General features: G+C 38.9%; 1 protein-coding gene and 3 long non-coding RNA genes across 5 annotated transcripts; all 4 read right to left on the bottom strand.

Annotated features, from left to right (window-relative positions):
• Window positions 1-16,651: 16,651 nt before the first annotated feature.
• LOC149990022 (uncharacterized) lies at window positions 16,652-41,224 on the bottom strand. Of its 2 annotated transcripts, XR_016509003.1 has the most exons (6): window positions 41,189-41,224; window positions 40,097-40,187; window positions 36,751-36,889; window positions 34,972-35,155; window positions 20,292-20,363; window positions 16,652-16,717 (listed from the first exon to the last, which is right to left on the bottom strand). It is a non-coding gene; the product is annotated as an uncharacterized LOC149990022 (long non-coding RNA). The 2 variants fall into 2 exon arrangements; XR_016509002.1 differs by lacking the exons at window positions 16,652-16,717; window positions 20,292-20,363 and adding an exon at window positions 27,763-27,988.
• Window positions 41,225-41,231: 7 nt separating this feature from the next.
• On the bottom strand, window positions 41,232-47,857 carry LOC149990021 (uncharacterized). Its single transcript, XR_016509001.1, has 3 exons — window positions 47,795-47,857; window positions 43,550-43,651; window positions 41,232-41,322 (listed from the first exon to the last, which is right to left on the bottom strand). It is a non-coding gene; the product is annotated as an uncharacterized LOC149990021 (long non-coding RNA).
• A 1,223-nt stretch (window positions 47,858-49,080) lies between these two features.
• Window positions 49,081-56,348, bottom strand: LOC149990020 (vesicle-fusing ATPase-like). The gene is made up of 5 exons (XM_090265702.1): window positions 56,223-56,348; window positions 53,434-53,541; window positions 52,884-52,959; window positions 50,489-50,644; window positions 49,081-49,100 (listed from the first exon to the last, which is right to left on the bottom strand). Exons 1-5 carry the CDS (start codon window positions 56,343-56,345, stop codon window positions 49,081-49,083), a joined length of 483 nt encoding a protein of 160 aa, XP_090121828.1. The 5' UTR covers window positions 56,346-56,348.
• Window positions 56,349-56,355: 7 nt separating this feature from the next.
• LOC149990019 (uncharacterized) lies at window positions 56,356-63,505 on the bottom strand. Its single transcript, XR_016509005.1, has 4 exons — window positions 63,425-63,505; window positions 61,221-61,320; window positions 58,883-58,922; window positions 56,356-56,389 (listed from the first exon to the last, which is right to left on the bottom strand). It is a non-coding gene; the product is annotated as an uncharacterized LOC149990019 (long non-coding RNA).
• Between the last annotated feature and the right edge of the window lie 8,584 nt (window positions 63,506-72,089).

Genomic DNA, 72,089 nt, shown 5'->3' with positions numbered 1-72,089 from the left:
GGGTTGCCCCGCCCTGGCAAACACCCAAAGCTCCACCCCATACAACTTAACAGATGTGCTAAGACAGGGAGTCAAAGCAGCTCTACCTCGTACACAGAAACAAACACAGGGAGGCTGCCTGGTTGAGGAAACAAAGGAATATGGCCCAAATGAAAGAACAGAACAAAACTCCAGGAAAAGAACTAAACAAAATGGAGATAGCCAACCTATCTGATGCAGATTTCAAAAACACTGCTGATAAGGATGCTCAGAGAACTCACTGAGTACTGCAAAAGCATAAGGGAAGAAAGGAAGGCTACACTAAGTGGAATAAAGAAAAATCCACAGGGAATCAACAGTGAAGGGAAGGAAGCCAGGGTGCAAATCAATGATTTGGAACATAAGGAAGAAATCAACAGTCATCCAGAAGAGAATGGAGAAATATGGAAGTTAAAAAAATGAGAAGAGAATAAGAAAACTCTGGGACACCTCCAAAAGTACCAACATCCGAATCATAGGGATGCCAGAAGCAGAAGAGGAAGAGCAAGGAAGTCTATTTGAAAAAATAATGAAAGTAAACTTCCCTAATCTGGCAAAGGAAATAGACATACAAGTCCGGGAAGCACAGAGAGTCCCAAATAAGTCGGACCCAAAGAGGACCACACCAAGATACGCCATCATTAAAATGCTAAATGGTAAAGGTAGAGAGAGAATCTTAAAAGCTGCAAGAAAAAAGCAGAGAGTTACCTACAGAGGAGTTCCTTTAAGCCTATCAGCTGATTTCTCAGAAGATACTTTGCAGGCAAGAAGGGACTGGCAAGAAGTATTCAAAGTGATGAGAAACAAGGACCGAAACCAAGATTACTCTATCCAGCAAAGCTATCATTTAGAACGGAAGGGCCAAAAAAAAAAGTAGAAACAACGCAAACATCCATTAACTGATGACCGCTTAAACAGACTGGTATCTTCACACAACTGGAAAATTACACGGCAATAAAAAGCAATGAACTACTCATAGATGCAATAACATGAATGAATTCCAAAAGGATTATGCTAACTGAAAGAAGCCAACACAAAAGGCTACACTTTACATGATTTCATTTATAAGAGACTCTGGAAAAGGCAAGACTATCGTGACAAAAATCAAATTGGTACTTGCCAGGGACTAATGGTGGGAGGAGGAACTGAGTGCAAAAAATCATGAGGAGCCTTTTAGGTATGATGAAAGTATTCTGTATCTCAAATAGCATGGTGGCACATAAATACACATTTCTCAAAACTCACTGAACTGTATACTTTAAAATAGTGAATTTTATTAAATAAGAATCTGACTTAAGAAAATAATAAGGCAAACCTCCTAAAAGAACAACTAAGTGAAAATAAATATAAGAAAAATCAACTTACAGTTTTTCCAAATTAGTGTTTAGCGCGAGGATGCGCTCAACTGTGGTGAGTGACACATCTGTTTTCCCCAGGTCTCTGAAGGAGAAAGTCCAAACATGCATCAAATGAACCCAAAGACAAAATTCTGTACTAGAAAGGGCACTTAATATCTGCTTACTTCAGTTTTGGCTTCTCTGTCAAGCCAGCTCGAAAGTTTACTTGCTGTGGATAATAATTTCAGAGAGCTCTTCTTGAAGAAATTTAAATTTATTTGCATCATCAAATTAATGATGTCGGTGAACAGTACAATCTACTTTTTTTTAGCCATTATTCTACTTCTCATTCTCAGTAGCATCCACCACTTCATTACTCTTTAAAAAATACATAATGTACAAGTTATTCCTTTTTCCTTTCTGAGATCAATGGTGTTTCTACATGCTTCTCAAGTTACATATCAGTGTGTGTTCTTTAACACCGCTGCCTTTCTCTGCTGGCTGCCTTGTCCACCTGCTTTCTCTCTTAATCATTTTTCTGTGCCAATAACTTTGTTTTTTTCAATAGGGAAAGATATTTTATTTTTTTATTTTTAAAAATATTTTTAAATTTATTTTTAGAGAGAGGGGAAGAAAGGGAGAGAAACATCAATGTGTGGCTGCCTCTCATGCTTCCCCAACAGGGGACCTGGCCCTCAACCCAGGCACGTGCCCTGACTGGGAAGAGAGCTGGCTGCACTTTGGTTCACAGGCCAGCGCTCAATCCACTGAGCCACACCAGCCAGGGCTACTGTGCCAATAACTTTTATGCAATAAACCAGTTATAATTTAAATTATGACTTTTTAGTCAAAATGCAAAATGCTAACTCTTTGACAAAAGTAGAAAGGAGCAGAAATCATCTCACGAACCAAGAGATTGTTGCAATACTTACAGATATTTTAATGCTGGCAAATTAAAAAGATAGGGATCATCAAGACTTCTCAAAGGGTTATGGCTGAGGATTCTGAAAAAAATGCAATAGAATAAAAATTATCTGCATTTTCAATAATTGCCCCGAAAATTTATATTCATTTTATTGGTACAAAACTAGAAGGTTAAAAAAATATTATTTTCTGTCTTTACTAATAGATCACCCAGAGAATCTGTAAAACACTCTTTGTTGGGGAGCTACCCAGGTCTCTAAATGATAAAGTGGGGAAGAGAACGTGGAAGAAGAAGAAGAAGAAGAAGAAGAAGAAGAAGAAGAAGAAGAAGAAGAAGAAGGAGAAGGAGAAGGAGAAGGAGGAGAAGGAGAAGAAGAAGAAGAAGAAGAAGAAGAAGAAGAAGAAGAAGAAGAAGAGGAAATAAGCGGATAGCAAAGAAAAAAGTATGCCAAAGAACTTTCAGATGGAAAACCCTAGAGGTGACTATGCTGACAGGAAACTCTTGCTCTACAGAAAATACTTATTGTGGCATCCTCCATAATTCAAGTTGCTTTTCTTCATCTACAGAAAGTTTTTTAAATTCTGGTTTAAACCACCCAGTTAAAAATAAAAATAGGACCAACTCCTTGGTTTTAGAGCCAAAGAAGGGATAAATCTTAAGAGGAACTGGTGAAAACCACACTCTCATCACATACTCCCATGTGTATTCTTATATCACAAGCTTCCTTACATTTCATGTAATCACCTGTTTACTTGTCAATTTCTTGGACTGTTAGTGCCTAAAATTTTCTAGGTATTTAATAAATGCTTGTTTAATAAATAAATAACATTTTAACTACATCTCAATAAAATGAACAAATGTGTTTTTTGACAAAATTTTGTATTTCAAATGCTGAAATAAATTTTATTCTTGACTCTTTAAAACAAGCAAAACAGACAAAAATAAGAAAGAAAAGAAAGTCTGTTTTTAGGTTAACTCTTCTCAAGAATCGTTAGTGTAACCCTCACAATAATCTTACTGATAAATATTATTATTACCCCATTTTACAAATGAGAAAACTGAGACACAGAGAGGTTGTATTGCTTGTCCTAGGTCATCAAGCTAGTAAGAAGCAGAGGTGGCATTGAACCCAGTTCTGACTCCAAAGCCTGTTTAACTTCTATGAAGAAAAGGGGTTTAAAATAACTTGTAATTTAACCTTACTTGTGAGACCACTAAATAAAGAAATAGATTTTCAAATTTCATGTACCCATCTGGGAGACCCTCAATGATAAATTACATTTTCTGTTTTTATTTCTGTTTCCTAATCATCCCCCACGATTAAATATTTAACTAACGTATAGTCAAGTTTAAAACCATGTTGTAGGCAAATTAGTAAAAATTATGAAGTAAGGACACCAGAAAATTCGTTTCTACAAAAGCAACAAAAAATACAACTGGAAAAAAAAGACTCAATTGTTTTTAAACTGAAAATTTAACCAGCACGCTTGCAGGAATCCAGGGAACACTTATTCAAGAAAAGTGATTGGTTTCTGTAAGATCAATGATCTGTGTTGCTTTAATTCTTCTTAGAGCTTTGTTCTCCACCCCATGGGTAACATTGAAAAACAGCCCACATGCCCAGTACCACAGGGAACAGAATGGAATACAATCTCATTCCCAAAGAACTGTCTGGTAGTTCCCTGAAGACTCACTTAAAAGGTTTGTCTTAGACGTGACTGAGAGCTGGGTAGTGCCAAAAGCCTCTCTCCTCAGGGGCAATTTTGTGAAAACAATTGCAGGTAAATGTTTTAAGAGGGCAGCCGCTGAGGCAACAGATAACAGTTGGTGCAAATTTAAAAAAAAAAAAAAAGAGAGAGAGCCTAACAAAAAAGCTTAAAAATCAAAGCTGAGAAATGAGATATCCATAAAAACTCTGAAGGGCTTCAAAATATGCTCAGGAAATTGGAAGACCATGGGACACATTCCTGAGAATCTAGGAAAGAACTATTAGAGCTAATAAATGAGTTCAACAAGGTTGCAGGATACAAGACCAATATGCAAAAATTAGCTGTATTTCTATACACTAGGAATGAATAATCCAGAAATGAAATAAAGAAAAAAACTCCAGCTATAACAGCATCAAAAAGAATGAAATACCCAAAGAAGTGTATGACTCACATACTAAAAACTACAAAACATTGTGTAGAGAAACTTTTAAAAGATGTAAACAAATGGAAAGACATGATGTGTTTGGCATTGGAATCATGTTTGGCATTGGAAGATGATACTGTTAAAATGACCCTCCTCCCGAAATCAATTTATGGTTTCAATGCAATCTCTATTAAAATTTCAACTGACTTCTTTCCAGAAATTGACAAGCGATTTTTAAAATCATATGACAATTCAAGGGACCAAGAATAGCTAAAACGATCTTGATAAAGAGGAACAATGTGGAAGGACACACACATCCTGGTTTCAAAACCTAATTCAGAGCCACAGCAATCACAGTGTGGGACTGGCATAAGGCTAGACATAGCAATCAATGGAACAGGATTGACAGTCCGGAAATGAACCCTCACATGTGTTGTCTATTGAGTTCCCACAAGGGTGCCAAAGCTATTCAATGTGGAAAGAACCGTCTTTTCAAATGGTGCTGGGACAACTGTGTATCCCCATGCAAAATAATGAAGTTGGACTCTGCCTACACTTCACACACCATATGTACAAATTAACTCAAAATAAATCAAATACCTTAATGTAAGAGCTAAAGTTGTAACATCCTTAGGAGAAAACAAGGGATAAATGTCTATGACCTTGATTAGACCAACAGTTTCTTAGATATGATACTAAAAGCACAACCAAAGGAAAAATAGATAAATTAGACTTTATAAAAATGAAAAAAATTTTGTGCCTCAAAGGACACTATCAAGAAAATGAAAACACAGACTTCCCGCCAAGATGGAGGCCTAGACTGATATGCTCCGTCTCCCTCCACAACTAAGAAGGACTATAACTACCACAAAACCAGAAATAACCAGAAGTTCCAGAAAATAAAGCTACATGGAAGTCCAAGGTATGAAGTTATAAACAAATGGTGCTCGACTGAAGAGGTAGGAGAGGCGAAGCATGGGCGGAGAGGTCAAGCCGTGCTAGTGGCAGCAGCTACAGCGATGGGCGGAGGGACTGCAGTAAGCACAGACACCCGTATTTAAGGGGAGGCAAGAAGCACCTGGGAGCACCCCTGGCTGCAGACCAAACCCATCAGCTCATGATTCCAACGCCAGGGAAGGCAGACCCCATTGCCTCGGACTGTGAGGCCCAGAGGGCGTGGGGACGGAGGAGGAGGCTCCCGGTCTCTCAGTGGAGAGAGAACGGCAGGAATCCATCTTGCACCCCTGCCCCCATGCAAAGCACCACAGTGTGGTGAGAAAGGTTGCCTGGTAGTGACAAATGCACGGGGCTCCACCCCCTATAGCATAGAAGGTGTGACAGCCCCGCCCAGGGAGCAAAAACCTGCCAAGATGGCAGGGTTAATGATAGAGATCTCAATCATGCAGCTGACTAGAAAGCAAATACATGAATTAACGGACGAACTGATAGATAACATTTCTGAGGCTCAGTTCAGAGCTATAGTTATAAGACAGCTTACAGAAATAACAGCGGGACTTAATCAAGATGGGGAAGGAATGAAGGCTAGTCCTGCTGAAATGAATGAAGACACATATGAAACAAGTGGCGAGGGAAGGAAAACCAGGGATCAAATCAACAAATCAGAACAAACAGTCAACAAATGCAGAAAGAGGAAACAAAAAGTGAGGAAAATGAGGAGGAGCTCAGAAACCTCTGGGACAGCTATAAGAGAGCAAACATCTGAATTATAGGATTGCCAGAAGGTGAAGAAGAACTAGAAATTGAAAAATTATGTGAAAAAATAATGAAGCAGAACTTCCCGAACTTGGGGAAGGAAACAGACTTACAGGTCCAGGAAGCACAGAGAGTTCCAAAAACACTGGACTCTGGAAGAACCACACCAAGACACATTATAATCAAAATGTCAAAAATTAAAGATAAAGAGAGAGTCTTAAAAGCAGCAAGAGCAGCAAGAGAGAAGAAGAGAATTATGTACAAAGGGGTCCCAATTAGACTATCAGCTGATTTCTCAAAAGGAACTCTGAGGGCGAGAAGAGACTGGCAAGAAATATTCAAAGAAATGAAAAGCAAAATCCTACAACCAAGATTACTCTATCCAGTGAAGCTCTCATTCAGAATGAAAGGGCAGAGAAAGTGCTTCCAGGACAAAGTAAAACTGAAGGAGTTCATGAGATCCAAACCACTGTTATATGAGATGCTAAAGGGACTTGTTTAGGAGAAGGAGGATCAAAACTATGAACATTAAAATGAAAATTGTATCACAACAACCAACAACAGAAGCTAGGGAATCAAAACAAAGGGAAACTAAGTAGGCAATGAGAGCGGGAAAAGAATGATAGGTATGGGGAACATTATGGGGGGAGGTCAGCGGAAAGGGGGAAGGGGGGGAAGGGGGAAAGGGAGGGAGATGATGCAGGAATTAAGACGCATAGTAGGAGGGAGAGGAGTAGACAGGAAGATGTTGAGAAGAACTATATTCACAACTAATGGGCATGGACTAAGTGGGGGGTACAACTGGAGGGAGGGGGGTCACAGGGTGGAGGGAAGCAGAGGAAAAGTAATTGGGAGAACTGTAACAGTAAAATCAATAAAACATATTAAAAAAACTGAAAACACCACTCAAAGAATGGGAGAAAATATTTGCAACTCGTATCTTTGATAAAGGCTCATATTTAGAATATCCAGAATATGTAAAGATCTCTTACAACTCATTAAAAAGATAATAACCAAATTTTAAGATGGACAAAAGATTTAAAGAGACATTTCTCCAAAAACGATATACAAATGGCCAATAAGCACATGAAAAGATGCTTAATGTCTGAAGTCAGCAGGCAAATACAAATCAAAAATACCGTGAGATACTACCTTACATTCACTCAGATGGCTATAACCAGACAGACAGACAGTAACAAACGCTGGCAAGGATGTGGAGAAGTTGAAATCCTCACACACTGTTGGTGGGAATACAAAATGGTGAAGACACTGTGTACAACAGTTTGGCACTTCCTCAAAAAAGGTAAACGTATAATTGCTATATGACTCAGCAATTCACTCCCAGGTATGCACCCAAGAGAATTAAAAACATGTCCACAGAAACACATTCCTAGGTATGGGACTGTCATAGTAGCATTATTCATAATGGCCAGAAGGAATAGCAAATTCCTTGCAAAGCTCATAAGTGGCTCTACCACTTATTAACAGTGTAAGCCTAGGTAAGTTGTTTAACATCTCTGAGTTCCAATGGGAATAATGATACCTGCATCACAAGAGTTGTTGGGAAAATGAGATACAGCCTGAGGTAACACGTGATGAGCATTTACTGTGTGGAAAGCACTATTCTAAGAACTTTAGTCACGATATCTTACTTGTATCATAATTAAAAGTACCAAGTATACTGCCTGAAACATAATAAGCACCTAATAAATGTAAGTGTTAAAGAAACATGGGGCAGAGGATGAATTACTATGCTTTTGAGAGAAAGAAAATATCTTCTTATAAATGAGAAGACTAAGATGCAGTTGGAAAAAGAGAAGTATCATCGTAAGCTGCTGGGTTTGACAATCTCAAAACCTTTGTACTATTACAAATAAAACGACCCCCCCTGGATGATCCTAAAGGACAGATTCCTCACTGCTATTTTTAGTGTCTTGTTTATGCCTTTCAGAACCCAAGAATAAGCTGCCAAGATTCCAGTCCATACCAAAAAGGGCATCCTTTAGTTGCCCACAGCTATCTAAAGGAACCCAATCAAGGTTAGTAGACAAGGGGAGCATTAGGGTGTCTCTGTGATCAATGCTCAATTTGCCTTCAGCGTGTGGCCTGACTTACCTCACTGATATTCTCAAGAGTGGGGTCAATAATTCAACAGGGATAAGGCTTGGATTTTCCTCTCAGATCCTCTCAGTGCCTATGATCTTGGCACAATATGGAGGTACCACGGACAAGCCAGAATGTGAATGCGCTCTACCTGGATGAGGTACAGCCTTTCTGCATTATAGAGTCCTTTGTTTTCTAAAATCATGGAGCTTGTATCGTTAGAATCACTGAAGTGAGATAAAAGCATTTTTAAAAGTATTTTATTTTACTTTTAAAGAGAGGGGAAGGGAGGGAGAATGAGGGGGAGAGAAACATCACTGTGTGGTTGCCTCTTGTGTGTCCCTTACTGGGGACTTGACCTGCAACCCAAGTTTGTGCCCTGACAGGGATTCGAACCGGCAACACTTTGGTTCACAAGCCGGCGCTCAGTGCACTGAGCCACACCAGCCAGGGCTAAAAGAATTTTTTAAAACAAGCCATCAGCCATGGCTGGTGTGGCTCAGTGCATTGAGTTTTTAACAGTAATATTATTACTTCATTCAACGACTTCCGGCCAAGATGGAGTCCTAGACAGACACCCTGCATCTCTCTCCACAACTAAGAAGGACTACAACTACCTCAAAACTAGAGACAACCAGAAGTTGCAGAAAATCAAGCTGCATGGAAGTCCAACAAACAAAGATATAAAGAAGAAATACTCATCCAGACAGGTAGGAGGGGTGGAGCTGGGGCGGAGAGGACGCAGTGTGGTGGTGGCAGCAGCAGCAGCAACAGCAGTGGCAGCAGCAGGCCGGCAGAAAGCGCAGTCACACATTTCAAAAAGTAGGGAGGGACACCTGGGGAGCGCTCCCGGCCAGACTGCACAGCTCAGGGTCCCGGCACCAGGGAAAATCAAACCTCATTGCTTCTGACTGTGCAAACCGGTGGGGGTTGGAGTGGAGGAAGAAACTGCTGGTCTCTCAGCAGAGCCTGCTTGTTTAAAGGGCCCCCACTGTCCTAGAATGACTGCAGGCCCACTCACTGAGGGCACAATGGGCAGGGCAACAGCTAGAGAGGCGCCAGTCCCATACAGAAGTGGGAGAAGTGCCTGGAAAAGGGGCAGGTGCTGAGCAAGCGGCATTGTTCCCTCTCTGTCCCCTCCCCCACATACAGCATCACAACGTGGTGAAACGGGTCTCCCTGTACTGATGAATACCTCAGGCTCCACCCCTTGCAACAAACAGGAGCAACAGCTCTATCTAAGACACAGAGGCAAACAAACACAGGAGCCTGTCAAGATGAGGAGACAGAGAAGTATGGCTCAAAAGGGGGAACGGATCAAGGCTCCAGTGGAAGAAATAAGCGATGAGGAGATAGCCAGCCTAGCAGATGCAGAGTTCAAAACGCTGGTGATAAAGATGCTCACAGGCTTGACAGACATTCTTGTGTACGGCAAACGCATAAGGGAAGAAGTGAAGGCGATGCTAAGTGAAATGAAGGAAAATCCACACAAAACCAATGCTGAAGGGAAGGAAATCGGGGTTCAAATCAATGATTTGGAACACAGGGAAGAAACATCAGTCAACCAGTACAGAATGAGGAAACAAGAATTGAAAAAAATGAGGAGAGGCTGAGGAACCTCTGGGACAACTTTAAACGTGCCAACATCTGAACCATAGGGGTGCCAGGAGAGCAAGAGCAAGAAATTGAAAGCTTATGTGAAAATATAATGAAGGAAAACTTCCCAAGTTTGGCAAAGGAAATAGACATACAAGTCCAGGAAGCACAAACAGTCCCAAACAAGCTAGACCCAAAGAGGACCACACCGAGACACATCATAATCAAAATGCCAAAGGTGAAAGATAAAGAGAGAAACTGAAAAGCAGCAAGAGAAAAGTAGTTATCTACAAAGGGGTGCCTATAAGACTATCTGTTGATTTCTCAAAAGAAACTTGGCAGGCAGGAAGGGACTGGCAAGAAGTATTCAATGTGATGAAAGGCAAGGACCTACAACCTAGATTCCTCTATCCAGCGAAGCTATCATTTAGAATGAAAGGGCAGATAAAGTGCTCCCCAGAAAAGATAAAGCTAAAGGAGTTCATCATCACCAAGCCATTATGATATGAAATGTTAAAGGGACTTATTTAAGAAAAAGAAGATCAAAACTATGAACATTAAAATGACAACAAACTCACAACTATCAACAACTGAATCTAAAAAATAAAAACAAAATTCAACTAAGCAAACCAGAATAGGAACAGAATCACAGGTATGGGGATAATTTGGAGGGTTATCAGCTGGGATGGGGAAGAAGTAGAAATGGGGAAATGGTGCAGGAATTAAGAAGTATAATTGGTTGGTACAAAATAGACAGGGCGAAGTTTAGAATAATATAGGAAATGGTGAAACCAAAGATCTTATATGCAAGATCCATGGACATGAACTAAGGGGGTGGGATTACTGGGGGAAGCGAGGTACCGGGCAGAGGGGAGCAAAAGGAAAAAAAATTGGGACTACGGTAACAACATAATCAATAAAATATACTTAAAAATAAAAAAGACTTCATTCAAGAAACTTACTGAATTATAATTACCTGAACCCCAGGGGTGAATCAAGATTTTGTGGAGCTTGAGCATCATTTGTTCTGGGAAATCCAAATACAAACATGCCAAACTAGAAATATGAAAATTGTTAGTGCGCCTCCTAAAACTTTGAAAGGCGCCCATGCAAGTGAAGAGCTCTGAAGCTTAAGTTTCATTCAGTTCATGATAAGTCTACCTCAAACTTGTCACAAACTTGTTTAATGCAGAGAAAAGTATCGTTTCAACGTATAAAAACACCAGTAATACATTGTATAGACGATCAAATGACTCAACTTGAGGGGTGGCATCTTCCCTGGGCAAGTTGCCTTTGGAAAAAGATGCAATTTAGTTTACACCTTATTGTGGCAGATGTTTCCTGAAGCAAATTAGCCTTGTCCCTAACAAAGATTTGGCCCCAAACAAAGGAGCCCAGCCTCCAGAACACACTGATGGCATTGCGACAAGCTTTTGAAAATAACTGTGAATTAGTTCTAGCAGTACAGCTCTATGCAAATCACAGGAGTATTTTTATTTCTAACACCTTTTCTTGTCGTTTAAGATGAACCCAGAAACTGAAGAACTGCAAGCTGGTGCCTCCTGGATGACGAATCTCTTCTAACCCACCCCCCACTTCCCACTTAGTCTCCCTCCTCTCCCGTTACCCTGCTGCAGAGATGCTGGCGTGGGTCTCCTATGTTCTTCCCAACAACATCCGTCTTCCTCCTTCCAGTATCAAAGTTTCTTGGGGATAAAGTCCCTGCCCAATTCTTCCTTGTACCCCCAGCACTTAGGACAGTGCTGATACACAGTGGGCATGGCGCCCAGGAAACCTTTTTTCTTCCTGTGCTGCCTTCCTAACTATAGTGAAACTCAGGTTCTTATAAGAAACTCTCCGTGTTACACAATGCTTGGCAAAGCTGGTGACTTTATGACATTGTACTCATACTACCGAGACCTCTGGGTGGGAGGACCCCAGAAGCCTGCTGCTCTGATGCGCGCGCCAAAGGAAAACTGACCCTCAGTCTTCTTTCCCCAAGTTAGGGATCAGCAAACTAAACAGGGAAAAGGAAGGCTGCTACAGATGGGACACCTGCAGGAACTGTCAGTCCAGCGCCAGACACACCCTGAACACCTGCATCTAACCCGAAACGGTGGGAAATTGGATTTCTGAACCATAAGACGGTAAGACAGTCTTTTCAAAGGCAGGTGGAGGGGACAATCTTCACCATAAGTTCAAAATCCTGTTCAGGACCCTGAACATATGCATTCTGCTTTGCTCGTATCACTGAGAAATCACAGAATTTTTGAGCTGCGAGGGGATAAAACCCACACTTCCCACTGACGAGTGGTCAGGAAAGAAATTGGAATTAGGCTACAGCGATGTATTTTCTTTATGACTATTTTTTCACAGCACACCTTAACATAAATAGCATATTTTCCCATACCTCAAAGGTTCCCATTGCCACAGACAATTCGCTTCAGAGTTACATACTTTCTCAAAAAGATAACATTCTGGGTTATTGAGGAGAGATGTGCCCTGTGGCAGGTTTTTAGGAAGACTTCCTGCTTTACTGTTTAAGAGACCCATGGTTGAGGAGAACTCTGAGCTAAGCTTAAACTCTTTCAGTCCTATGTTTCATACATTTACGCAGTCAGAGACTTTGCATATGAGCAGGAATCTAAATTCAATTCAGAAGTGGAATTTCAAGGACCATTCACAAGTCAGAGCAGCAGCACCGCTGGGATAGCCAGGACGATGCTACTTTGAATGATACTTGCTTGCTGCCTTTTATCGCCCCCGCCGAAGGTCAGTGCTGGGGAAAGCGGAGCCTGTGTATGAGTCCGGCAAGTCCTTGGCCTCTTTGTACCTTAGTTTCCTCATTTGAGAAGAATGAATGGCTCTTAAGCCATACTTCTCAGAGTTCAAACTGGGCTTACACCCAGCTCACCAATCACTGGATCATGTGTTTACCAATAGCTTTTTACGTGTACTTATCTTCTATTTCACTTACAAGGTGTGTAAGAATCTCATTCCATGCCAGGTTTGAAATGTCCCGGGGCTCAGTTCTCTGATTGAATTGCCACCAAGATTTCTTCAAAAGAAGACACAAGCAAAAAACAAAGAAATAAAAAATATTCAGATCTTTTGGCTGTGATTCTAATTTATATATGATAAAACAACCTCAATACTCCCTCTATGCATTAAATAAATCTCACTGTGGGAGATATCTCATATGAGCTAGGCTTTCATGCGTACACATGCAGTGCATTAGATACAAAACAGTAAGTACTTGAAAAAAACTTGCATTAAGTGGTCTTTATTTCTCTAGCACAGGGTTACATAACTTAACATTTTGGGCTAGATAATTCTTTGTTACAGGGGCTGTCCTGTGCGCTGTAGGATGTTGAACAACTCCGGCCTCTGCCCACTACATGCCAGTAGCATATCTACAATCGTGGCAACTAAGAATGTCTTTGGATATTGCCAAGTGTCACCTGGGTGCAAAACCACCTTGGCTGAGAATCACTGCTGTAGAATGCGTCATTCCGATCTGTGAGATAATTCTCACACTAGTCTGGGCTAGAGACAAAAACGACTTGCTACATAACTTTAGTAGCTTTCTACTAATACAATTTTAATCTTACTTCAAAAGAAATAACAAAGAGATTTACAATTAAGTTTTATAAAAATTCTAGACATAATGAAGTTATAGTTATAACTTACAGAGTTTCCAGGAAAGGCACCTCTTGAAAAGATTTCTTACCAATAGATTTTATATTATTGCCAGATAAATCTCTAGAAAAAAGGAAAGGAGAAATATTCCCTGAATTAGCTATTAGATACCTAAATAGTAGAAATAATTGGTAGAGGTTGGAATGATAATATTGAATACGTAGCTTTAGTCTAAACTCTAAACCTTAGGAATTGGGATTTGAACTTCCAGAGCTCGTAAACCTGCCCTCACCTCCCTGAACAATCTCACCCTCATGATCTTTATAAAGAAAATATACAACTATAGATCTTGATAAATTTTGAAGATAATCTTTTCTGAGGGAAGAATTGATTAGATGACATTTCGTGGCCTCATCAAATTTAAATTATGAGCTGAAAGCTTTTATCTTTATATTTAATTACAAATTTCTAGTATGAAAAAGAAATAGCCTCACACTTACACACCTTCCTGGCTTAGTTCTGTTTTTCTCGGCCAATTCAATACCAGAAGAAATAAAAGATCTCTTTTCACATAACTGAAAAGAAAGTTGCTACTTTTTAAAATTCAGAACTTTGAACTAATTCAGAACGATACTTCCTATTGTTTTAGCAGAAATTCATTTTTTATTTTACGTTGCTTTAATAACCCATGAATTTAATTGCTTCAGTTGTACGGTGGTGGGAAAACAAAAAACCAAAATGGTACTGGATTTTTATTTGAAAACACCCATTCTGGTCTATAGTTACTCTTATTTCCATTGATTCCAGCTTAGTCCCTCAGTGTTCACCTAGATGAGTATAACTGTCTTCTCACTGGTGTTTCCATTTCTAGTCTCTCCCTTTCTAATCCATCCTGCACACAGTCACCAGATTAACACTCTGGAAGTGGTTCTCCAGTACCGGCCAGCATCACTTGGGAACTTATTGAAGATGCAAAATCCAAGCCCTACTCTGAACCGACTGAATCAGTAACTGTGGGGGTGGAGCTTGAGCTTTACCGGGCTCTTCAAGTGATTCTGTTGCAGGCGAAAGTTTGCCCTACAGCACAGGTGTGATAACATGGTAGCCTGGCATGTTATCCTTGGCTTGGCCTTCAAAGCCCTAGAAGATCTGGCTCTAATATTCTGTTCTTCCTAGCTGTACTCCACAGGCACTCAAGGTATTTTTACTTGTACTCTACAGGTACTCAAGGTATTTTTCCTGTATTTTGCCTTTCCCCATGCTCCTTTTGCAAGATTACTCCATCCGAGATGTCTGAGTGATGATCCCTAAGGGCCCTTCAAGGTCGTCTTCAAACAGCATTGCTCTAGTAACATCTTTGCTGATCCAACTTGAAGTGTCTTTTCCCTCTGCTGTGTTCCAAAACCAATTCATATTTCTCATTGCCCATCTCCATTTCTTCTTTTTGATACAGTTATTCTTGCATCCTATTTCCTCTGAGCATAAACTCCTTGAAAGGATGGATGAGGTCTTGCTCACCTGCACTGTCTACCATGTTTAAAAGTGGCACATGAACATATGTAAACTCAAATATTTATAAAATAAACAAATAGCTGGGGAGTAGAGGGAGAAAAATAAGTGTTGTAAAGGAAATGTGGTTTTATTATTTTATGGCTCCCTCTATGCGCCTCTGCAGCACTGTCTTCTGTTTAGTACTAGTGCATTGTGGTAGGAGCTTGCACGTTCATTTTCCCTGTGAGATCATGAGTTACCAGAGGGCAGAAGCCATGTCTTACCCATATTTGCGCCTACAATACTAGCGACAGTGCTTGGCATGCTCTTTCTTAGCTTGTTTGTTGGTTGGCCTTTTTTAATGAATGGGCATACTTAGGCCGGCATGGAATAATTAGCTTACAAAGTATTTCACAGCAGAGGGGATGAATGACCTAATCTATTGAGCGGTTAGTTACCTCATTTGTCTTCCTCCTGTTTGTAAGGTTTGGAACCCAGATGGCGAGATACCCCAGAAGACCAATTCAAAAGTGCTTATGCCCTGAGGCTTGAAAAGTTTCATAATTCAAAGGACTGTTTTTAGTGCCTCATGAGGCTCTTTCTACCCACTTCCCTTAAGCCTTCTATATTTGCAAAAGTCATCTATTTGCTAAAAAGCATCATTAATTACCTTCAAAAAATTAATGACATACACATCTCTGAATGCCATGGACAAAAAATAAGAATTGAGTTCTTATAGCAAAGGACATCTCCTTATCTCTAAGTAAACGGAATCACTAGGCAAGCGTTTCTCCCTTGGCAAGGAGGCTGGAGAGATCTTTATTTTGTAATTAATGAAGTTAGGGGCATTTCTGATATGCTTATTTGGTGTAGACATTTCTAAGTATACCACTTAACCATCATTTTAAACATTGAAATCCTGAACACCAAATCTGCTCTCCTGGTAACTTAACATGTTCATAACAATACTGTTTACATAGTTCATCTACTTAGTTAAACATTTGATATGTAAATGTTAATCTAATTTAGATTAAATTATTGAAAATTTCTGGGTTAATAACATTCAAATTAATGTAAGTGTTCTATATTTTCTTGTCCTTTAGGAGACAATTTGACGTTAACCTGAATGCTTCTCATTTTACTAAATTAACATTTTAAAACCTTTTCTGTAAAGGCAGACAGTAAATATTTTAGGCCTTGCAGGCCACAGACAGTCTGTCTCGCATATTCTTCTTCGCTTCTTTCTTTTCTTTCCTTTTTTTTTGTTTTTTTTTTGTTTACAGCCCTTTAAAAGTGTAAAAAGTATTCTTAACTTATGGGCTGTATGGAAACATACCTTAGGCTCTATTTGATCCATGGGCCCTAAATTAAATGTAAATACAGGCAGATGATATATGAACACTTATATAACAAGGTTCATATGGGTGTGTATAAGTACTAAGACATTATTACCACTTTTCCTCTATAGCTGGAGACAATTCCCTACCTATATCTTGTCTATATGATTAAAAAATTGAAAATGCATTGAAGATAATAAATGCTCAAGATAGGCTGGGAGCCCTATCCACCACACTTACAGAATTGTAGCATTTTATTGCTGGAAGAAATTGTAAAGATTATCTAATTTGAACCCCTATGTATCTTATAGATAATATAACTAAAAAATTATAAATAAAAACAATTAACTTACAAAGACTTGAGGAATAAAAGACGTCGAAATGAGTCCTTATCAATTTCTTTTAACTTGTTGTTACTCAGGATTCTGAAAAATAAAAAGGTTATTTCTGGATCAAAAGGCAAAATAACTACAATTATTTACTATACAGAAATATATACGGAGAAACCTGGACGGAAAACGAAAACAAACATAAGAGTTTACAACCAATGAAACGGAGTTAACGGAGGAAGCACAAGAGGATTTCAGGATAGCACAATTAATATCCTCAGAGAGCTGTAAGCAGTCAGCACATCCACTGAAAAGAATGAACTCAGCCTTATACAAATGGAGTGTTGTCATTCATAAAAACAATGCTCAGTATATGCGCAACAGAAATGACAGTTGAATAAATTAGAAAACTGAGCGATCTGGCCAGAATTCTCCATAATGAAAGAGGAAGGGAACGGGAACGATCCACAGACAAGCCTGACACCTGGTCTGCCCAAGGAATGTGAAGGCCTTTGCTTTATCTAGTCTCTCAGTAACGACGAGGGACATGCTTGGGGTTAGGGGTGGGAGTGAGGGGAGTTTCACTCATTTCCTACATGTGAGGAGCAGAAAGGCACAGGGCCAGTGCCTCCAAGAACGGAGCGAGGGAGTGGTAGAGAGCCAGTTCAGAAGCAGCTCTGCCGAACGTCAACGTGGGTGTCTCTTGCAGGAGACTCCGCGCTCCTTGCACATGACATTAGGTGGTGCCCTCTTCAGGAGCCTTGGAGACTGGAGAACATGCTGTGTCGCCTTGTGAAGCTATTTCCATCAAGTTCAGCGTTTGAAACATTCTGCTTTCCCTCAGTGTCTGTTGGCTACATATTTTTATAACCGCATCTTGTAGCATCATTCTACCCCAAAGCTTAATTCTTTACTCATAGCATATGGCAAAATATTATGGCCCAGAAACTCAACAACTAAGATCAGGGACTGTTCTCAGTTATAAGGTAGTTCAGATGACACAGATATAGTTACATTTTTTAAAAAAACATGAAAATAAAAACACAAAGACTTTAATTCCAACAAACAAGTCTTGGAGTCCTAAAAAGGCATCAAAGACCTTGGCCTCAACTTGAAATTCACCACATTATAAGGAACAGCAGTGATGGTCAGAATGTGTATGCAGGGGGAATGGTCAGGGGTGGTGCTCTGATTCACTGTTTTCTCACCTCCCTTAGGTAACGCTTTCATATTTCCATAGAAATGGTCCAAAAAGAAAAAGCAAAAAAGCTGCCATGTCCAACAATGTTTATAGTAAACCTTTTTCATAAATATAAAACATTGGAAAAAATGGTACCTCCCTAAATCACTTAAAACTGTATGCGTATTTTCAAATCACACATTTGTTGCAGATGTCATTCACATCACTACTTAGAAACTATAACCAGTTATTAGATCTACCACTATAGCTCGTTTCTTAGTATGTTAAGAGAAGCAGATCTATGACTATATCGATAGCTTTAAAAAATATTTGAAAACTTTTTTCAGTAATAGTTTTCCTTTATTTTCTTATATATTTTTTAAATTTATTTTTTATTGTTTTTCTATTTCATTTAAAAACATAGTCCCCAAGAACAGAGGCTTCTGCCAATCACCAAAGAGACTAAAGGAAAAAACAAGAAGGCGAAGAAATCCTGCTCTGGGGGGTCTATTGACCCTAAGTTAGAGACCTCTCCCTCATAAGGTAGAGATCTCAAGCTGACTGAGAAATCTTCAACACTTCCCAGATTCATGCTATTGTCTATCAGATCCCAAACACATGTTATTTAAAAAAACGAATGTTTAATTTTTAACTTAAAAAATGTGCAATGTATATTTCTTATGGCTCAAAATTCCATAGGTATATAGTTACACAATCCAAAGTTTTTTCTCCTACACCATCTTTCAGACTACTCCGTTCTCTCTACTCCTTAAAGAAAACTAATCTTATTTATTTCTTGTGCTAAATGACTTTCATTTTTCTTACAAGTTTGGGAAATAAAATTTCCAATTCAGACTCTATCATGGAAAATATAGACTATATATAATTTCAAAGAAATTCATAAGTTAAAAAAAAGAAAAACACCTGCTTGGTTCTAGCATTTTTCGTTACCAATAAGATATCTTAGAGGGTGATCGTAAACCCTGTTTTTAGATTACTATGGCTATTTGGTCTCTTATTATTAACTCAGAGGTTGTTTATGACATCTGTTCGAGTTGACCTAATAATATGACACACAAACTTGTCATAAAAAATGCCAGTTAATTACTTTGAATGTAAATATTTTTTCCCAAACTACCTGTGTAGCCAAACTGACTTTTCTACAAATTGATTTAAAAAAGATAAAAGAGAAATAGGCAAAAAAGGACAGGGCAAAGTCAGAGAAGAAATATAAATGTTCAATATTTAAAGATTTCTTAAAATTGTTGTTCTCTTACAATTGTCCCCATTTTTCCCCTCATTGCTCTCCCCTGCCCTGCCCACCCCCAGCCCTCTCCCACAGACAACCCCCTCCCTCTTGTCCATGTCCATGGGTCATTTACACTAGTTTCGTCACTAGACCCTTCCCCTTCTTTCCCCCCTTTTCCCCTCTCCCCTCTCCTCTGGTCACTGTCAGCCTGTTCCTTGTTTCCATGTCTCTGGTTCTACTTTGCTCATTGGTTTGTTTTCTCATTAGATTCCTGTATGAAGTGAGATAATATGGTATTCTTCTTTCACCACCTGGTTTATTTCACAAAGCATGATACTCTCCAGTTAAATTTACAAGTAACCAGAAAAATTCAAATTCAGATGGGACCCCTTTTATTCACTCATTACATCAGCCAAAAAATGGAGACTATCAGTGCTGGAAATGAATGTTGTCGTGGCCTACTACTGCCTGGAGCATAAGTTGGCACAACTTCTTTGAGGGCAGTCAAAATGTTATATCAGTATACTCTTCGCCCCAACAACTCCATTCCTAAATGTCTATTCTGCAGAAAGCCTGTCCATGTTCACAAAGATGCATGTACAAGAATGTTCGTTGCAGCAATACATGCAACAGGAAAACTAGACATAATCTAAACATCCACCAATAGGGGGATTTTTAACTGTAACACACCCATCCTGTAGAATATTATGCAGGAGTTTAAATGAATTGGTTAACCAGGAAGGAAACAAATCTAAGACATAGCAAGAGGTGGAAGGACCGAGTTGTTACCATTTATGTAAAAAAAAAAAAAAAAAGAAAAGAAAATCACACAACATGCCTATTGTGCTATCAGTATGTAGGCAAAGGCCCGGGGAAAGGTCTGCAAGGGCACACAGTAAACAGCTCAGAACAGCCTCACCTTAAGGGTGGGGGACGAGGGCAGAAGCGAAGGTTTCACTATGCCTGTATTTCATTTTTATATACTGAGAATATAAACATGTATTACTTGTTACAGTGAAGAATAAGGTTAAATTGACTCATTTTAAAGAGAGCCTGCCAATTTAATTTTTTAAATAAACACAGACTTGGAATCAATAGAGGTTGATTTATGATATGGAGGTGAATACCTTTTCTCAGAGCTAATGACCTCAAAATTGGGGACCAAGAAGGACCTTACAATGCAGTCAGGTTTGCTTGTTTGTTTGTTTGTTTGTATACATTTTTGGAGAGAATATACTCACAGTTTCTCAGTTACATGGAAGAACCTCCATGAGTCCTTATCAAGGTGAGAAATAGAGTTGCCTTTTAAATCGCTGCAAAGAAACACAGTTAGTATCTTTAAATAGGCAGGAAAAGAACAAACAGAGTAATTAAAACAGTCATGGCAACCTTGTGGGGATTAATCAAATGAAGAAAATACCAGCTTTCTAATTTCCACAGCTATCAGCTTTCCCAGTCTGCACAAATTAATAAAGACATAATGTGGGGCCCCTGGCACAAACCATGAGGCATCTCCTCAGAACCTCAATTTCTTATTTGGCTAGGTGTTGCCAGTTGATTACTTTGAATGCATTTTCTCCAAAACCACCTGTGTCTAAAATGACTCCTTGTACAAACGAATACAAAAATAATTCCACAGAAAAATACCAAAAATGTATCATTATCAGCAAATTAACACAAAGAAACCTTGCGTCAGCCAGGCCACAGCAAAACTTTGGGTCAGTGCCCTCTGTGGGAATCTTTCCAGGTGTTAGAAAGATAAGGGCAATTAGAAATGAGAAGGACTGATATGGAAAGATCTGACAGACATATGTGACAAGGGAAAGCACAAATCACTGAGCAAGGAGTAAAGTATTACCTCTTTAGGGGGGAAACTGCAAAAGAAAAGGAAAAGAAGAAAAAGAGAGAGAGGTTGCAAGAACAGACACATGCCAAAGTGGTAACAGGAGTGGCGGGAAGTGCTGCGTGGGATTTTCACATTTATCCTGTGTGTTTCTGTGACTTTAACACCAACACCAACAACACAGGGAGGCTGTTCCCATGAATTACAAGCGTTTAAAAGAAGCTGTGAAATTCCCGAGGTTCAGTCTCAATCACTAACTCCGTGGGTAACTTTGAATCTTCACCTTTAGCTTTGTCCTCGTCCCTCAGCGACAACTTACCTGTCCAGTTTATATGCGCGTTTCCCAGGAAGGTGAGAAAAGTCAAACAGGTCCCTGTCTGTCCCTCTGCACAGTGGACACTTCCACCCAACCAGAAACCTTTGGTTGCTTTCGGCTCCCCAATAAAAACTGCCCAGTTTGAACTCATCGCCTTCAATCTGGCTCTCCTCTCCAAATGCTCTTTGTCCACCTCGTACACCACTGTGGTTCTCCTCATCACCCAGGACAGAAACTTTACAGGGTCGTATTTGATTTTTATCTTTCCTGTACACCCCATTCCCCAACTCCAGCCAGTTACTACAGCCTGTCAGTTTTTCTTTACACTGTTCCCAGGATGTTCTTTCTCCTCCTATCACAACCACTCTTCTTGCTTTACTGCTAGATTTTGCTCAAGTATTCTACCGGTCTCCCTGAATCAAGCTTTCCTCTTGAGATCACTCTACATATGGAATTTAAAATAACCCTCTTATTTTAATCACCTGTCTCTCTCACTTGAAAACATTCAGGGGCTCTCCCAGTCTCAGTGCAACTTCCAAACTCCTAGAGCCAAAGTTTTTCATAATCATATTTTTCACCGCTTCCTAAACCAATTCTTGACAGCAAGACTAGCCTAATAAGTCCTGGTCGTTCCTGCAGCCATGCTGTTGCCAAGACTGTACGCATTATTTTTCCTCGATGTAACAAACCACAGGGACCTTTAAGTCCCAGTTAAAGTTATAGCTTAACCATGCAGTCTTCCGACTTCCATAGGCCAGTGACTACCGATTCTGCTGAATTATACCACCTCTGGTCTGTATCTTTTTTAGTACTTAACTATATATCATCTCCCTTTTTAGTCATATTCCCTTTCTTCCCACCTGTCATTGTCATGTTTCATAGACAATGTCATACTTCTGTGGCTCCCATAGTACTTAGCCCTGGCTGGACACAGAATGGGTGATATATTTAGAAAGCCAGGTGGCAAATGTGAGTTCTGGGTATAACTGGATATATGATAGGCACTGACATAGGTGAACTTGTCTAAATCTCACAACAATCCTAAGAGATGGTAACTATCATAATCTTGACTTTACAGATGATGAAATTGAACCCAAACACTAATATATGGCATAACTGCATTCAAACTCGGGCACTCTGGCTCTAGAGTCTCTTCTCTTAACCAATTTGTTGTATCACCACCAATGAGATTCGGAGAGGGCCACGAAGCTGTAAAGAGGATGGCATAGAAGTGGGAGGGGAGTAGAGGGTTAAGGAATGAAGCGATGGGGCTAAAGAAAAACCAGTAAGGAAACATGCGGAGGAGGAAACAATGGTGAGAAGGGGAATGAAGATAAGGACTAGATGACAAACAAAATATAAAAGCAGGAAGTAGTCAGTGTGGGTTTGAGAAGCTGAGGAAGGCCCAGGGAGACCAGGAGGAGAAGGCTGGCAGGTCAGGCAGGTTGCGGAGAACAAAGGAAGAAAGGCAGTTCTTACAAGGTGGTGAAGATGTTCTTGTACGTGTCGGAGTCTGGCACAGGCACTCTGTGGAGCGCCTGCGTTGGGCCGAGACCAGAACAAGACAGCGTCTCATTTCGGCAGGAACAGATCTCACATATATGGATGACGGCCTTCTGTTCAGGCATTGGAGGACCGACCTCAGATGACACTGCTTGATGGGCCCTGAGAAACTGCTCAGACCAGGGTGGCTGCTGGGGCTGAACAGTCTCTGGACCTGGAAGCATCGCCTCAGGGTGTTTCGGAGGAGCGGTGGTCTGCTGCAGCGGTGTCGGTGTCGGACGTTCAGCCTCCACAGTAGCCTCTGGCTGCACAGTTAGCTCCAGGTCCAAAGGCCGACCTGTCACTCTAAAATATGTATTTGGCTTGGGAGGCTGAGCTGGAGACTTCTGCAGGCCTGTGGAAGGTTCTGCATTGTCTCCTGGGTAAAGAGGCCATTGGAGCAGAGCTGAGCTCTCTTGCTCCACCTCAGGAGGGTCTCTCGTCTCAGGGGCTTCTGGCTCCTGAGCTCGGATCTCCGTTGGCGATGGTTCGGCCAGCAGCCACAATAGCTGCCAAAAAATCAATGGAGCCCAGAGGTGCAGCCCGGACATGCTAACAGAGGTCCGGGAGACACAATGAGCAACCCAGGAAAGCTGGGGCACAAGGAGTGACCCGGAGGGGCTGGGGCACAGTGAGTGACCTGGGGACCCAGGGCACAGTGAGCGATCTGGAGTGGGGGTCAGGGGGTCTGGGGCAACGCAATGAGACCCAGACAAATGAGGTGCAGGCACACGCACTGAGCAGGAGCCTACAATTTGCAGCCGTGTCACAATTGGCAGCGGTGTCACAGTTGGCAGCGGTGTCACAGTTGGCAGCGGTGTCACAGTTGGCAGCTGTGTCACAGTTGGCAGCCATATCATGCACGTGCCCCTTAGCACAAAGCACCCCTCCCCCGCCTCAGGTTCCAACCTTCACTTAGGCAGTTATATTAGTCTGGGGTGAGAGTACTACAGGAGAGCGAGCCTTTTTCTCCAGAATCAGGGTCCTTTTCCCTGCAGAGGGGACAGCTCCCTCCTGACGGGCCTCCCCTTGCCCCTCACAGTGAGGCGGGATTGGGCTGCACAGCTGGGTGGCCACGGACGCCAGCAGCCAGGGGTGGTGGGACGCGGGCGGTAAAGAGGGTGGGAAGTTGCGGGGCAGGCGTGCGTGCTGCATGCAGAGCTTCCCAAGGAAGCCACAGGGCCTGGCATCCCAGGAAATGCCCAGGTGCCGGTCAAGCTCCTGCAACCTGAACTCCCCCTTAAAGCTGAAATCTGAGTGACATTCGTCCTCCCTTTGGCTACACTGCTCTCAGAAAAGTAGCTGGCCTACAGAATAAACACCAGTGTGGGTGGCTGGGAAGGGGACACACTTTATAGCTCTAAAATGTTGTCACTTCCTGGAAATTCTCAGAATCCACGTCCGGTTCTTCACTTGCCACTCTGTTAGGTGGGGGCTACCACTGAGTCAGGGATGACTCCAAAATTTCTGCAGATGGGGTTTGACAGTGAGCAATGCACTCTGGGAAACACGGTCTGAAACCCAGTAAACAATGCTTTACAATGGTTGGGGAAAGGTGCCCCTCCCACTTGGCTCAACACAGCCATTGATCTAGCAAAGTAAGGACGGCCCTTTCAGAGGTCTGCCCTGTGCGCACACGTGGAGAAGACACTCCGGTGTGAAAGCCGGCACGTTAAGTCATTTTCTTCAGACACTGTAACTAGCACCCAGTTTGCTTCCCTCACAGCCCTTTTATATTCTATTTTACTTCACTCCTTGTTTACTGCCTGGCACAACCTCTGGCACATAAATCCAAGAGAGAAGGAGCAGCATCTTATTCCCAGTGTCTAGCACATAGTACTGGTTTCAAAGTGGAACTGATTCCAGGATTGCCCTCATATAGCAATGGCTCTCATGCTAGAATCAGGTTTCTGAAAATTTAGCATCAGTATGGAATCCCTTCCTCACATAATTCAAAGGAAGACAGGCTTCTTCAAGCCCAGGACAGGACGACAACAGAGCTTTTGTTTCTGTAGCCATCAGAGGTTCCAAATTCAAAATTCCACATAAGTATTCCCATCAGGCTCACACAAGGTAAATGCAAGAACTATTCTATTTCAACTACAAGTTAATTTTTCTTTAATTAGCAAATGCTTGATTTCAAGGTGCTGACAGTACTTTACTAAATACCTATTCTAAATAGGTTTTCTAGACCAGCCTTCTCAAGATATTGGCAAAGTATATCATAAAACCTATAGGCTGAAATAACTTTGAATTTTAACAAGAAAAATAAATAAAAGCCTTATTCAGCCAAGTACCTCTAGCTTAAGCAAGGCTAGATGATTTTGATTTTGTATTAACAAGTTGGCAGCCCTGCAAAATCAGTGAACTTTTGTGCAGTCATTTTAATACTAAAGATAGAAAATACACAACATTTTGAGCACATATGCTTTATTACTGCAAAATAGGTAAAAAAATGCAACTGAAATATTTTTTAAATTGCGTAGTGTGTGGAGAAGGGGCTGTGACTGATCGAACATGTCAAAAGTGGTTTGCAAAGTTTCTTGGTACTGTTGACATTTGAGCCAAAGAATTCTTGGCTGTGGGGTTATCTTATGCATTGAAAGAAGTTTAGCAGCACCCCTGGCCTCTACCCTATAGAAGTCAATAGCAGGAGGTAGTTCACATACTCAAATATCCAAGTCAACAAAATTACTGGTGAAAGTTAAAAATGTGTCTTTTATTTTATGGAAAAATCTAAATAGACTTTTTGACCAACCCAATAGTACTGAACAATGACATGGTTGAATCTTAAAAAATAAATGTTGATTGAAAGAAGACAGAAGAATATATAATGTATGGTTTTATTAATGTAGAGTTCAGAAGCAAACAAAACAAACCATAGCATTTAGGGATGCATTCTTAGAGGGCAAAAGCAAGAACTATGTATTGTAACAAGTATATCAATAATTAGTTTAGAGGAAAGGTTATAATAGGGGAGGGAGACAGGGCTTCTAAAGACATTTATAATGCCTCTTTCTTGATGGTTAAATGGGTGTTTGCTTTATGCTTCATTAATTTATATATTTGTATTATATACCTTTCTGGATGTGCTATAGTTGTAGTGAAAACATTAAAAAAGAAAAAAAATCAAGGGTTTTTTATTATTGCTCTTTATCTAAAAACATAACCAGATACACCTTGGTAGTTTATGTTCTCTGGTTGTCATTTAGTCTCAGGATAAACAATGGGAGCATATGATCAGCAACAGTTTAATGAAGCCATAGCATTTACAGGATTCTCAAATAGGTACAATATAAAATATGTCATAAAAATTATTAAGTGATCCAAGGTAGAATACATTTTAATACTGGCACAATGGCAATAGCAGCTTTACAAATATTTATCTACAGTATTTCTATAACATTTTTAATGAACCTTTATTCCACAAGAATGATCAAATCATTTAAATTAAATTGATATAATACACAGTGGTTTACTAACATTAGAAACACTATGAATGCCTCATAAAATAGTTTGTACAAATATTCAACTGCTTTATTCTCGGTAATCATTCTTTTTACTCACATGTAATATAAATGCAGCTAGCAGGTTTTAAAAAACTTACTGGAAGCACATGTTTCTTAACTTTATTATCTGTTGAATTTTTATCTATAAGTGTGTTGTAGACATAAATGTGGGTGTCATAAAAACAAAAGTGTCCCCAGGTCTGCTTCCCAGTCTGGTAACTTTTATAACACTATTTGGCACCTCAAAGCAACATTCATCTGGGAAATTGCTAAAATAACTTTTTAGCCTCAGCTAACCAGAGATATTTCATGGATATCATGTATGTAGCTGCTTCCTCGCAGGCTAAAAAGTGCAGTGAATATGTGAAATCCCTTGGTGACTATCCATGAAAAACTGTTGGCCTTATTCCCGGAACTGCAGTGGGGGTTACAGCATTAAAGCTGGTCCGGCCCATCCAGGCACATTCACGCTAACGAGCGCTCCCCTCCCTCCAAGGCACTGAGAGCATCGGTGCTGGGCCTGGTTGAAGCTACAATGACGCCCACTGCTAAGCAGGTGAGTCTGACACGCTGAGGGCTCCCAGAAATACTTGGCAACTTTGCAGGGGACTGACCGACAGGGTCGCCAAATAAAATGTAGAATTTCCAGTCAAATTTGAATTTCAGGAAACAATACATTTTGTTACATGTCCCATGTAATATTTGGGACACAATTATACAAAAAAAGAGGTTTGTTCATTGTTTAATGGAACATATTATATTCAAAATTCATTGTTATTTATCTAAATTTCAAATTTGATTGGGTGTTACATTTTTGTGTTTACTAAATCTGGCAACCCTGGACTGGCAGGAAAGAAAACAAATACAGTTAGGTATGCATTACTACTGTTATTGAAACAACAGGGTATTGAGGACAGGGTATCAGGCCTTACAGTGAACCTTCTATAGGACTTGAAGAATCCTTCACGGGGTACTGTGGAAAATACAAGGTTCGTGTTGAGTCATCATGAAATTTATATTTAGCTGTATGAATGTGGACAGCAGACATCAAAATAACAAATATCTCAGAATTCAGTGAGTCAGATATCACTACCTATCTAATATACTAAAAGTTACACATTCTAATTTTTAAGGTCACATTAGATCTTTTGCTTCCAAATCTCCTGGAAAATAGTTGGGTTTCGATGGAGGATGGTCTCACCTCTTAACTGTTTATAATGAACAGAAATCAAATCCAGCAGGTCTTTTTAATTGATCAAGTTCATAGTACTTAATGAATGCATGAGCTTTACAGGGTAAAAATACCCAAGATGAATGAGAACTAGCTTATTATCTGAAGGTTATAACTGCACCTACAGAATACAAATTAGAATTATAGTTAAATTTGAACAACCTCTCTAGCCTCAATTGAGTAGTTCCAGGATAAACACTGCTTTGGAGATTGTATTTTCCATTCTGTTCTCTTCCTGATCATGCAAACTAGAAAATATCAAAACACCCACTTTATACCACAGTATACATGGGCTCCATACATACTGTAATTCTTTAAATGGAATTATATATTAGAATAATTACACGTACTACATTTCTTAAAAAGGAGTGAGGTGATTTTATCAGCATATTTTACGGATGATCACAGGGAGTCGGACAGCGTTGGCATCAGTTTTGTTCATCAAAGCTGCTTGTAGAAAGGGGCAGAATTTGAGTTGGGCTTCTAGGGTGAGCCAGCTATGAACAAAAAAGAGGGGTCTCAGTTATAATGTGGACTATGTTCCTGTAGCCTGCACAGCTCTCCTTCTTCCTCACTAACAGAACCCAGGCTTTGTGCGAGGAGCGATGCATCCAGATTCCAAAAACCAATTTTCCCAGTTTCCCTCACAGCCTTTTTATATTTTATTTTATAAATTACTGTCTGGCACAACGTCTGGCCCATAAACTCCAAGAGAGAAGAGCTGCATCTTATTCCCAGTGTCTAGCACATAGTACTGGTTTCTAAAGGAAACTGATTCCAGGATTGGCCTCATGCAGCGATGACTCTCTTGCTAGAATTAGGTTTCTGAAAATTTAGCATCAGTATGGAATCCCTTCCTCACATAATTCAAAGGAAGACAGGCTTCTTCAAGCCCAGGACAGGACGACAACAGAGCTTTTGTTTCTGTAGCCATCAGAGGTTCCAAATTCAAAAGTCCACATAAGTATTCTCAGCAGGCTCACACAAGGTAAATGCAAGAACTATTCTATTTCAACTATGAGTTAATTTTTCTTTAATTAGCAAATGCTTGATTTCAGACTAAATAGCTATTCTAAATAGGTTTTCTAGACCAGCCTTCTCAAGGTACTGGAAAAATAGGTCATAAAACCTATAGGCTGAAATAACTTTGAATTTTAACAAGAAAAATAAATAAAAGCCTTATTCAGTCAAGTACCTCTAGCTTATGCAAAGCAAGATGACTCTGATTTTGTATTAACAAGGTGGCAGCCATACAGTAATGTCATCGGAGTACTTTACATACCCATTTAAAGTTTTCTCCAAAAAAGGAAAACACTTAATCTCCAGTGAATAAGCCTTTTTAAATATATAATTTTAGAAAATTAAGCTAGTGACATCAGCCAATGTCTTTGCACCATCAACAGCTATATTAGCTACAAAGTACTCAATAGATGACTAGAGGAATGAGTTATTTCTTATACTAGGAATTTAGTATGTTAGTACTTAAACCATCATTCTAGTCTATAGAATGAATATAAAGTACCAATAAAGGATATTAGTCTTTTAGCCTTGACACCATAGCAGGATTCCAATCCACCAACCACATTTGTTTATGTGCTTTTGGAGTATCTTAAACCAGCCCTAGAATGTTTTTACTTACAAAGCATACACACATATGCACATTTGCCTGACAGCCTTCTTCCCAGCCTTTATTGTCTGGAAATACACGTCACAAAAAAACAAAAACAAAAAACTAATGAAACTGCTGTTTAGCCTAGACAACTCACTGTCATGCACTGTTACTCAATTTGGCAAGTGGACATATTCTAAAAGTTGAGAACACGAAGTGTATTATCCCTTTATTTTAATCTTGAGGAATACTATGTCTCACAAAGGTAGACATCCAACAAGTTAACACCACATCCAATGAACAAAAATGCCTGGCAAGCAACATGAAATAGCAACTCAAAGTATATTAAGTCTGCTACTCAAAACATTCACTGGTCGAATTGCCTATAAAATCTAATTAGATAAAGTTTTAGTTTCCCAAATCCAAAATATTTAGAATTATGGCACTCACAGAAGAATGATCAAAACTTCATCTATTACAAGTTATCACCTACTAACAATCATTTATCCAACCAGTCTTTGATGAGCACCTGCTACTGCTACATGCAAAACATTTTGCTAAAAATGTAGGGGACATAAATTAACATAAGGATGTAGAACCCTTAATTTCATGTAAAGCTAGGACAAGGTATATACAAGGTAGACTGAATGTCGTTAAGAAAAATAAAATGTCATGTGTGCTTTTTAAAGTAAACCCAACCACAAATTGTAATCTCAGTATATGCACAGCTAACAGTCCTAAATATTATTTGCTAGACCTTCAAAGGGAAGTAAATGTTAGCTTCACACTCATGATCTCGTCTAACCCTAATTACTTGCCAAAAGAAATAATACTATTGCATTGGGTGGTCAGGTTTCAACATATGAATTTGAGGGAGAGGGACACAAACACTGGACTGCAACATTTCAATTTTGGACTTCTATACGCCAAAACTGTGAGAGGATAAGTTTCTGTTGTTTAAGCCAAGTTTATGGTACTTTGTTACAGCAGTTTGAGGAAATTAATAGACTCCAACTACCCCTCAGGAATGGTTTTGAACTCCAGTGATGAGTGCACATGAGAAATCTTCTCTCATCTCTCGATTGATAAAAAGTTAGCTCACATGTCTGGCCAAAATGGAGGCATAGGTAGACACGCTTCACCTCCTTGCACAACCATAAGAAGGATCACAACTAACCTCAAAACAAAGAACAACCAGAACTGCCAGAAAATCAGACTGTATGGAAGTCTAACAACTAAGAATTTAAAGAGTAAATATTCATCCAGCTCGGTAGGAGCGGCAGAAATGGGAAGGTGGGGTGAAGAGGACACGGTGTGGCAGTGGCAAGGGAGCAGCAAGGCAGTGGTGGCGGCTGGTGGAACGGGTGGTCCCACACTCACACGTGGTGGATAGAAGCTGGGAGGGACACCTGGGGAGTGATCCCAGCCCCAGGCCAGACCCTGAAGTGCAGGTTCCCAGTTCTGGGAAAATAAAGCCTCATAGCTTCTGGCTGTGGAAACCAGTGAGTTTGGGGGTATGAGGGAGAAGAAACCACCCATGTCTGTCTGTTCAGAGGGCCACCACAGTCCTAGAAAGCACTCAAACCCACCTGCTCAGGGAACCATCACCAGGGCAACAGCTAGAGGGGCACCAGTCATATATGGAAAGTGAGTGAAGTGACTGGAAACAGGGCGAGTGCTGAGCAAGTAGCATTGTTCCATCTCAGACCCCTGCCCAACATACAATGCCACAAAGCAGTGGAACAGGTTGCCCCGCCCTGGTCAATACCTAACACTCTGCCCCTTACAATGTAACAGGTGCTCCAAGACAGGGAATTAAAGCAGCTCTACCTAATACACAGAAAAAAACACAGGGAGGCTGCCAAGTTGAGTAAACAAAGAAATATGGCCCAAATGAAAAAACAGAACAAAACTCCACGAAAAGAACAAAGTGAAACAAAGATAGCCAACCTATCAGATGCAGAATTCAAAACACTGGTGATAAGGATGCTCAGAGAATTCATTGAGCATGGCAAATAAATAAGGAAATAAATGAAGGCTACACTAAGTGAAATAAAGAAAAACCTACAGGGGACCAACAGTGAAGGGAAGGAAGCCAGGGTTGAAATCAATGATTTGGAACATAAGGAAGAAATAAACAGCCAATAGAGTCCCAAACAAGTTGGACCCAGAGAGGACAACACCAAGACACATCATAATTAAATGCCAAAGGTGAAAGATAAAGAATCTTAAAAGCAGCAAAAGAGAAGATGAGAGTTCCCTACAAAGTAGTTTCCATAAGACTATCAGCTGCCTTCTCAAAAGAAACTTTGCAGGCAAGAAGAGACTGGTAAGAAGTATTCAAAGTGATGAAAAGCAAGGGCCTACAACCAAGATTCCTATATCCAGCAAAGCTATCATTTAGAATGGAAGGGCAGATGAAGTGCTCCCCAGAGAAGGTAAAGTCAAAGGAGTTCATCATCACCAAGCCCTTATTATATAAAATGTTAAAGGGACTTATTTAAGAAAAAGATCAAAACTATGAACAGTAAAATGACAACAAACTCACAACTATCAACAACTGAATCTAAAAAGAGAAAAACAAAAACAAACTAAGCAAGCAACTAGAACATGAATAGAATCATAGATAAGTGGTTCATATGGAGGGTTATCAGCAGGGAAGGGGAAGAGGGAGAATGGGGGAAAAGGCGCAGGGATTAAGAAGCATAATTGGTAGATACAAAATAGACAGTGGGATGTTAAGAATATTAAAGAAATGGAGAGGCTGAAGAACATAAGTGCATGACCTATGGACATGCACTAAGCGGGGTGATTGCTTGAGGGAAGGGGTGTACCAGGTGGAGGGGGGCAAAGGGAAAAAATTGGGACAACTCTAATAGCATAATTAAAATTGCTTTGAAATAATAATAAACGACTGAGCAACTTAAAAGAAAGTTAACCGAAAATGGTATATACTTTGGAACTTTTCTTAATCTTTAGCAGATGAAAGGATTACTTACTACCTTTACAAATAAAAATTTCTCAGCCAGAGCCCACAATTAACTCACAGTTTGGAGCTGGCAGAACAGAATCTGCATATTTTGAACCATGCCCCCAGGGAGTTGTGCTATCGGTAGATGATCCACAAACCACCAGAGAGGAGGAATTTGAAGAGCCCCGGATGAGGTCAGTTAATTTTAAAACATAAATAAAATTTATTACATATCATATACCACAAATGCAAAAATGATGCAATTAATCAAATCAATTATTTTCTAGGGATCTGTTTGGCAGGATAGCCAATCAAGGCAGGGAGTGGGAGGGAGACATGTCTCACCCATTAACTCAGCAGTTCTGAGTCTGGTGCAGTAAGATTGCCAGGTGTTCCAGAAATCACAAGGAAAAAAACATGAGAGCGCAGGAGGGGAGCCCTTGAAATTCTTTCAGTATCATTTCCACTATCTGGAAAAGGCTTTTAAACTGTATATTAATCCCAAGGTCTGAAGATGGGAGGAGGGGAAACCTAGAAACTGGCTACGAGCAGAAAACCCCTAAAACCCCAATAGGCAGTACACTCAGACTAGCTGGGTGCCCACTTGCAGCTTTGTGCTCAAGTGTATTTCATAAATAAACTTGCTATTTCCACTACACACGTTGTCTCTCGCCTGAATTCTTGAGAGTGAGACAAGAACAGAGGAGGGGGACCCCCCCAAAAAACTATATTCCCTATACTGTACTTTATAACATCATGACTATTTTTATAACTGCCAATTTGCACTTTTTAAACGATTATTTATTTATTAATTGATTGATTGATTTTTAGGGAGAGAGGAAGAGAGGAAGAAAGAGAGAGAAACATCAAAGTGTGGTTGCCTCTCGTACACCCACAACTGTGCACCTGGCCTGCAACCCAGGCATATGCCCTGACTGCAAATCGAACTGACAACCCTTTGGTTCACAGGCTGGCACTCAATCCACTGAGCCACACCAGCCAGGGCTAATTTGCACTTATTAATCAAAACTTACATAACTGCCTTAAACTATTAGTAAGACATTATGCGAATGTTATATTTCATATATTTTAAGACTAAAATCTCTAATTTTATTTGCCCAGCATTTCAGAATCAATGTGTTTAGGAAAATATAAACAATTACACTAAAACTTTGGTATGTTAACTCATTTTGCACATTTATCTAACTGGTGATATACCAGTGTTACCAGGTTGATGCTCGTGAGTCATCATAGATTAATAAGATCTGTATCACTTAAAAATTGTTTCACGGTATTGAAATTTTTAAAGAATAAAGTGTGTAATATTTTGGATTGAAAAGATTTAACTCAGATAGCACTCACTTAAAATAAGGTATTTCAGCAGTCCAAGAATAAAATGGTAAAAAGAATAAAGAATCTAACTCAGGTAACAAAATTGTAAACCAAACAACAGGGCTTGTTTCAAGATAATTTCAACATCAGCAAGATGAAAAGGAAACCAACCATATGGGAAAACATATTTGCCAATGACATCACAGACAGGGGACTGATTTCCAAAATATATAAAGAGCTGATACGACTAAACATCAAGAAAACAAACAACCCAATTAAAAAATGGGCAAGGGACCTGAACAAACACTTCTCCGAAGAGGACATACAGAAGGTCCATAGACACATGAAACAACGCTCAACATCATTAGCCATCAGGGAGATGCAAATAAAAACCACAATGAGATACCATTTTACACCAGTCAGAATGGCCATCATCAACAAATCAACAAGCAACAAGTGCTGGCGAGGATGTGGAGAAACGGGAACCCTACTGCACTGTTGGTGGGAATGCAGACTGGTGCAGCCACTATGGAGAACAGTATGGAATTACCTCAAAAGGTTAAAAATGGAACTGCCTTTTGAACCAGCGACTCCACTGCTAGGATTATACCCGAAGAATCTTGAAACACCAATTCAAAAGAACTTATGCACTCCTATGTTCATTGCAGCACTGTTTACAATAGCTAAGTGCTGGAAACAACCTAAGTGCCCATCTGTAGATGAGTGGATCAAAAAACTGTTGTACATTTACACAATGGAATACTATGCAGCAGAAAGAAAGAAGGAACTCCTGCCATTTGCAACAACATGGATGGAACTAGAGAGAATTATGCTTAGTGAAATAAGCCAGGCAAAGAAAGAAAAATACCATATGATATCACCTAATACAGGAAACTGAAGAACAACACAAACAAAGGAACTAAATAGAACAAAGAGCAGAATAGCAGTCAATAGGGGGGAGGGGAGAGGGAGAGAAGGGGAAGAAGTAAGGGAAGGGATTAGTCAAAGAACCCGTATAAAAGACTCATGGACATGGACAACGGGGAGGGATATGTTTGCGGGAGAGGGGGTGGGTTGGGTGGGGGAGAGAAATTAGGGGGAAAGGGGACAACTGTAATTGAAAAACCAAAATAATAAATAAATAAATAAATAAATAAAAAAGATAATTTCAGGAGCAGCATCTTAAGGAAAATCCCAGATAAAACATAATTTTAGCAGTAACAAAGTTTTGGCTCAACATGATTATGCAACATTTAGTTTTGATAGAAACATGTTTTATTATGGACAGTGGCACAGACACAAGAGAAAACAGAGGTATCAACCATATATTTTAAGTCCTTTTCTAGAATGACCGATGTTTATTAGAGAGTTGTAGCCCCACTGACAATAAATATCAATGTTATCACGGAACAGTAGAACAATTATTGTCCGAATACTGAGCTTCTGTAAACAAAACCCACTGTGGGTTCAAGAAAACACTGTATACACATACCAAATCAATAACTCCGTATACACCAGAAACAAAAACCAGCTCAAGTCTAGAAATGAACTGGCTGGAACGCACTTACTGTGCTACTGCTTTAAGAATCCCACGGAGCACCTTGTAACTCATTAACTGCACGTTTTCCTTCGGGGGCAAACATGGCTCTCTCTCTGTCACATATGTTTAAGGAAATCTCAAAACCCAGAGGCCATCTGGTGGGAAAGTGATTTCTTGTTTTCCTGGGTAGAATACTGGACATGGTGGTGGGCCTGGTTATACCCGAAAAACAGATAATAGAATTATTTTTTTCATTTTTCAATAAGAAACACCTGAAAGGTAAACGCCTAAACAAACAATAGATTTGTAGGTAATGGGTACACTCCTAATTTTAATCATATCTAATACGTCATTATTTAGGCTCAAATATTACCCTGCTTTTCTACAAATTTTAACTTCAAGTTCTGCCTCAGCCAATTGATGTGAATTGATGGCATGAACTGATTAACACATAATTTATTTTTCAAGAAAAAGAATATTAGGTATAAAAAGTATTTAAAATTAAGGCCTGCTCAATTAAATAATTACTTTGCTATTATCCTGTACTTCTTAAAAACAATCAAAACAAGCATCAGGCCCTGGCCAGGTGGCTCAGTTAGTGTTGTCCCAATGTGCCAAGGTTGCAGGTTTGATCTCCGGTCAGGACACACAAGAGGCAAATAATCAATTAATACACAAATAAGTGGAACAACAAATCAACATTCCTCCTCCTCTAAAATCAATAAATAAAATTAAGGAAAAAAAGTAACCCAAACACTGGCAACAGCATTTTTGTTTCTGAATACGGAAAGGGCCAATTTCTCACCTGAGGCATTAGTAATATCTGCAAAGGAGCATCAGGAACCACAACAAAAAGCCCCGTAAGTTGAGCATAATGTGGTTTTAGCCCTCCGCCCTGAGACAATGACAGCATATATAAGGGCATATCACTATTCAGGGCTTTTACAGCTGATTCCTTTGGTCCACTTCCTAGTACTTTCACTACTTTGTCAGGCCCTGAGCACATAAACCTCTGACCTCAAGAGTCTTCATATTCAAAGCCAACAGATGCTTGAGCTGTGTCATCTCCCCGTCCTCCTCTTCCCATTATAACTGCACTTCTCTTTCCAGGAATAGCTTTATTTGGTGCATAAGGCAGAGTTGCCTCCAACGCCCTAGGCTTGGATGGAAACTATTCTGTCCAGCAGAGGTCTCACAACCACGGCGGAACAAATCTATCCAGGACACTGTATTTTGTCTGGGGGATAAGGGAGGCGGCTGTTCCCTCTGGTGGAGGATAGCACAAGACCTCTGTCCTTCATGTTTTTCATTGAGAAGGGTATGCATGGGAGATACAAGGTCAAAATTTATGAATCATCAATAGCTTTTAGGCACTCGGATTACAGTTGACAATAACAGATTACAAGTACCAGTACACAGGGCACAGTGACCAGTCTGTTTCAGGGTCTATTAAACATCTTGATGCCACACTAGCATTAGTGCAAATATTGGGAAATTGATACAATCCAATTTTCCATAACCTTTTTCTTCCAGAAGCTATAAAGGAAGAAGTGAGCGGGGCGGGGTTGGGTGGGGGCTATAGAGTTTTTCATTTAATATAACACAAAAAAAGTCTTCATTCAGAAAAGATCAACAATTAATGAGTAAGCAAATAAGTACATGTCAATAACTTTCCCTTGTTTACATACCACACAGCAGTCACATTTATTTTTCTAGATATTTTACTTCTGAAAATATGATTTTACTCAATTGGTAGTTAACAGGAAAAAAAGGAAAAAAAAAGAAACAAGAAAAAAATCCAGTCCACCTGATAAAAGTTAGCTGCCTTGATATCAGAGGGATCATCTCGAGGTGCTTGTTTCCTTCCACAGTTACAGGCACCAGTGGGTCGAGCGTGGCTGTTGTGATATAGCACAGGAGGATTTCTTTCAGCCTCTGGTTTTCTCCTGGAAAATGTAAGTCACTAATAATTTCACACACACAATGGAGAGTCAAATTTATTTTGCATTCTTAAGCTTCTAACCCCCAAATTTCTCTAAATAATATTTTGGAAATAAGAAGGAAAAACAAAACAAACAAACAAAAACCCAAACACCGAACCTTGACTAAATACACATAAGAGAAACAAGTGACAATACATTAGGCTTCCTAAATAAATTTTATCGTTATGGTGACCTTACACTTCATTATATTCATTTTAGTTCAACAAAAACTACATTATAAAAATCTTAATATGAAATTTCTGGAACTGTATTTTTTAACAGTTCTCATTTACTAATCCCTTAGGGTTCACTCTTTATTTTATTTTATTTTCTCTTTTCTCTCCTTTTTTTTTTTTTTCTCTCCTCTTTTTTTTATTTTATTTTTTAAATGTTTTTTATTGATTATATTGTTACAACAGTTCCAATTTTCTCCCCTTTGGGTTCACTCTTTAAATGCTCTTGTAATGCTCTCATGAAAGAGCCGTCTGCATTTGTTAAATATACTACATCTGTCAAAAAAGAAGAGACCATTTTTGATTATGAAGGACTCATGGGACAGCTTTTTGTCAGTCCAAAGCCCTACATGCCAGTCAAATAAGTTGGGAACCAGCAAATATCGGAATGTTGTTCAGAGAGGAGAAAAATAAACCCCAACTTAAACCCGATTGGCAACACAACAAAAGGAGAAAAGGTATGTTTTTAAAGGGCGTTATTGACTCAGGACATTCCACAGCGTGAAATAGAGTAACTATATTTAGGATGATTCCCTTGAACCCCAAGGGCCAGTTGCCAGGTACTGAAGAAAAACCAAGGCTGGAAGACCCCACTCAGTTACACTCGCTGCAGATCTACTGCGATTCCTCACGTTCATGGTCCCCACCATGTCCTGCTCAGATGCAGAGGGAGCACGAGGCTTCCCCTCTCTATTTTTTTTTTAATGTGTTTTTTTGATTATAATGTTACATTTGTCCCAATTTCCCTTCCCTCTTCTCCCCTCCACCCGGTGGCCCCCCTCCCTCCAGTTGTCCCCCCCTTTTAGACCATGTCCATTAGTTGTGCATATAGTTCTTCTCAACCTCTGTCTATTCCATTCCCTCCTACCATGCTCCTTAATTCCTATATCATCTCCCTCCCTCTCCCCCTTCCCCCTCCCTGCTGACCTCCCCCCAATATGCTCCCCATACCTATAGTTCTTTATCCACTCTTGTTGCCTGTTTAGTTTGCCTTTGTTTCAATTCCCTAGCTTCTGTTGTTGTTTCTTGTGATGCAGTTTTCATTTTAGTATTCATAGTTTTGATCCTCCTTTTTCTAAACCAGTCCCTTTAACATCTCATATAACAGTGGTTTGGATCTAATGAGCTCTTTCAGTTTTATTTTGCCCTGGAAACACCTTCTCTGCCCTTCTATTCTGAATGACAATTTCGCTGGATAGAGTATTCGTGGTTGTAGGTTTTGGATTTTCATTACTTTGAATATTTCTTGCCAGTCCCTTCTTGCCTGCAGGGTCTCCCTTGAGAAGTCAGCTGGTAGTCTAATTGGGACCCCTTTGTACATGATTCTTTTCTTCTCTCTTGCTGCTTTTAAGATTCTCTCTTTAACTTTTGACATTTTGATTATAATGTGTCTTGGAGTGGTTCTCCCTGGGTCCAGTTGTTTTGGAACTCTCTGTGCTTCCTGGACCTGTAAGTCTGTTTCCTTCCCCAAGTTAGGGAAGTTCTGCTTTATTATATTTTCACTTAATTTTTCAATTTCTAGTTCATCTTCTTCGCCCTCTGGCAAACCAATGATTCTTATGTTGGGCCTTTTATAGCTGTCCCAGAGGTTTCTGATCCTCTCATCACTTTCCTTGCTTCCCGTTTTTTCTCTCTGCACTGGTTGACTGTTTGTTCCTTCTTTGTGTTCTGGTTTGTTGATTTGAACTCTGGATTTTATTTCCTCACCATCTGTCTCGTATGTGGTTTTGTTCCTTTCAGTATGCGTGTTTTTCGATTCTTTCTCATCTTTTTCCAGATCTTTTGTGAATTCTGTAAGCCACCTGATAACAATGGCCCTGAACTGAGCCGCTGACAGGTTTCTTATTTGTTCATCTGTCAGATTCCTCATCTGTTGCCTGGTGAGCTGCGCCACCGGGATTTCTATAGTTGTCTGCCTCATTTTGACAGATGCGTTTTGTTTTCTTGGGCCGGCTATAGGGGGCAGTGCCTGCGTACTCGTCACAACCCAGCGACCTGCGCCGATCCGCAACCTTTCTCGCCGGCGCTTTGTCGTCACTGCCCAGCGTCCACTGGCGATCCGCAACCTATTTCGCAGCCCTGTGGCGGTTTGTGTGGGGGCGGGGGTCCAAGATGGATTCACACAGTTATTCCGCTAGGAGACGGGGGATCTGTCCTCCTGCCCCCTGGGCCTCACTGTTCGAGGCGATGTGGTGGCTGCTTCTTCCAGCGTTGGGGTCGCGAGCCGCCGGGGTTTGACTGCAGCCGGGATTGTCCTCCCTGCCGCTGGGATTGCTCTCCCTGCCGCTGTCCCTGGTGCGGCCGCAAACAGCACCGCCCACTTTCCCTCTTACCTGCCCAAAGAGCGCCGCTGGTTTATAACTTCATACGTTGGGCTTCCGTGTAGTTTTATTTTCTGGAATTTCTAGTTATCTTTTGTTTTAAAGTAGTTGTATTCCTCTCTAGTTGTAGAGGGAAGCCGAGCATGTGCGTCTAAGCCTCCATCTTGGCCGGAAGTCCCCCTCTCTACCTCTTTGTGTGCTCGTGGTCTTGCTACCATCACAGGTGAGCGTGACTAAAACCCACGGCTAACAGGTCTTCATCGGGACATGCCCTTCTCCACTTACCCACCAAAGCATTAGCTTGGTCACTGCTTCCACACATCCCCGCCCCCAGAACAAAAGGCCCTATACAGAAAAATAATTCTTGCTCTGTGCTTAAATTTAGGCAGGCACCTGGAATGCAGGTGGGTTAAGAGACTTGGCAGGTTGTGTGCCAATGTGTGCCAATGTGGAACGTTCAATACATCTATGGAATAATACTTTCAGATAAATTTAAAAAGCAAAATCAAGCCTAAAAACATTAAGAGTAGAAACCCTATGACATCCGCAGGAGTCCCATTTTGAAGCTGGGATGCGGAAAGGTAAAAGAACAGAAACGCAGTTACCGAACCTCTTACCTGCTGATGTGCTCCTTCGACATAATACGTAGCTATAAGCACAGCGAGCAGCAGTAAACAAGACACCACAGTGTTTTGACGATGCCATAATCTTAAAAACATATTTTAAAAAATTAATGAAATAGCTCAGTTTCATTTTCAGGATTCATCATTCTCAAAAACAATATCCTGTCAAAGCAGTTCAGTTTTTTTAGCTCAGCTACAGGATCAGTTCTTTCTGGGATGAGCTCTTTTGTCCTTAATCACTATGGTCTCTTGGGGTATAGAAGGGGTCCAGGGAAGATACATGGGTACAGAACTCAATTTTATTCCCTTATCCAAAGACTAATCTTATTTACACCTAACTTCTAATTAGGAGAAGCACTGTAATACACTGGAGAGCACTGGCCTTCAAGTCAGAAGACTTGGGTCAGAATCCCAAGTTCCTTAAATACTGCACTTGGAGTAAGACACTTAACCAGTCTGATTCTGTTTCTTGTTTTAAAAATCATGATAATCATATACTTGTTTTAGCTTCTTTATGGAGTTGCTTTAAAGATCAAATGAACTGAAAAATGTTACAAAATGTTTTATTAATTGTAAGTATAATAAAAATGCAAGATATTATAGATAATAACTTGGAAAGGCAAGCCAAAAATGATAAGGCAAGTAAAAGTTCCACTTCCTCTTTATGATGTCTGAAATAGGGCTTACAAGTACTAAATTCAAGATAGAACACATTTTCTTGGCAGTCTTTTCTCACTGGCTCAAACTGTCAGTAACAGTGCCACGTATCCTGAACCTTGTCCTACTAAAGAATCAGTGTATTCAATATACACAGGTCTTCCTCCTTAAAGCAAAGCCAGAAAAAAAATCTCGTTTTCAGTATTCTGTTTTGCATAAAAGATTCAACATGAGATAGCGGTCAACTGTCAATAGTATGTTCCCTTAACCTATTTTTCTGCAAACTATAGGAAAGGAAAATAAATATAGTCCCATAACATTCTAAATTCAATCCATTTCATAAAGCAGGTGGCAGGGAGTAGGAGCTTGCTGAAGATTTCTAAAATTAGTAAATAAGAGTTATATAAAAGATTATGGAAGACTCTTTACTTTGAGGTCCATCCTTCAAGATTACTAGGATTTCCAGGAAAAATACTGCAAGGTAATGAGTGGCTGTCTCCACAGGACAATATTCTGCCTTTCTTCCCGATCCCTCTTCTTCTTTTCATTCATTGAAGAGGGATCTGAAAAACATTAGTGCGGAAATTAAAACAAAATGCTCGCTTTTTCCAATCACTTTCATAATTCGTCTACTTTCCCATCCCACATTTGAATGACGGCATATGAACCTCAAAAAAACAATGTGGTTCACACTAGGACAACTCTTAACATTTTTTATGCAATTATCTTACTGTTAGGACACAAGTTTCTCTTTTGTACATTACTGGAATACTACATTATCCCACCTCTACGGAGTGCAATTTAGCTTATATCGTAGAGCAAAGTGACTTAGAGCTCAAAATGTGAAGGCAAATTACTTCGTTCCAAATCCTGGTCTTGGCGCTTAACTAGTCCTGTGACCTTGGGCAAGTTGGTTAACCTGTCTATGCCTCAGTTATCTCTCTCTGAAATGAAGACGAAAATAGTACTTACTTTATAGGGTCATGATAAAGATTAAATTAATTCATATAGTAAAGCTCTCAGAAGTTTGACCCTTAGTTAAGGGCACAATTAAGGTTAGTTATTATTGTCATCATCTATCAAAATTGCAATACACATAGAGTAGCCCCACCTTATACATGGTTCCACTTTCAGTACCCATGGTCAGCCTTGGTCTGATTCCAGAGATCAGCAATTCATAGGTTTTAAATTGCGCACTGTTGTGAGTAATGCGATGAAATCTGGCGCTGACCGTGCTGTCTCTGCTACCTGCTCACTAGTCACTTCGTAGCTGTCTCGGTCACCAGATGGACTACTGCAGTTACCACAGTGCTGGTGTTCAAGTAATTCTTATTTAACTTGATAATAGCTTCAAAGCACAAGACTAGTGATGCTGATAATTCGGATACGCCAAAGAGAAGCCATAAAGCATATGAATGCATGAAAGAAAAACAGCATATTTAGGGTTTGGTACTATCCACGGTTTCAGGCATCCTCTTGGAATGTTTCCCCCATAAATAAGGGGACCTACTGTACCCTGTAATCCAATAATTCTATTTTTAAGAATGATTAGGTGTAAGGAGAAATAAGTTTTGTACAAGCTTATTCAATGAGGCATTATTTGTCCTAGCAAAAGATTATAAACAACTGAAATGTTATCAACAGAGGACAGAGGGATGATTCTAGTATGGTATACTCATACAATGGAGTACTAAGCATCCTGAATAAAGAACAAGGTCTTCATGTACAGTTATAGCACAACCTCTGGCAAATATTTAGTAAAAAATAAAACCTGTGGTAAAGAAGAGTATGTCATAGAAACATTAATTTTAAATTTCTGGGGGTGAGGCAGTAGGGGGAGCATATATAAATGTGCTAGTTGAAAAGACAAAAAAACATGTAAAAGCTACTAATGGGAGAGACCGTGACATATACGATGCCTACCTCTTAATCCTGAAACGCCTAGTGAAACAATGTAAAATTTATTGGCAAAGTAACCCAGAAGTCAGATCAGTGCTACAAAATGTGTTCTGCAAGGCCATTCAGTGATCAAAGCAAATGTATGGCAACTGTTTCAGATAGCTTACACCTCTTCCAATAGAAGAAAATATCTGCTATAATAATATTACCATACTGGAGTATAATTTGTGATGTGTTTGAGATGCTAAACAATCTAGAAGTTAAAAGGAAATCCATTACAATGAACAGAAAAGGAAAACCTTTCATTTTCCTTTAATATACAAAGGAAAGATTTTTGTTAAATCATCTATATAAATAAATTCTGTAATTTTCAGGGTATATGTATGAATAAGAGTCAAACATACTGCAATTTACCCCACAAATTTCAAATTTGGTTAAAATATAAATTTGTCTCAAGATTTTGAAATAAATCCACAATAATCATATTCTGACTTTTTTGATAATTATATAATTTAGGGTTCCTGTAATAAGTAAATTTATAATCTATCTCTAAAGTTACAAAATAGCATCATGAAATTGGGCACCAAATACTTTTCATACAATAAAATTAACAATAATCATCTTGTACCTAGAATACTAAATGTGACGGTGGCCAGGCTGCCTCGACTATCACTGTGAAAAAAAATCACCTTATAGGCCCGGACTCATAATTTAATTTACTCTGAAGAGTAAACAAAATATAATTAATCTTATATAAGAACCTTGTATTATTACATAGAATATTATTTTACTATAAAAATAACAAATAATAGATATATTTCTATTTTATTCCAGTGAAAAGCATATAATTTAAACCCATAGATCTTCTCCCTCCAAACTGCCATACTTTACCTGTGAATTTTCCATTATATTGTTCCTTGTTCATTGCTACACGTCTCTGGTCACAATTTTTTCCATTCTCTGCCATTTCATAGATCAATAACTCTTGAGGAGCTAATAAAGCAAAATAAAATCCAGTGATACATTACAGTATTCCCTCACTTATCACGGGCATTACATTCTAGATCCCCCCGGGACAGGTGAAAATCCACGAAGTAGGAACCTTACACTTATTTTAGTATTTATATATATTTTAAGGCTTTATAAACCCTTCCCACACACTATAAAGCTTTCCCAGTCCCTTATTAACCTTTCCCACTCCCTTATTAACCTTTTCCACACTTTTATAAACACTACTTATGTTCTTAAACACATTCTATACTCTTAAACCTACATAACTTTAACAACATATGTATACAGTACCGCAAAATCCCACAATACAGTGAAAAATCCACGATAAATATAATATTTTTAAAAATCCTGCAATACAGTGAGGCCACGATAAGTGAACAGCCATATAGAGAGGGACTACTGTACATAATTCTGCTTTGCACCCGTGACTAAATAAAACTGCATACAGACACAACATGGCAGTACTACCATATCTTTACCTGAACAATGTGTTTACTTTATTTGTAGTTGGAGTAGTTAAGGTTAAATGAGATCGTAAGGGTGGGGCCCTAATCCAATAGAACCAGTGTCACCAGAAGATGAAAAGAGACACCAGACACCTCTCTCTCTGCAAGCACATAGAGGAAAGTCCATGTGAGGACACAAGAAAGCAGCTGTCTGCAAGCCAGAAAGAGAGGCCTCATCAGAACCCAACCCTGTCAGCTCCCCAATTTCATATGTCCAGACTCTGAAACGGGGAGAAAATAAATGTCTGTTGTTTAAGTCAACTAGTCTATGGCATTGTTAAGGTAGCCCTAGCAGACTAATCCAACACTGATTAGTATAAACAAGGGGAACCAGATCACAGTACAGTAATATTTTTCTTGGTAATAGTAATAAATTGGTATTCTGGTTTGTGAACTTGGTTAGAATAATTCCATCCTCTGGTGTCCATTCAGATATACACTTACTACTTCAAATTTACAAGCTAAAAAGCTGAGAAGCAGACACTAAAATGTGGCATCTATACCAAGATCCAGATGCCCTGAGTGGACTAAACTGCGTAAGCCAGACCGTCTTTTATCCCAGATATACCCTAAGTATTTTGCAGCCCGTGTCTTCAAATCACAACAGTGACTACTCAGGCTAGCATTAACATACCCTGTTAATCTTACTCATTATCATTTTCAACATCATAAAAGGACCAATTTTATAGGGGAACAGAAAAACTTGGTTCCCCAAAGCTGCCAATACATCTTGATGGACTTCAGGTCATATCAGAGCAAGCAGCCCTTGGACTTGGTATGTCACCTGTCTGTATTCCACACCCTAGGCCGAATGCATTCTACCCTATTCTAATTCTATTCTCCTTAACTGAAAGTTGCTTTATTTACTGGAGCTAAAAGAATCCTTCCAGCATCATGTATTTATTAGCTGCACGACTTGAGTAACTAATTTAAGCCTTTGCATTTGAGTTCATTTGTAAAATATCCCCATTTCTATATTCATGTCATCTTTAATTTTTGTGTGTGTGTTGGTTTGGAGTATTCTCAGTAATTTAGTCTCTCTACTTCAAGAGAAATTATAGATAACTGTCATGCACAGTGACAGGTACACAGCAGGCACTTAATGTTAGTTTCTCCAAGCCCATTTCACGAATGTCACAATTTCCCAAAATAATCATAGTGAATTCTTCCCTGAGTAGTCACTTACAGACACTTGTTTTCCACATACTACACATGAACTTGCAAAACTGGTTTCCAGAGAAGCAGCCAAAGAATCAGAAAAATCTTACTTTGTTATGTTGGATAACAAAAATGAATTATCATCAATCTAAACATTTTGAAAAGTACTAAAAGGACAATTTGTTAAAAATCATTATGGAGTAAAGGGCTCTAGCCTACCTATGCAGCTAGGTAGGGTAAGAGGAAGTACTAATTTTTAAGGAGAGCCACTTTTCACGGTGGAACGCAGAAGCATAAATTTTGGAAATCTATGATGGAATAGTGTGTGGGAATAAATCCAAAAGGACTGAACTCTCCTCAAACAGGAACCTAGAATATCTTCCTGATATCCAACGGAGCTTACTGTGCAGTGGAAGTGTTGTAATATCAATTTTAACAGCATGTATTGAGAATTAAGTTGTTGAAATAAACTCTATAGGTCTGTGGATGAGATGAGAAGGTAGAAACAGGAAAGCATAATTCAAACATCCAATATAATTTTCATTGTGAAGACATATCTAGATACAAGAAATGCTTTAAAAGGCTGTAAACTTGCAGATTTTAAACACAGCTGAAGCATTCAAAATAAAAGGTTGACCTTAAGATATATGGGTTTTTTTGTTTGTTTCTGGCAGAAGTCCTTAGAAAATACTGCTAAAATCAGCTCACAAAGGTTCTTTGTAGGCTGTACATCGGTGCTAAGACTATAATAATCCATTCATTTTAAACATTAGCTGCATTTGTAATGCAAAAACACTGTGAAACTAAATTATTGTGAGTTCTTCAAAGAAACACAGAAACATTTAAGGAGAAAATGAAAACAGCAACTCCCTGAGTAATAGAAGAGCTACTGGGGAATTTAACAAGATGAAAAGGAAAAGCAAGTAAGATGAGTGAAACCACTGATTCTAATTTTCTTAGCCACTGTGTTGCAAAATAAAATGAGCACACTTCCACTTCAGAAAATAATCTATCCAAATGATCCCACTTTCTCACATACAAAAAAACTAATAAAACAGATTTTCCCATATAAAGCATATAAGGCAGCCAACTTGATTAGTATACCTTTCTTGCTTTCAGAAGTGTGTATCCTTAACTGGATTATTTAGTAAATTCGGTCATAGACTACTCCAAAATAGCTGTAGATTTTCCTAAAATTATTAAGATTAAGAAATTGCAATTTATTCCTGGAAACTTAATAAATAAGTGAAGAGTAACATATCTTGACTAGTGAGGCTTTGATACAGCATAAAGCCAAAGAAAACTCAAACACCACGCGCAATATCAGAGTGACTATCAGATCATCTGACTCAGAGTCAGACAGTATCTAACACATGCTTGTGGCAGTTCAAGAATGTGTTCTCAGAAGATGCATTATTTGAATGAGAACATATGAGATAAATTCTCTGAATCTTTTTGAACTTTCTAAGTCTTGGGGAATTCAACAAATTAAAACTCCAAGTTAGGATAGAATTTAAGTGTTCAAAATCTCAATAAATCTCCCAAAAATGGCTTAGTAGGTTATGAGGGTATACATTTCCAGCCTAAACTGTTCCCCATATTAGTGAAGCATGAAGTACACTAACCTATGGGAAGGGGAACCACCAGGTGCTGAGAGGCTCTGGCGCCAGAGCCGGTAGGAGACATACCCCGGAGCTTCGGGGCCAGAAGCACAGCACAGAGTTCCTGTGCGCACGGTGGGGGGAGGGGGGGGTGGTCACAGATGGCAGATCAGCTTCCGCTGAAGTCAGCTCTGTGCACACAGGCTTGAAAAGCACTTGCCCTGGGACCTGTCTGTTTTCTCTGACTGCTCTTTGGAACCCCCGGCCCGTGTGAAAAAGGCCCCGGCTAACCTGCTGAGGCAGAGGGGACCATGTGGAGCAAAGGCATCCCAGCCAAGACCGGCCTAGCTAAAGAGCCACGCTAGCCCGGACCAGGACTGCCCAACCTAACTCACAGAATCACGAGAAATATCAAATGAATTTTTAAATCACGAAATTCTGGAGCTAAGTTGTTACACAGCAAAATACTCAATAGTGATAACTGCTACAGTGAAAAGTAAGGAAATTTGGGAGTGTGTATATGTGTGTGGATCGTGCACAATTTTTCACAAGGTGGGTAAAAGAAGCTTTCTCTGAGAACTTAACATTAGAGAAAAGCCACGGAAAAACACGCGGAAGAGCACTGTAGGGAAAGAGGAAAAGAAGTACAAAGCCTTTGAGGTGGGAGCCTGCGGGCATGTTTCACCTCCCAACAGCTACTAAGGTTACTGATTGATTCAGATACTTAAATTTATAAAAATTATAGAGTTTTGCAGGTACAGAGATTCTAGCGATATCTGTAATTAGTGTAAACTGAAGAAATTCCTCTACCCACAGAAGCAGCGCTAAAATCTCCTAAAAATTAGATCTTAAAAACTTACAAGGGGCAGGAGAACCTTGTATGCTCTCCTGATTACACAGCTTTTGCAATGTGGAGACTTCAAAGTTTCTGGAAGGAAACAAGACTCAAAAATGAGGAAAGAAGAGGTCAGTCAGATCCACCAATTCAACTTTACTGGACTTTATTCTGTCTTCTAGACCACAGAGCAGCATCTGACAGAGCTGAACATTTCTTAAAAGAATTCTGAGTAAATCACATGCTTGATACCCAGCCCCCTAAAAAAAATGACAAACCTTGCTCACCCCTCTGCCTCATCTGTGTAGCTGTAACCACTTTTTATTAGTGTTGGATTATCTGATCATTCTTTCTTCAAACACTCATTTATCAGTGTCCTTTGCTGGCTCTCATTTACCTGACCTGACCCATTGCCAGGTTTCTCCAAGTGACTTATCTGGTTCCATAGTTTAAAATACTAGCATGGATTTGTACTTCCGGTCCTGAGCTCTAGATTAGTATTCCTAATAAAGTACCACCTGGACGATTCCCAAGCATCTCAAATTTAACATGTTCTTTTTAACCCAGCCTCATCCCTCTTCCTCTTCTGGTAACACATCCAGTCCTCCCCAAACCCTCCCTCTCCCGGTGCTTGGCACAACCATCCACCCAGTTACCACACAGAGAAGCACAGCTATCCCTGACTCCTCACATCTAATTCAGGCCCCAGTACTCTTCCAAATATATTTAGCAACCGAAGATGCATAAAGACGTGGAACAACAAATCCATGTTTCTCTCTTCCTCTCTCTCTCCCGTCCTTCGTCTCTCTCTCTCACATCAATAAATATCATAAAACAAAAATATATTTGAAAGGACAGAACTTTTCTTTTGTCTAATTAAATTAGTATAAAGACATTAGAAAAATAAATCCATAAAAAGGGTTCTGGATAGTAGCACTCACAAACAATTCAAATCCATGGTCTTTAGTCAAATAGCATGTTAATAAAAACAAAAGCATAATATTATAATTCAACTGATTTCAATACAGATCGCAGAAACACAAGACTAAATTCACTCAGAAATTCTGTTATCTGTTTGAGTTTACTTTCAAACTCTTTGACAGCTGGTAAAATCACAAATCAACCAATACGAGTTTTACTCCTTTATGAATTATCTGCCCAACCTCAGACAGAGACCCTAATGAGCAAGGTTTAGATAACGCACAAACACAAATCTAGTATCTGAATAACTGAATTGTCTGTAGCTTCCAACTGTGAGAAAATAATTATAATATAATTAAAAGATAGGGCTTTACAGAAGCAGTTATTGTTCTACTTGTTGGCTGGATAGTCTAATGTTCAAAGAAACAGAATCATTAGACTCTTTCTGTACCAGAGCTCACTCTTGAAATCCAGAAAATAAAATTCTACAAGAATAACTCAAAACATTTGGAATCATCCTTTTATGTCTGCCTATATCTACAATGCCCTTAAACAATATTTTCATGTCTTGATCAAAAACATTTTATGGATTTATTGTTCTTCAAAATATACATTGCCGAGAAGGTACACTATCACATTTTTTACTGTTTTTCAAATTAGAATTGTTTTTTTATGGACTTGGCCTTTGAATCTTTCAAATAAAAAAGTATGTTATTGCCATTTCAAGGTGTATAAAACCCAGGTGATGAGGGTCCCTGTCATTTTCTCTTAATCCAATTCCAAACTCGACCTTTACCCAGTGAACAGGTGTGTGCTGTGCCTGTAATTTATCAGAGTGAGCGACCAGGCAGAAAAGGTGCCAACAACAGAAGGCTGATAGAACCAAGCACTTAGTGCCTAGAAAGCAGAGCTTATCCCCACCATTATGAATATACTTTTATCTCCCAGTAGCAATTTAAAGATAAAGAATGATGGGGCTGAGAGAAGTAATATATTCATATTCCTTCAGTTGTTTTTTTTTGGAGACTGTTTTCATACCAACGGTCTTCCAGAAGCTGTTGTTAGAAATTCCTTTCTGAGATATTCTGTGGCTCACATTCCAATTCAACCTATAATATCGATATGAAAACAGCTATGACAGCACTTCTGCTAGGGCAAATAATGCCACTTCACACAGATAGATTTAATAAACCTTCAAGAACAAAGCGATAAATGAATAGTGCATTTCTTTGTATGCAATATGGAAATTCCTATGTATACCCTGCATTTGTCATATGGGACGAAACTTATTTAATTTAAAAACCAAGTATCCATTTATTAGGTATGGAGATGCACTAATTAAGTAATGTAACAGCTCACTACAAAGAAGCAACAGCTAATATTAGAAATCACACACAGTCTAATAGATAATGATTATTCAGCAGAGTAAAGCTCACCCCTACAGTGAATTTTTAGTTGGGTGAAATTTCTAAATATGCCCTATGTAAAAACATTCATAAATAAATAAAATAAAATTTCTAAGTATGTCCAATAGAAAAACATACTTGAAAAAATAAATAAAATGGAGAAAGCCCACAAATAGTTCTATAATTTCCCCATAAATATAAAATGTAATTTTAAAAAATTCTAACACATCAAAAAAATTTTAGAAAGCTCTTTAAAGGACATTAAAAGAGAAAAATACTTTGGCAGGTCTGAAGAATAATTTCAAAACATTACTGAAAAGAGACTTCATCACACTAATTTTTTTTTTTTTAAACAATACAAGATTTTATCAAGTTTTCCTTTTTAAACTCACCCATCTGCTCCACAATCTCTGGAGGAAACACTCGGGAAGCAAATGCTCGTCGAAAAATATCTGAAAATTCCTTGTCCAGACCTCCTATTCCCATTTTTTCAAAGTTCCAGTCAGGATTGATGATAGACTGGCGGTTTTCCTTGGTTTTAGCCTTGCCTGTGTCAAACAAAGATAATCAAATGTGAAATGAGGACTTCATCAGTAAGTGTAAAAATATAGAGCTCACTGGGCATCCTCAATGAACAAAGAGAAGCTACCTTTATACAAAGATGAACAACATGCTCTTAGCTGATTTTCTAATAAGGATGAGTTTTGCTATGTTAACTGCTTTGTCTGGTCCCCATTTAGGGTCAGTAAAACACTTTCAAAAGGACTCACTAAACTCCTGCTGCAGTCCATTTGTAATCAATCCACGGAGCTTGGTCTCATCAACTTTTAATCCTAACCATGGTAAACTAATTTGGTTGATTAGAAGAAACACCATGTGCATATCTGATGAAGACAACACTAGCTGCCAGAAATGAAACTGAAATCTAGCAGTCCCTCAAGGTTCCCAAAGCAAGTGTAAATTTAAAAATACACACTATATTTATCAAGATTAAATTTATAATTGAGTATATAACCCCTCAGCCTGAGTAAGATCGGTTTCTTATTTGCTTTTTCTTCACTTGTACACAAAAGTCTAAAATCATCCTAAAGTCTTGAATGATTTCAAAATTCGGCTTTCAAATTCTTTCAGACAAAAATTATTTAACTCAAATGTCATAGTGCCACCTAAAGTAATTTAAGAGAACAACATTAATTATCACAAACACAAAGAATAAAAGTTCCCCAGTAGACTCTACTATAAATAAAAAAAGACAGTAATATTATATATATTTTTTAATTAGAGAAGGAAAGGTTGCATTAGAAAAAGTTTATCCTAGACAGTAGTTTTTTGGTTAGAGTTCTGTGGACTTAACACGTCCTTTACGAAGCTACGGAAAATATTTTTCTTATGCTCTACTGCCCTCTTGTGGCCATACTTACTGCATGCTAAATCACAACACAATTTTATTTTACAATGGGAAAAAAACTTATCAATTACACCTTTGCATGAATTACTCAGAAATACCCACATGGTATGAAAGCCACACAACTCCGCTGGGACAAGCTATCTCAACAAAAGGTGTACAAAACACAGAATACAAAGAAATCACTGTAGAAATGCATTGAATTGATAATAGATTTTGATAATCCTACATCCATAAAATGACATATATAGTCATTAAAAATTATGTTGAAAAGCTGTATTTATCAAGATGCTTGAAATATGTTAAGCAGAAAGAACAAATTATAAAACAGTATTAAAATAAAATCAAATTTAAAAATTTTAGTTGCATGAGCTGTTTTTGGGTGTCTATCCATTTTTATAAAATAAATATCTTACTTTATAATTAAGAAAATAACAGTAAGAGGTAAAAATAATCTATGAATCAAGAAAAAAAGGTCACACGTTCTAAGAAAGTTAAATAACCTTGGATATGATAACATGCAACCAATGAAAATTCTCTTTCTATTGGAGTAGATATCAACTTAATTACTGGTGAGTTACTCTTCTTAAGGCCAAATCTGCATTATTTTAATCTAATAAAAGCAGGGCTAATGTAAAAGAGTATGACTGAACCATGAATCCATAGGAAAGCCTTTCTGCACCTACTCAGTCATCATTTAACTCAGCCACTAACAGAAGGGATGCCAGTATTTCATGTAACATCCACACAACCAGATGGGAGACATTCTACAAAATAACCGACCACTTCTCAAGGTCATAACAGACCATGGCAGTCTGAGGAACTGTCAGAGACTAGAGAAGACTACGGAGACTAAACAACTAAAAGCAACGTGAGATCCCGAAACAGAAAAAGGACATAATGAAAAAAACTGGTGAAATCTGAAAACAGTCTGTGGTTTAGTTAGTAGCAATGTAACCATGATAATTTAGTTTTGGTAATTGTACTATGGTTATTTAAGATGTAACATCAGAGGAAGCAGGTGAAGGGTATATAGGAACTCTCTGAACTACTTTTGCAAATCTCCTGTAAGCCTCAACTTCTCTCAATATAAAAACTTTAAAAAGTAATTTTATCTGTATCTTTTCCCTTATTTATAGAATGGTTACTAGGACATTAAAAATTACATATGTGGCTCACATTACATTTCTGTTGGTCAGTGCTGATCTAGTGAAGGTGTCAAACTTTTTCTTCATTAGCACATTGTGATTTTGTGCAAAGCTTTTCTCAAGGGAGGTACCCCTACTCTCCCTCCCACTTGGAAACCACTGTAGTTGGGTCGCATATAATTAACAGAGATGATCCCACTTCATTCAGAATCTTCTAAAAACTGCAAGTCTTACCAATAAGATTGAGTGATGAATTTTCTGCTTTTTCAAATGCAACTTGACTGTTTCCGACAACCAGTCCTACTTCAATCTGTACAGAAAGACAATAATTAGTATAGCAGTCTAATAGCAGACTTCTGGACTTCTCAAAGCAAAGCCAAAAACAAAGGGAAATGAGGTCTTTCTGAGCAATCTGTAAACTATCATCTAAGTGACATTTACTTTTGCCATAAGTATCTTCCAGTTATTCCTATTTTCTTTACTTCAATGCATATGTCTTTTCATAATGCTTGTCTTACTGTTATTATTTATTTAAAATACATATTATTTGCATTCAACTAGGATTACAAACTCCAAATTACTATTAGGTCTGCAAATAAGTGTATTTTATGTTATATTTTAATAACTGTTCGCTATAAAAGCAATTTTCTCTCCCTACTATTGTAAAAGGATACATAATATGAAATAAATCACTGAGCAAGAGAATTGGTAGAAAAATTCTATTAGTCTGCATAATGCACATCATAAAGATTATCTAATACAAATTATTAGAAATAAAACATACCTTCTGTCTTTTACCTGACGCAGACTCTCCCTTCAGGATGCTGGGATCCATGGCTTCAAGATCCTTTACTAGTAAGCCGAAAAGCTTTTCATTGAAGCTGAACACAAGCTGTGCGGAAAAGAGGCAGAGAAATCACTTCATGATATAATGGTTTGGTTCTCACATCATCACCAATGTTTTCCAAATGCACAAAAGCAACTTTGTCCTGTGTGTTCCTCTTAAGTCTGCCTCACAGGCAAACTACCCACCTAACCAATGAGAGGAAAAGGGAGCTAACATTTATTGAGTTATTTGCTGTATACAACCACCCCAGGAAGTTATGTGATTAACAGTCACAAACTCTCTTGGAGACAGAAATTATTCCTCCATTTTAATCAGTGAGGAAGCTGAGATCCAGACGGGGGCTAAGCCAGGGGACCCAGAGTCTCAGAGAATGATTCAGCCTGGCTCTGGGACCCTGATATCTATGCTTTTCTAAAACCAATACGAATGCCTCCCATACGAGCGCAGTGACAGCGTCTGATGCCGTCACTTGCCAAGTATTTACTGAGTGCTTTCCATAAGCGAGGCCCTCTCCTACATGCCGGGCATAACAGTAACTGCAGGAGGCAAAGCTGACTGTCAGTTCTGCCACTGCTACTACTGCTATGAAAGGGAATAAATACAAAGAACAGTGATTTGGGGTAAGATATTTATTTTTTTCTCTGTATTATGGAGAATTTTCTTTCATGGGTTTATAGACGTCTGCATGTTATTTGGCTTAAAATAATTACAGATACCAATGCATTTTCTAGTAAGCATTCTTCCAAGCATTTTCTACTAAAATACAAAAGCTAAAGGAGAAGGTAAAAACAATGAGGTTTAGCGAGGTGACTTGAGCTCAACTATCAGTCCAAAAATGTAGGCGTCCAGAGGAACATAGTATAGTTCCAAAAGCAATGAACAGGTAGTCAACACATTATCAACTAAATGTCCTCTTGGGGAGCATTCTCAGACCATTTAATCCAAAGCAGCACCACAGTGGCTCCCTAGGGCATCATCCGTTTTGCTTACATCAAAGTCCTTAACAGTTATGGCATTTCTTTCTTATTTCCTACCTTCCCAAACTAGAAAGTAAGCTCTATGAGGGCAGGGATTATGTGTATTTTGTTCCCTGTTGATCTACAGTGCCTAAAATAGCATCTGGAACAGACTAGGCATTCAATAAATATTTGTTTCATTAATTGGTCAATTGACTAGTGGATTCTTGTCTCAGTGACACCCTTGGGTGTGTCGCCAGGGCATGTCATTTACCTTTCCTGGACCTAAAATTCTTCATTTGCAAAACGAAGAGGTTAGACGAGACCAATTCCGAGGTTCATTCCAATTCTAGTATTCTTAAAAATAATAATAAATGTACTGTATCCTTGTCCTGTCTATCAGTAATTCAGTGTCTACTTGCAAAAGTTTGACATTATAATGTGTGGATTATCAAATTCTTAAGAGTCTTGCCCCAGATCTACTCCACTGAACAAGAGAATGAAAAGACACAGCAGTCTTACTCCAACAACTCTTTCCTTCTACCACTCCTCTCCCTCCCCATCTCACATGCCTTCCCGTGAGAGACTGCAAGGCTGGTCCAGGCAGTCATTCTCAGAATGCCGAAAGCAAGGGTTCTCAAATATTTCAGTCTCAGGATCCCTTTATAAGCCAAAAATTTTTGAAGACTCCCAGAAGCCTCTTTTTATATGGGTCATATCTATTGATATTTACTATAGTAGAAATTAGAACAAAAAACTAAAATTTATTTATTAACCTAAAAATAACTAATAAATCCATCATGAATATTTTTAATTGATAAAATACTCTCTATTTTCCAAAATCAACAAGCCAAGCCGGGAGAGCGGCGCCGTCACACTTCCGTGCGTCTCTCCCTGCGGACGGCCGGGCCGGGCCTGCTCCCGCAGTCGCTGTGCTGCACCGGCACCTGTCTGCGAACTCCGTTTGCCCGTGAGAAAGGAGGGGAAAAGACACATAGGTCTCGGTGTTAATATGAAAACAGTTCTGACTCTGCAAAGCCCCTGGAAGAGCCTCAGGGACCCCCAGGGGCCTTAGGACCCCACTTTGAGGACCACTGCTATGGAGCTACGGTAGGAGGAAGGAATTAGGAATGATTAAGAAAAGTCACGGAGAGGGAAACAAATGTAATGTACAGGCAAAAAAGCAATGATTATTTATGTATTTATGTGTACGAACAAATGCTATCAATTGAAATCCAAACAAAGGGCCGACATCAATAATATCATTTTAAAGGAGATAAAATCAGGGCTTCAGAAGTTTTATTAAAAAAAAAAACAACAAAAAACTGAATATATATATATATATATATATATATATATATATATATATATATATATATACTTAATTTCCTTAAGATTCTCAGAGGTTCATAACCAAAAAAAGTTAAGAACTTCTTTTCTACAAAAATGTATCAGTAAAAGAGAAAGACACCCAAAGACAAACAAATGCCCTAAAATAAGCAAAGGAAGACATTTGAGACATGTATGTTTGCAGTGTTCCCAAAGGTACAGATGGAAAAGCTGCTTAAGTATGCACTTATAAATGACACTGTAGCCTAAAGGAACTTTAGAATTTTGGGGAACATTTCCCTCACTTGTTATCACACATCTTAGATATGCCTGTTCCTATGCAAAGCTCCTCTCGGTTTTTTAAAAGCAGAATAATTTTGGACAACGGCTGGGATTAGAATGCCTATGAAGTGAAAGGAAGGAAAGCACATGTCAAACTACCTGCTGTCCCACCGAGAAGGCCTGGTTGTTGAACTGCTGAATAAATTCTGCTGCCATCTTGTCAGTATCATAAGGGTTGGAGTCGATGCTTTTTTTCTGCAGGAAATCAATCTCGATGGTCATTGTGCCAATGCATTGTTTGGCCTTGTCAAATGTATATAAGGACACTAGGGACAAAAAGAAGCATTTTCTTTTTAAAATCAAAGGAACGCCAACTACTTGCTATGTTTCAAGTAACTAAAAGTCTTGCCTAAATGAATCATAGCAGAACTGGACCAAAAGGGAGCTATACGTGGCCTTCGTTGGGGGGCGAGGAGGGCACAAGCACAGATTTTAAAACATAGTAATCACCACTTGAGATTTTCTTCCCCGTCTGAATCAGTTAGAACACACTGAACAACACTCACCTACTTTTATTCCTCATTCGACTCCCACGGGGAAATCATGGGCCCCTACCGCCCCCAAAAGACCTCAGCATCTCCTCAGAACGACAGTATTTGAAGTTCCAGGGATGGTGACATGGAATGTTATTCCCAAACAGACTATTCTTTTGACACAAGAAAGAGCTAAGGCGAGAGATGTGTGGACTCTTTTGCCCTAACAAAGTGGGATGCAGGACAGCTCCCTGCCACTGCCCCCCGCAAAAAAGGCTGGAGAAATAGTGCTTACTATGGGGGTTTGCTTCAAAGCAACTTAAGAGTTTAACATTTCTTTAATACTATAAAAATATTTGCTGAGCACCTACTTTATCCAAGGAACTACAGTAAGTTCTACATGCTGTACATGTTTTAACTCATCTTTGTATTAATAGCACCTAACAGTGTATTTAGATGTTTAATATATTGATGAACTGTTTAAATGAAATAACAGCAAAACACCACACAAACGAAAAACCTACCATAGTCTCCATGCTAATAAAAAAGAAGACAGACTTTGAGGTCTGTGTGTTTCATAACAATAGATTCTGTTAGTAACTAAAAGAATCATTTAGCTCTTTGTGCCTTGATTTGTCCTATCTATAAAACAAGAAGACTGTATTGGATAAATCTTTATGATCTTTCATACTGTAACTTATGTTCTAAACTTATTTCTTAAAGCCTAGCTACTCGAGTTATGTACAAGACTTCTCTGTAAATTCTTTGAATAAAATTTCTTGTGTAATCATATTTTTATATTTTGATTTGCTATTATAAAGAGGGACACACATATTTTAAAGATAAACATTTTCAAAAGCAAATTAACAAAGAAAGCCAGGCTAAGGGGTGGAATATGTACTGAGGGTCACATTGCAAATCTCAGTTGGAAGTTTCAGAATATTCTCCTGCCCCCTCCACTTCTGGATATTTTGTTCTTAACATTTCCCAGAAAGTACCGTTTATATGCTAAGTAACATTCACAAGCAAGAGAGCTTTGTTGTTTCCCCACAGAGTGAAGATATGTATAGGATGAAATATTAATGTAAATATGAATTAGTTGATTCAGCAATTCCACTTTCAGTGTCTCTCCCAGAAAGACTCTTGAATATTTGCTTAAAAATAGATCAATAGAGACTTTCATCGAAGCATTATTTGTAATATTCAAACACTGGAAAAATGCCAATCAGTCGGGAAATGATGAAGAAAGTATGGCAAATATGAAATATTGTACAGCAATTAAAAATGATGTGTATTTAATGCAGATGAATGGCCCATTAAAGCATACCACTGAGTAAAAAAAGTACATTGCAGAAATATTTGTATAGTATGACACCATTTTGTGCATTAAAGACTCTAAAACAATTCCATAATGACACAATGCATACATATGTATGTGTGTATATACACATATGAATATATGTGTGTATCATCTTTATAGCAAAGAATTGAATAACTATAATTAAAACATCATCATCACTGAGTATAGTTTTCAAGTGCACTTAATCTAGGTCCATGTTCCTAAATAGAAAAGACCGAGCTGTTAACAGCAGTTTTGAACGCTACAGGCTGTGCCGTGGACAGAAGCGCAGGTAGCACGAACACCAACACCATCACCAGCCCCCAAAGGGGCAGGTGTCAAAAAGGGCAGGAAGGTTGAAAATGTTCTCTTATTTTATGGCTAATAGCAGTTCGATGTCAAAGCCTAATAAAAATATTTTTATAAGCAAAAACAATTATACCAATGCTTTGAATAAACTTAGATATCATAATGATAGGTATAGTATAACTGCCAACCGTGTTACTGAACATCAGTCTGTAATACTTAAAATATGGCATTTCTAGATGAAGAGGAGACTAAATGATTCTTTCGGAAGATTCCTAAGAGTAAAATCACTGCCTTGACTAAGGAATTCTCACCTTGTAGATAGAACTGGGGTTCCAGAACCATTGAATTAGCACTCCCCTTTATACCACTCTCCTTTCCTATTCTATCTTAGCACTTCTACACAGATTGTGAATATGTGGATATTCTTTCCCCTTTTAGATTGTAATTTCCAGGCAGAATAGCAGGCAGATAAAGAGGCAGGGATATAGGTACCATAACTAGTTACTGTCCATCTCATAGACTTAACAAGTAATATGATTAAGATGAGTGTATAAGGACCTAAGGCCACTAACAGAGAAGGGTACAGATCTCCATAACTATGAGAAAATCTCCTTCAGGTAGCTAAAATATTTACCTACCATCTATGTCTTGCCCAATAGAAAGTCCAGCCCATTTTCGCTGTAAAATAAAAGAGAAAAAAGACAAAGCCAAATCAATCAAAATTAGATAAATGAGGAAAAGAGGAATTTCTCTGAATTTCAGGAACACATTCAAAGACCAAAACATGGTATCTCTGGACCCTGGCACCCGTGAATGTGACCGTATGTGGAAAAAAGGTCTTTGCACATGGAATCAAATTAAGATGAGGTCACATCAAATCAGGGTGGGTCCTAAGCCAGTATGGTTGGTGTCCTTATAAGAAAGGAAGACACACAGACACGTGGGGAGAAAGTCAGGTGATGAAGGCAGAGACTGGCGCGATACATCTACCAGCAGAAGAACATCAAGGACCGGCAGAAACACCAGAGGCTAAGCATGGAACAGGTCCTGCCCTGCTGCCTTCAGAGAGAGCACATCCCCACTGACGCCTTGGCTGGCTACAGCCCCACTGATGCCTTGGCTTCAGACCCCACCCTCCAGGACTGTGAGAATAAACTTCTGTTATTGTAAGCTGGTACTGCTACAGCAGTCTAGGAAACTTACGTGCTACAGTGTATATCTGAACATCCAACCCCAAACATACAAAGCTTGCCTTTTTAAAGGAAAGCCGGCACCACTGGGTAGATGCTCCTTTGGATAACATAGTCCTCTTGAAGGTCTTTGTAGTATTAGATAATATTTCAGTGTTCTAAATGTAGTGTGGTTAGTTACACTGTTGGTTATAGTAACACACACACACACACACACACACACACACACACATATGGTCACAACTAGTCTTTGAGTACTAGCCAAAGGATTTTCAGGCATTTGTGGCCAGACTTCAGCTTCTCCCAGGTTATGACTGATTACAGGAGCAATAATGCATGCAGGCAGGCCAGATTGTGTTTAGGCAGGAATTCGGGACTGGCCTGGTATAGGTTCAAAATTAGTAATCACTGATAACAGGCCAAAGAACAATGAGAAAAATAATTTTTGGCCAAAAATCAACAGTCTGCTGGTTAAGTCCAGACCTAGGGTCACAGAGAAGCCACATTTAGGTTCTGTACTTTAATCCCAAAGACAGCCTCAAAGGATGATAATCGTGTCTATATTATAAGGTTGTTTTGAGAATTAAATGAGTGAATGCATGCAAAAGTACAGTGATTCCCTCACTTATCATGGGTATTATGTTCTAGACCCCCCAGCGATAGGTGAAAATCCATGAAGTAGGAACTTTACATTTATCTTAGTATTTACTGTACAGCACTGCAGAATCCCGCAATATAGCAAAAAATCCATGATAAATAATTAAATATAATATTTTTAAAAATCCCACGATATAGTGAGGCCGTAATAAGTGAACCACGATATAGAGAGGGACTACTGTACTTAGAATCATACCTAGCCTATAGTAAATGTTGGAGAAATTCTTTTAATAGCAGAAAGATAAGGAGAAATACTCAGAAACCCCATTTCTAACCACCAAAATCCCAAATGGAGCTCTGTGAAAGGTGGTAAACCCTGGAACATCTCAAACCTTTGATCTATAGAAACAAATGTGAAAAGTAGTCCTGATAATGGAAATGTATCCAAACAGGAAAAAGGGAAACAGTGAGTGAAGACTTCCCATTAATTTCTGAGAGCTTCAAGTGATATTTAATAGTTCCCAAAACGAGAGTTTGATCTCTTTCCCTAGACCTCAAGAGGAGTAAATCAATGCTTACTAGCTAGTATACTAGAAGAAGGTAGGGGTAGTATTTACAATGCTTAAGACTGTGGGAATAGGGAGAAAAGGACAGAGACTAGAACTTGTGGTACTCCTAGATTATGTATTACATGCCCGGGGCAGTGCTGGACAATTTTCCCTCCAAAGAATCCACCAACAGTTACAAATGTGATCTTTACCCTTTCAGTCATTACTGGAGTCCAGCAAATTAGGTTGTAATTTGGGATAACAATTACTCATATCATAGCTTTAGTCTGACATCACTGCATTTAAAAAAGCACTATTAGTAGATGTCAATTTCACAACTCAATGTTATTTTTATATCTTCTCTGTTACCCTGGGAGTTAACATTAAAGTAACTTGACACCTTATCTGATAGCTAATTGATATTCAGAATTTTTTTAAGTTAGAAAAAAATCAAGGCAATAAAAGGCAGACACAGTAAAATAGGCAATAAAGGATATATCTTTAAATTCCACATATATTACCTAGATGTTTTTCTTCAATGTGCTTCAGTACAGTTATAGGGTGACTGATGCTTGCTTTAAATGAACTGATTCTCCTATGACTTTCAAGAATGGAAGAGAATAAATCAATATCCCAGTTACCTGAGGTAAGCTGAATGCAATGCTCCCTGGAACCACGGATGGATGGGTCCTCAACGTAAATGTGTACCTGTGGTTGGGGGAGGTCCTCACAACCACATGCCTGGAAGACAGAAATACAGTCAGGATTCCACGTCAAAGGAGACGAAGAATATCACTTCCGAATGTGTTCATGTCCAACCACTGAGACAATGAGGACCAGGTGGAAACACGGCATTGTAGGAGAGTCCTAATTCCATTTCCAAAACCTCAGCGATTCTCAATGTTTCCCAGGCATAAGGAGCACCTTGGGCCAAACACACATCAAGCAGAATGAAGACCAAGTTCAAGAGAGTACACACCATCCAGCACACCAACTTCATCACATTTCCACCTTATATAAAACTGATGCCAGTAATTTAGAGTCCTCTATTAATTAAAATGAGATAAATTTTTTTTCTCCTGAAAATTATTTCACTTCCTAAATAGAATAAAAAGCAGGAGGGAATCAAAGATAGAAGAAGCAGGATATGACAAGCAAAAAAGGTTAGTTTTGTCCTGGCTGGTGTGGCTCAGTGGATTGAGTGCCTGCCTGTGAACCAAAGGGTCACGGGTTCGATTCCCAGTCAGGGCACATGACTAGGTTGCATGTCAGATCCCCATTAGGGAGCATGTGAGAGGCAACCACACATTGATGTTTCTCTCCCTCTCTTTCTCCCTCTTTTCCTCCCTCTCTAAAGATAAATAAATAAGAAAAAATTTTGAAATTGTTTTTAGGACAAGTGTTTAAATCTCTTTGCAGATTCTCACAACAAGTTGAAACAATAACAACCTGTAAAACAAAGAAGATGGTAAAAATAAAATATTTTTCACACAATATATCAGCTTTCATATAGATATCAATATTTACTATTTCAAAACATTTTGTGCTAATTCACCCTGCTCAGATGTTATAATAGATAACTTATTACAGATAAAATATAGTCATCTCATAATATTCTCTTACACTAAGAAACTACCAAGAACTGAGTGTGAGACAGAAGCTTTAAACTGTTATATACTATCTTTCTTTAAATTATCTTTTAGAATGCTATAATTTTTTAATATCAATGGCTAATGTTTCTATATATATCAGTTTGCCACTAGCACACAAGGTCCTGATAGCTACTATATTTTAAGTAACCCCATTGTAAGCACAGTGAACACTTGACACACGCAGAAGAATTCCATAACAAATTCTCACACAGATGATCTACACTCCAGTTTATATGTGGCAAGATTGGTCTTTGACTGAGCATCACAGCATTTTTAGAACTGAAAACAATATCAATACAATCATGTAGTACAGCCCCTCACCCTAAAGCTGAAAACCACAGGTTATTACCAATTCTACTCTGTGAAACTCACATATTTCATAGAAGGCTCAAAACACACACACACACACACACACACACACACACACACACACACAGAAAGGCTCAGTTACAATCCTGCTTCTTTGTTCCTTATCTCCCTCGTCTGCCTTCTGGTACAGTCCCTTCATCTCCTGACCACAGCCAACCTTGGAAGTACAGGGATGGCACCGAATTTGGTAGCAGGGCCTTTAGAAGTTCTGCCAGCGGGTGACATGAATCAGTTAAAATAAATGACAATGAAAAATGCTTGTAAAGATCCTACATTTGTTGTGCATCTTCTAATTTTCATGTCTCTTAAATTATCTTAGCAGCAATGATCAAAATGGCTGACACTTCCTGAGGACCTGCTAATGTGCTAGGCACTGTTCTAAGTGTTCTATCTGTATAACTCAATCTTTACAGATACCGTGAGGAAGATATTGTCATCATCCCCATTTTATAGATCACAACACAGAGACGGTAACTTATCTGTGGTCATCAGGTTCATAATTGGCGGGGCCAGAATCCAAACTCAGACAACTGACTCCAGAGCCAAAAACCTAATGACGATGTTATTCATACAATCAGTATGTTTAGTTATGCTAAGAAAAATTGATTAAAAAAAGTTATAAAACGCAATGTATGAATTTAAAGACTTTATAATTATGAAAATTTAACACAGTAAAGACTGAAATACATAACTCTCATCTCCATTTGTTAAGTAAGCAAGAGGAATAAAAGATTATTCTTAAGTTTACTGAAAAATAAGGTCTCATCAGAACTTTCTAAAATACCACCTAACAGGTTAGAAGAATAACAAAGTTAGATACTCACTGGCCCGACTGGAAATCTTTTTCGTTCACAACTGCACAGTTGGTTAAAGATAATTCATCGGTAGGACATCTCGCAGCTTGCATACTCTAAAAAGTCAAGAATTAGGAAAATAAAATTATCTCTTATAAACTTAAAGAACAGTTGATGCCTTGTTATCCTCTACACATCACCTGTCATAAACAACTACTGTTTCTGACCCCCAGCACCCCTCCATCTGTGATAACAGCAAATCCCCTCTTTGGAAAGCTGTCCCTTCCTCATTGCGCACGCTTTTGTGGGCGTGCCAATCACAGCACACCGCCAACCAGAGTCTCATTCCACCCATGGGATCTCATGGCGACCGGTAATAAAAGAAAGGCATTCTCCCTTGCCTCACCACCACATGGAGGAAGACTTTCTGCTCTAAAAGAGAAAAAAACTATCACAGAGGAAGCAAAGGTAACAGAGACACAGACAAACACTTTGAAGCACAGACCTGACAACCAAGTTAAAGTTCTCGAGTCCTGAACATTGGTTATAAGCCAAGAAATTATCTTTTTTGCTCAAACTTATTTATACGTTTGTTTTCTATCTCTTCAAAGAGGAGAATTTTGACTGATTCAAGCATAATGAAGTAAATTAAGAAGTTTGATAATGTGTATCATGAAAAGTGTCTGTTATAAGAGATCCCAAGCGGCTATGAACCATATCTCCTAGAGACTGAGAAAACCATCTTCCAAATACCTCCCGACAAAGATAATTACAGGGTGTATATTTTTTAAAAACAGTGAATAACAATCTTTTTGACCAAGAGACACTTACTAGCAAAACATTCCTTCATCTAGCTTATTTAACCAATAACCTTCCATCATTCCCAAAGGTTTCCCAGTTAGTAAAATACAACACTCATAGTCCATTCATGATGGAAGTGCCCCATTCTTCAAGCCTCAGGCCAAAGCTGATTCTTCTTAAATTTGTTTCCCAAACACAAATTCATAGAGGAAAATTAATTACTTCTTGCCTCGCTTTTGTTTTAACGAAGGGCTAGTTCCGATAGTAATCCCAGTTGTCTAGAGTGGTCTCTGAAGTGGGATTATGTGCAACTGAAGGGTTTGCAAGATAACCCAAGTATCAAAATAAAATGAATTTAGAAACTGATCTCAGAGAGTTCAAAGAATAATAAAGCATCACTTGGCTTTCCTTATTATTAATGAACAAAAGAATAAATAAGAATACATTTTTCATCTTCGGCTCATCCTTTTTATTTCTTTTGGTATATGTTTTATTATGTATACAAACTTTTAGTGTATAAGTTATAAATATATATACACATATGTGTGATACATGACCAGTACATTTTTTAACTTCTGGGGTTCATGGTAAACTGTTTGGAAATTGCTAATTTAGAATATGAGCTGAATAAAGCCTGGGTCCTAAGTCTGCGTTCTGAATGAAACAGTGTTTTTGCCGATGGTCACGATTTGACCAGTCATCTGACAAAAATGTACGGGGTTCTTTCATTTACCACCTACCCTGGGACCTCTTTCCCCTACAAGCTTCCTTCTCTTCCAGCGGTCCTCCCTTGGCCATGGTTTCGCCTCCCGCAGTCTCAGTTACCCACAGTCAATGGCAGTCCAAAGATATTAAATGGAAAATTCCAGAGAAAAACAATCCCCAAGTTTGAAATTGTGTGCCATTCTGAGCAGCGTGATGAAACCCTGTGCCGTCCGCTGTCCCTCTCCATCCTGCCCAGGACGTGAACGATTCCCACGCCCAGCGCAGCCACACTGTACATGCTGCCTGCTCGTTAGGCATCTCACAGCCGTCTCAGTTATCAGAGACCGTGTTCACATAGTGATTATTGGTTTATTATTTTATTATTAGTGATTGTCGTTAGTCTCTTACTGTGCCTAATTTATAAATTAAACTTCATCATAGATATGTATGTATAGGAAAGAACATAGCATATACAGGGTTTGGTACTATTTGCAGTTTCAGGCGTCCACTGTGGGTCTTGGAACATATCCCCTGGGAACTGGAGGAGGGGGGAGACTACTGTATATTCCTCTCTCTCCCCTACTCTGAGCCCCTTGCCCGCCAACTCCCACTCATTCTACAATTCTCAGCTCAGATGTTACTTTTATAAGACATTCCTAGGCACTTTACCTTCCCCTCTAAACTGATGAAATAACTTCTAGTGGAAGCACCTAACTGCATTTTTATTTTATTATTTACATTGCATAAAAGACAGTAAGCTTCTCAAGAACTGAGACTATTTTGCTCCAGTTTTTGGTTCTTGGGGCAGTACAGGGCCTGGCACACAGTGGATGCTCATCGAACATTTGTTGAATAAATGAATTTATGGGTCAATATAAATCTATCTCAACTGCAAAATAAACAATTCAAAGAATATGTACACAAAGGACATTTCAAGCTTATTTAGGACGTGATATAACTTAATTATCTAATAGTCCAAAATTACACAGAACTGATATAGCCAAAGGAATTTTAAAAATTACAAAATGCTAAGATAACCTTTCATTTGTAAACCTGTTTACTTGTCAAAGAGGTGGTGTCCTTCAAAAAACAGTGAAAAAATCTTTAGAAGTCATCTGTCTGGCCAAGTAAAACAGATGCTGTGAACAACAGGCCTTCCTCCTGGAATCTAGAAGCATCTGTGTTTTTATGGGAAGCCAAACAGGGTACCTCATTTTCTCATCAAAATGTAAGTCCCTATAAATAGTAGCTGTTCACTTACCACAGTAATGTCAAGGGAAAATTCCACAGTTTTTCTAACACTGACCTTACCTCTAGGAAACTAATAAAAGCCCAGCCACTAGGGCCATGCAGCTATTACGGAATGAAAATACAAAACTGATGAGCAATTTTATGCTAGTAATCTGAGTGACTAGAACATTTAGCTGTCTGAAGGCTTGAAAATGTTTTCATTAACAATTTCAAGTGTAAAGAATTATAACTTCATTGCTACTCAAAAGAATGAAACTTTAGTGGAAGTAATTATATCACTACTTATTTGAGAGCCTTTAAAATACAGAAAGATAATTTGTTTCTCTTCCTTGAAAAATAGGGGGGATTTAACCAGGACTCCTCTGGGCAACATTGTATAGTTTCTGAATTTAAGTAACATAATTTTGTCCAAAGAGTCACTTTAAAGATTGGTTTCAGTATATCCTTTACTGTTTACTAAAGAATTTAGTAAGGCAGATTAAGCAGGAAAAAAAAGTGTAGTACCCGACTAGAAGAGCTTATTACCAAGTAACTTGTCCCTACGCTCACTGCAACACTCTTGAATCCATTGGTTCTTCCTCTATTTGTGGTGCCTCGGGCCTTGGTTGCGTCTCTCTAGAGACACACAAGTCCCCCACAAGAAAAGGTGGGAGGATGGAAAACATGAACTTGCCCCAGAGCCAGCTCAGCTGACCAGTCCCACTCAATCAGTATGTTTCTTGTCAGACCATCTTTTCTGAAAAAGAACACTTTAGAACTGCACTATTCAATAAAGTAACAATAGACACATATGACTATTAAAATTAAAATTAATTAAAATAAAAAATCCTTCCGTTGCACTGGCCACATTCTGAGCGCCACATGTGGCTAGTAGCTACCACTGAATTACGTTTTGTTGGCTTGTGATACTGTAGAACAATGTGAGGGAGGCCATCAGCAGTAATACCTGTCTTCAGGCCCATGGAATCACTCTGTGTATAAACTTCTGTGATAATAATGTCTGTTAAAATTGTGAAGTCACATGGGACTCTACATGAAGGGGTAGAAATAAGTTAAACTTTTATGTCCCATAGTTCTTTCTCAAAGAGCCTCTAGAGATACCCTTCACATCATCCATCTCAGACCGTTATCCAACTATTCACACAGATGAACCTCCTGACATCCCCCAGGGCCTTAAAATTCCTTTACAAACTTAAAGAGAAAAGCAAGTTCCCATGCTGGTCTTTGGGGGTGGGGGGGAGCTGTAAGAGGCTGACAACATTAAATACTGGCGAAGATGTGATGCAGTTTCTTGTAAAATTAAGATGACCAAGCAAGTGCACCCCTAGTCATTTAGTCAAAAGAAACGCAAGCACAGTCACGTCTGTTTATAAATGTTCACGGCGATTTCATTTATAATGACCCCAAACTGGAAATAACACAAATGTCTACCAAGAGGTGAGTGGATAAACAAATTGTGGTATAACCCATACAATGGAATAGTATCCAGCAATGAAAAAGAAACTAACTACTGATATATACAACATGGGTAAACATCAAATAACGCCGAATAACAGAAGACAGACACAAGTACAGAGGGCAGAACCCTTCACCTGTAGGTTTGATCCCAACCCACAAGCCTTGTCTCTGCTGCATCTCGGGTCACTGCCAGTAAGCCTCCCTCTTCCTAGAGGCATGTCTACATCTCTCAGAGTGTCTTAAAGAGCAAAAATCCCTGACCTTAAATTATCAACCCTTTTTCTCTTTGCTTCACAACCAAACTCCTCAAGCCTCCCTTTCTTGCCTCTCATTTTCTAATCCTTTGGCAGTTTCCCCCCATCCTTTGAAATTTTGTCCAGCGACCATTTACTTCAATTGCTCTGTCTTCGAAGTCATGATGACTTTCTCATGGCCAAATTCAGTGGTGTCTCCCTCTCCACCCTGTGCACCCTTCCGTTCCTCTCACTGTCCTCCTCCTCGGTTAATACCATCATTATCCTTTCAAGTCACTCAAATTCACAATTTCAGGGTCACCCTTTCCTCCACCGCCTGACCCCTTGCTCCATGTGGGGGTCAAGACCTACTAATCCACTTCTACACTGTCACTTGCATTTGATTCCTCCCTTCCATTCTCCCAATGGCTAGTCTAGTTCAGCCTATATTAACTCTCTCCTAAAAAATAAAAATAAAAAAGCCTGCAATACCCTAGTTGGCTTCCCTGACTCTAATTTCTTTTTTCAAATTCAGTCTTCCCTCTGCCACCAGACAAGACCTAAAATAAAACATGTGATTTCTAAATAATCAAACCAAAACTCCTTAGCAGGATTTACCCTTGTTTTTCTGCACTATCTGCCTCAGTGCCCCGCCCTGACCCTATGCAACTCATATTCCGAACTCCATGCCACTGTTCTTTTTGCCTAAATTCCCTATTCCAAATCCCTGCCCTCTATGGAAATCTTATCCACCTTGCAAAGTTGTGTATGAAACTCCCTGGTTCTGAGTAAGACTGAATATCTTCACTATTTCCTTTATTTGTGCTTCTTAAACAGTTTTCTATTTATCACCACCAATTTTACACCAGGTAGTTAGATATCTTAATTCTAAGGTCTGGCATGCCTGTCTACCCAATGAACATGCAGTACGTATTAGCTGAACTTGTTGTTGTTGATTTTAGAGAGAAAGACAAGAAAAGAGAGACGGAGAGAGAGAAACACCAGTTTGTTGATCCTCTTATTCATGCACTGATTGGTTGATTCTTTTATGTGTCCTGACGGGATCAAGCCCGCAACCTTGGCATATCGGGACAATGCTCTAACCAACTGAGCTACCCGGCCGGGGCAGTTGAGCTTTTCATTAGCATTTTTTGAAATACACTTCTGCTATGGTCTGAATGTCTGTGTCTTCCCAAAATTCATATGTTGAAAACCTAAAACCCAAGGCGATAACATTATAAGAGGTGAGGCCTTTGGGATGCAATTAGGTCATAAAGGCAGAACTCTTGCAAATGAGATTAGTGCCCTTGCAAAAGAAGCCCTAGAGAGCTAGCTCACCCTTCCACCAAGTGAGGACACAGCGAGAAGTCTGTGACCCAGAAGAGGGACTTCACTCAACCATGCTGGCATCCTCATCTTGGACTTTCAGCCTCCAGAACCATGAGAAATAAATTTTTGTTGTTTATAAGCAACCTAGTCTCGGGTATTTTGTTATAGCAGCCCAAATAAACTGAGACAAGATAATTTTATCTATTAATACAGGGTGGGGTAAAAGTAGGTTTCCAGTGTGAGCACGTGAAAGTTAATAAAGCTACTGTAATCATCATAACCTGAAAGTCTTTTTCCATATGAATAACTGTAAACCTACTTTTGTCCCACTCTGTATAACATAAAATTAATCATTTTAAAGTGTACATTTCAGTGCTTTTCAGTATAATCACTATGTAGCACAATCATCACCACTAATTCCAGAACATTTCCAGCACTCCGAAAAGAAACCTTGTACTTATTAGCAGTTAGTTGCAATTCTTGCCCCCTTTCATCCCCTGGCAACCACTAATCTGCTTTGTCTCTCTGGATTTGTCTATTCTGGGCATTTCATATAAACAGAATCATACAATCTGTTATCTTTGTGACTGGCTTCTTTCTGTTAGCAAAAATCTGTAGCATGTGACAGTACTTCATTCCTTTTTATGGCTGGATCATATTCCACTGTATGGATATATCATTATCTGTTTATTCATCGGCTGATGGATATTGGGTTATTCCCACTCTTTGGCTGTTATGAATAATGATGCTATGAATAGCCATGTACAAGTTTATGTATGAACATATATTTTCAACTCACTTGATTATATGCCTATGAGTAGAATTGCTGGGTCATTCTGTTTTAACTTTTTGAGGAACTGCCAAACTGTTTTCCGCAATGGCTGCACCATTGACATTCCCAGCAGCAGGGTATGAGGGCTCTGACTTCCCTACATTGTCACCAATACTTTCATTTTTAAACTATAGTGTACTAGTGGGTATCATGTTGTATCTCATTGTGGCTTTGATTTGCATTTCCCTAAGGCCTATGATGTTAAGCATCTCTCCAAGTGCTTTATTGGTTGTCTGCACAGCTTTTTTGGAAAGATGTCTACTCAAATCCTCTGTCCATTTTAAATCGAGCTGCCTTTTTATTGTTGAGTTGTAAGGGTTCTTTATATATTCTGGATACTAGACCTTATCAGACACATATGATTTGTAAATATTTCATTTTGTGAGTTGTCTTTTCACTTTCTTGACAGTGTTCCTTGATACATGAAAGTTTTAAATTTTGATGAAGTTTGATTTATCTATGTATTCTTGGATTAGTTATCTTTTTTTATGTTATATCTAAAAAAAAATCACTGTTTAATCCAAGGTTATGCAGATTGTCACCTATGTTTCCATCTAAGAATTTTATAGGTTTAGAACTTTGATCCATTCTGTATACGGTGTAAGACAGGGGTCTGAATTCATTTTTTTGCATACAGATATCCAGTTGTCCCAGCATCATTTGTTAGAAATACTTTTTTCCCCCATGGAATGATCGTGGCACCCTTGTTGAAAATTAGTTGATCATAAGTGTATGGGTTTATTTGAAAACTGTCATTTCTATTCCACTGGTTTATGTGACTGTCCTTATGCCACTGCCACATCATCTTGATGACTCCAGCTTTGTAGTAGGTTTTGTAATTAGAAAGTGTCCTTCAACTTTGTTCTTTTGCAAGATTGCTGTGGCTAACATGACTTTGCAACTCTTACCTGAATTTTGGGATCAGCTTGTCCATTTCTGGAAAAAAGCAGCTGGGATTTTCATAGGAATTGCATTGAATTTATAGATCAGGTTGGGGAGTATTCCTGTATTAACAATATTATGTCTTATAATCCATGAACACAGATGTGTTTCCATTTACTTAGATCTTGAATATCTTCAGCGTGCTTTATAGTTTTCAGTGTATAAATCTTGCACTTCTTTGGTTAAATTTATTTCTATTTTATTCTTTAGATGCTACTGTATTTTAAACTTTTCGTAATTTCATTTTCAGATGTTCATTGCTATTGTATAGAAATGCAACTGATTTTGTATATTGAACTGGTATCGTATAACTTCGCTGGATTCATTTATTAGTTCTAATAGTTTTTTGGGGGTAAATTCTTTAGGATTTTCTATATGTAAGATCAAGTCATCCACAAATAATTTTTTTTCTTTCCAATCTGGATGCCTTTTTTTCCTCTTGCTCTTGCTTAACTGCCCTACCTAGAACATTCAAAAGAGTGTTGAACTGAAGTGGTGAGAGCAGGCATCTTCGTCTTGTCCTTGATCTTCAAGAGAAAGGTCTTCAGTGTTCACCAGTAAGTATGATGTTAGCTGTGGGTTTTTCTGTTAGTTGAATTAAATTTTCTGAGTACCAACTCATAAGGTTGCACTGAGAATCTAACAAGAAAGATCTGTGAAGGTATTTTCTAAACTGTAAAAGACCATTCAATTTAAGATATTCTTATTTAGTAACTTAGTGCTCTTCCTCAGAAAAGTTTACCCCAAATGTTGTTAAAGAAATTAAAACAATGATTCTGAAGCTTTTTCTTTTCTTTTTTTAAATTCCCTGCATCCTGATGAAAGTTTGGCACCAATGTTCTTCTGAAGAGTGAAGAGGAAGAGAAGAGTCTTTGGAGAAGAAATCAGAACTAAGAGCCAAGGTCTAGAGCCTCTCTCCAGTCTAAGTCTTATACCCAAAGGAGTCTTCCCTTAGCAAGATGCAGGGCATTCAGGAAAGCAGAAAGTGAAGATACAAGACAGGCAAGAAGCAAGAGGCAGCATGATACAGAGGAAAGAACAGAAGGTTTAATGGAAAAGTCAGCTGTGACTCCAGTTGTTTAGAAACAAATTTTTAAAAAGACACCTGAAAATTAGGTCTAATAAACTTCACATCTCCAAAGCT

Source organism: Furipterus horrens, unplaced genomic scaffold (genome assembly GCF_987537825.1).
Source record: "Furipterus horrens unplaced genomic scaffold, mFurHor1.1.pri manual_scaffold_41, whole genome shotgun sequence".
NCBI lineage: Eukaryota > Metazoa > Chordata > Mammalia > Chiroptera > Furipteridae > Furipterus > Furipterus horrens.
This window is presented reverse-complemented; position numbering and strand designations above follow the sequence as displayed.

What these genes read in the sequence shown, in the direction of transcription:
- LOC149990020 (XM_090265702.1), bottom strand. Translation starts at nt 56,345, where the DNA reads ATGACCATCGAGATTGATTTCCTGCAGAAAAAAAGCATCGACTCCAAC. An exon ending in CCTTCTCGGTGGGACAGCAG is followed by an intron (nt 53,542 to 56,222) that starts GTAGTTTGACAT and finishes TTTTCCGCACAG; the next exon opens with CTTGTGTTCAGCTTCAATGA. An exon ending in CGTCAGGTAAAAGACAGAAG is followed by an intron (nt 52,960 to 53,433) that starts GTATGTTTTATT and finishes CTTTCTGTACAG; the next exon opens with ATTGAAGTAGGACTGGTTGT.